This window comes from Musa acuminata, chromosome BXJ1-8, assembly GCF_036884655.1.
Source record: "Musa acuminata AAA Group cultivar baxijiao chromosome BXJ1-8, Cavendish_Baxijiao_AAA, whole genome shotgun sequence".
NCBI classification, from domain to species: domain Eukaryota; kingdom Viridiplantae; phylum Streptophyta; class Magnoliopsida; order Zingiberales; family Musaceae; genus Musa; species Musa acuminata.
The window spans coordinates 30,470,950-30,543,038 of NC_088334.1; the positions used below are offsets into that span (position 1 = coordinate 30,470,950).

General features: G+C 38.5%; 1 protein-coding gene across 1 annotated transcript; it reads left to right on the plus strand.

The window, feature by feature from the left end:
- The first annotated feature begins 22,076 nt into the window (after positions 1–22,076).
- LOC135587713 (uncharacterized) lies at positions 22,077–26,488 on the plus strand. Its single transcript, XM_065079410.1, has 6 exons — positions 22,077–22,258; positions 22,361–22,403; positions 22,566–22,649; positions 22,774–22,963; positions 24,667–24,934; positions 26,100–26,488. The coding sequence occupies exons 1-6, from the start codon at positions 22,193–22,195 to the stop codon at positions 26,313–26,315; spliced, it is 867 nt and encodes a 288-aa protein (XP_064935482.1). The 5' UTR covers positions 22,077–22,192; the 3' UTR covers positions 26,316–26,488.
- The last annotated feature ends 45,601 nt before the right edge of the window (positions 26,489–72,089 follow it).

The following is a 72,089-nucleotide window of genomic DNA, read 5'->3' on the forward strand; positions in this document are numbered from 1 at the left end:
TCAACTGTGTTTCGGTTTGTGAAACCGCATTTGATATTTGACACAAACTTGAAGTGACTCACAAAGGCACGAGTGAAAGAGTCAAAAATCAATCTTTTGTTACATTCTTTCAAACTTTTTCGGATGAAACTGAGTGAGACTATTGGCGACATGTTTACCCGTTTCACGGATGTCGTCAACGGTCTAAAAGGACTCGGAAAAAGTTTTTCAGATTTTGAGCTCGTAAATAAGATTCTAAGATCCCTTCCTAAGAGTTGGGATCCTAAAGTCACTGCTATTCAAGAGGCGAAAGATCTAAACAACTTCCCTCTTGAAGAACTAATCGGGTCATTAATGACCTACGAGATGACTTGCAAAGCTCTTGAAGAGCAAGAAGACATCCTTCTAAAGAACAGGAAGGATATGGCACTCAGAACTTCAGAAGACCACTTGAGAGAAAACTCAAGTGATAAGGACTGTGACGATGACTTGGCACTTCTAATAAGAAAATTTAAAAAATTAATTAAAAGAAATAAGTTTAAGAATGACACAAAAAATAAACTTGAACCCAAGAAGGACCAAGTTATTTGCTATGAGTGCAAAAAGGCGGGACACTACAAGAGTGATTGTCCCCAAGTCAAAAAGAGAACATCAAAGAAGAAGGCGCTCAAAGCAACATGGGATGACTCGAGCGCGTCTGAAGAAGAGGAGTCCAACACCGAGCAAGTTGCTCATTACGCCTTAATGGCCATCGGAGAGGAGGTAACGAATTTAATAGTTGCAGATTTATCATTTGATGAATTATTAAATGTCTTCCATGACTTATTTGATGAATGCAAGATTATTAGTAGAAAATACAAATTGCTAAAAAAGGAGCATGATAGTCTTACTTGTAATTTCGATAAGTTAAAAGCTGAATATCATGATAGTTTAGGTTCATGCATAAAATGCCATGATCTAGAAACTCTCCAAAAGGAAAACTTGCTACTTAAGGACACCTTGAAGAAATTCGAGGTTGGTAGCAAGTCCTTGAACATGATCCTTGCAAACAAGGGTCACGTTCCCAAAAGAAGTGGAATCGGATTTGTGAGAAGTCCTCACCAAAATCCAACCACCTTCATAAAAGGCCCCATCTTACATGTTCGACACCAAAGCAAATGCAACTTTTGTTGCAAACATGGACACAAAACGTATTATTGTCCATTCAAGAAAATTAGTCCGAACAAATTAATTTGGGTTCCTAAAGGATCCATGATAAATTCTATACAACATGATAAACAATGTAGATCTATTTTTGAGGCACCCAAAAGCAAATGAGTACCTAAAGATCATCCTTTCTTGTAAAGACATAAAACATCATAAGCTGGGAGCAAGAAATAATATCCTGCTCTTTGGATTCTCGATATTCATAACCCGAGATCCAAAAAGAAGTCGTGATGCTCTCTAGCCTAAATAACAGAAGAGGATTAGAAAATTAAAATTACAAATGCGATATAGATACAATCCTATTGGAAACCCATGATTCTCACTTCACATATCCTCTGGATTTTCGAACCCATTGATGTCATCCGTTCGAATCCAACTATATCATGAACTTACTAAGTTTATCATAAACTTGCAAGGCTTACCGACTTGAACAATCTGTCACAGACATGTGCACGACATTTAGAGTATGCACGTCACAAGATCTATCTTGATCATGCAAAATTTCTTATCTTACAATGAAAATTCTTACGTAATTACGTAAGTAAAGTTGATTGCTCTAAATGAAAATTCTTCTTAAGTCAAAAACATTCAAATCAGCTCTGGCTATCATGTGTTGCAAGCGGTTGCACCGCCCCAACCAGCGGTGCAACCGCCCGCAACTCTGCCTCTTTTTAACCCGAGCTAGGGTCGGCGGTGGAACCGACCCCAACTCACTCCCTTCCCCTCTTTACTCTTCCAAAGCTTCGCCACCTCTATTTCACCCCTCATAGCATCCCAAATACTCCTCATTTTGAAGCAAAAGATCAACAATCTCTCCTTCTATTGAAGATCTCACTAAGGTATTCTCTAAGAACCCCTTAAATTCTGTTTTTGATTCATTTACTCTTGCTCATTATTATCCTCTTAAATAGCAGTAGTTATGGGGTCTAGAAGATCCTCAAGGGACAAAGGGAAGAGGAGATTAGTGGAAGATTTTGATCTTACCCTTTTTGATTCAAAATATCATGCTGAAAAGTTTTCCTCTTTCGAACTTAGGAGTGTCAATAAAGGAAAACATGTAGATTTAAATGAACTAAGAGACTTAGAGACAATCCAATGGTTTGCAAACTTAGATCTACTCCCTATTTTACAAATTAGTGAACCCATCTATCCAAGACTTATTAGATTGTTTTACAACAATATATAAGTAGATGAAGAAGAAAGAATGTCTACCTATCTCTTAGGACAACACATCTCCATTACGGATAAATTTATTTGCGATATGATAGGTATTCCCATAAAAAATAGAGGACTCTACTTTAGAGGATCATGGGATGATGAAACTGTTGGGACAACATATGTTGAAGCCTTAGGAACAATTTTCGCCAATCCCAACTTAACATTTGTTCCTAAAAGTTGTGAATATCTACTTCTACTAAACACTAAGGTACTTCATCAAATCCTAACTAGCATCATTCTCCCTAAACAATACCATCATGATGAAGTAAGCCAATTAGAATTAGGAACTATGTATTGGATCATGAAAGGACATGACATCTGTCTTGGTTATCTTATCCAGCAAAACATGTTAGAACTATCTAAGAAAGACATGATACTTCCATATGGTGGTATAATCACTAGAATACTGAAAGCCTACGATATTCCAATACCACCGGAAGAAGAAGTAATAAAAGTAGATAGGTTTAGCATAATAAATAAAAATCTACTTCACCGATTAAGATGTGTTTATAGAAACGGTAATTGGGTTAGAATGCCTAGAAGAACCGATCCCCCTCAACCTGAACTAGAACCGGAAACACCAGTCTTTAGGGGTACTCAATCTCCTCTGATCTGTCCCTTTGAGGAAACACATTCATTCGAGCAAGCTCCTGCATCATCTGTCGAAGATATTGGGATTCGGATGGACCGATTTGAACAAAGACAAGAACGGCTTGAACATCGACAAGATCAAATCCTATCTGAGCTGTAGCAAATTCATCGACAATTTGACTCTTTATTTAGGCATTTTAATTTTTCACCTCCTGAATGAGCTTATATGTGTATTGTAAACTCTTTATGTTACTCACTATGATCACAATACCTTGTGCCTTGATCTTTGATATGGTTACCTGATGTATTTATTTTTTAGCAGAGTTACAAACATCACTCATTGTTTAATCTCGTTACTCACTATCGGATTTTACATCGAAACTAAATGTTTTTGAAAACCTTGTGTCTTGGTTTCCATAATTTGTGAAAATGATATACCAATGCAGTTGATGTGTCATGTTATTATATTGCCATAATATTAAACATCAACTAGCTGATATTTTTACAAAACCTCTAAGTGAAGAACAATTTGATTTCATAAGAAGAGAATTAGGAATGTTGATGTGTCCGAACACATAAACTAGTTAAAATTATTTTTCAAACTTTATTAAATGACCAAATCACTTGACTGTCATTACATGCCTAAATAACATGTTGGAAATTATGTGTTGAATACAAAAATTTTCATAACAATAAGCATGTTTTGTCTTCATGATTGTACAGCATAGTCTTGTCCGAATGCATGAAAGTGTTAATTTCATTTTCGGATTCGTTTAACAATTGGTATCCTAAAAATCGAATTTTCTCATACACTTATTATATGAAAAATATTTTTCTGAAATGGATTTGATGAAATGATTCCTGCTTATGAATTCCATCTTGAAATATGTATTGTAGTGTTTTTACTTGCAAAGATTTGTTTCACATACATATCTTGATACCTATAAAAATGAAGCATGATTTAATCTCTCATCGGTTTTAACTTCACTCAAGTAAACTCACAAATAGCTGGTATCACAAATGGCCTTCCTCCTTCATGCAAAAAGATTATAACAAATAAAAAGGAAGAAGTATTCAAAGCAATCTACAATTGATTTCCTATCACTTACTATTGGAAAATAACTTGAACCTAGTAAAGGCATGAACGACCATCACACTTATGCTCAAAATTTGCTTATATTGTTCTCTTGGTATCACAACTACCATGCTTTTTGTTGATGACAAAAGGGGAGAAATATATGAGTATTAATGCCATGCTTGCATCACCAAGAGATATATGAATAGATGCTATGATTGCTATAATTTGCATTATGCCTTGTTTGTATTGTGACAAGATATCAAAAAACTTGCATCGTAATTTTACGTATTGATATCTTACCATGTGATGAAATGCTATAATTGCTAAAACATTTGAAATGTGTGCATCATGTAATGATATCAAAATCTTACTTCGTAGTTTTACGTGTTGATATCTTACAATATGATGAATTGCTACTATTACCATCATTCAAACTTGTAATGTAAAATTTGAAAATGAATGTCAAGCTTTGGCATCATCTTCAGAGAGATACATCATGATGGGAATCATGATGGGACTATTGATAAGTTTAAATTATTTTAACTTATCAATATGTCTCTTGAATTCAAAGGGTTTGAATTCAAGAATGACTTATCTCAAGTATGGCATATAGATAGGGGGAGTTAAGGTTAACTCCATTATCAATTGATTGTCATCATCAAAAAGGGGAGATTGTTGAATCTCGGATTTTGATGATGAAGTCAATTGTCATTTGTTGTCTAATCTATATGTTGAGATAAGTGTGCAGGTTTAACTATGATGAAAGTAAGATATGCAGCAGGAGTTACGCTGGAGTCAAGACAATGATCACGTTGGGAGTTCGAGAGTTCGACGAAAGTTCGGACAGTCGTCGGAGGTTCTACGGGAACAAATCCGAGAAGTCCATGAGCTTGCCAAAGAAGCTCATCGGAACTCGCTAAGTGGATCATCGCAAGTCTAGGAGTTTGCTGGAAGTCCATAGGAGCATCACCGAGGGTTCATCGGATGATCGACGGAAATTCGCCGGAAGAAGCGATTGACGCACCGGAGCAAGTTGCAGTAAATGTCTTAGGAAATATCGTAGTTAGCACAATGATTAAGTTGGAAATGGGAGGTGATCCCATTAACTTAATCTTGGGGCAATTGGGCCCCTGAAAAACCCAAATTAGGCCAAATGGATCAATCCATTTGGACCCTGATTTCTGCCAGGCGGTTGAACCGCCCAAGCCAGGAGGTGGCACCGCCTGGGCTAAGTCTCCGAGTGAGACTGGGTGGTGCAACCGCCCCAGCCAGGAGGTGGCACTGCCTGGGCTCAGTCTCCGAGCGAGACTGGGCGGTGCAACCTCCCCTAACAAGAGGTGGCACCGCCTGAGCTCGGTCTTCGAGCTTTAGCAGGAGGTGCAACCGCCTCAGTCAGGAGGTGCAACCGCCTCAGTCAGGAGGTGGCACCGCCTGAGCTCGGTCTTCGAGCTCTGGCAGGAGGTGCAACCGCCCCTGACAGAGGTGGCACCGCCCAGAGGCTCAGTCTTCGAGCTCTACCAGGCGGTGCAACCACTCCAGTCAGGAGGTGCAACCGCCAGATCCCGGAATTCCAGGAATTGACAGTTTTGAGCTCTAAATTCAAACTAGGTTGGGGCCTATAAATACCCCACCCATTCACCACTGAAAGGGCACTGAACACACACCAAAATCCTGATCTTGTTCTGTGATTTTTAGAGCTCAAAATTGTTGTAAAGGCCAAAAGTTCTTCTCCCTCTTTTCTTCCAAGTTCTGAGCTTTAAAGAGAGGAGAGAAAATTCTGTAAATGTTGTCTCCTAAGCCCGTCAAAAGGAGTGAAACTGTAAAAAGGTGGTTGGCCTTCGCCTATTGAAGGAAGGCCACTAGTTGACGTCGGTGACCTCGTCGGTGGAGGAAGCCAAAAGTGGAGTAGGTCAAGATTGACCGAACCACTCTAAATCTCGGTTTTCATTTACTTTGAGCATCTTATCTTTACTACAAACCTCCTCAATAGCTTACTGCCTTCTGTGCTTTTACGAACGTGTTTCAAAGTTCAGTGCTTTCCGAATCGGCGTTTAGACGCAAATTAGTTTTATCGTATGAACATCATATTTCAGTTTGCATTTACGTTCTGATTTCCATCAAAATAGCAAACTGCCTTTATATCTTTGCTTTAACTGCATCTCGCTTCATCTCAAGTTAAAGTGGTTTACGAATCAGCTTTCATACCGAAATCGCTTTTATCGTACGAACGTCGTACTTCAGTTTGCGCTTATATTCTGATTTTTATCATAACTGTAAATTGCCTTTATAGATTGACTTTAACGTCATCTCGCTTGATCTTAAGTTAAAGTAATCTTAGAATCGGCTTTCACACCGAAATCGCTTTTATCATTCGAACATTTTTTTATCGTCGAAAGATTTCCGCTGCACTAATTCACCCCCCCCTCTTAGTGCTCTTGATCCTAACATTCATAGCCTTTGCATTTAAAGTGAAAACCTTCTTCTCTAATTCATCCCATTCACTTATCAGAAGAGAAGATTTTTTAAATCCATTTTCGACAATAGTCTAAAGCTCGAAATCCATGGAAATAAGGAAGATCCTCATACGAGTCTTCCAATACATGTAATCCGATCCATTAAACATAGGTGGACGTGTAATAGAATGACCCTCATGTATGCCGGAGTAAGCCATCTCTCTTGGGTATTAAACCAAGTATGAGAGTGAGCCTAGCTCTGATAATAATTGTTAGGATTGGAGTGGCACTAAGAGGGGGGGGGTGAATTAGTGTAGGGGATTAAAACTTGTAAGTTTAAAAATGAATTCATAAATACGAGGAGATTTCGTTTCGATAGTAACTTGAGTAGATGAAAACCAAAAGCTAGCAGTAGTGTAAATAATAATTTCAGGAAAGTAAGAACTCACACATTCAAGGAACACACCAATTTAAAGTGGTTCGGTCAAAATGACCTACATCCACTTGCGAAGCCTTCTTCGAAGAGGCTCCCAACTTCCACTAGCAAATCACTTTGAAGGGGAAGGACAAATACCCCTCTTACAACCTTTTACAGTGGTTTACACTCTTACAAATTTTCAACGAGAAAGAATGAGGTGAACTCTCAAGCAATTGAAAACAAGACTTTGCTAAGGCTTTTTTTTTTTCTTAATCTATTGCTTCTCAAAGTTGTATTCTCTGCTGAGAATTAAGGGGTATTTACAGGCCCCAAGAGGATTCAAATTTGGCCCTAAAGTTTAAATTTTCTTGGGTTCCCGATGCTGGCGGTGCCACCGCTTGTTAGTGTCTGACACTGACAGTGTACTGGCGGTGCCACCGCCGGACATCTCGGGTGCTAGGCGGTGCCACCGCCTAGTCCGATGGTACCACCTCCCAATCCTCAGGTTATGGGCGGTGCCACCACCCGGTCCTACGGGTCACTAGATGGGCTTCAAATCTGGCCCAAACTAGGTAATATCGGGCCCAATTGGCCCCTAACCAAGATATAGGATTATCCCTTAACCCTAACCCTAATTACATGCAAACTATGCAATTGAAAACATAGTCCTAAGCAAGTTTTCAATCGGTAAACGTCGAGTCTCCTTCCGGCGAGCTTTCCAATGATCTTCCGATGGACTTCCGATACACCCTCGGATTTCTTCCGGCGAACTCCCAGCAGGCTCCCGATCTTATGGCGAGTTCAGTAAGTAGCTGAGCCTTCTCGGTGATCTCCGCGAACCTCCGACGATTTCTTCGGTGGACTTCCGAAAACTCCGACAAGTCCTCGATTTCTTCTCGGTTGGTTCCGGCAGCATCTTCAACGAATCTTCGGACTCTCGAACACCCATCGAACTTGACTCCGGTATCTTTGCTTTATGTTTTCAGGCTATCGTAGTTAATCCTGCACACTTAACTTAATAATATGGATTAGATCAATTAATCCATCAATTGATTTCATCATCAAAATCTGAGATTCAACATATGTCACTAGTAACCTGAGGATATGGTATGCTTGGTCGAGTCCCTCGAGGGTATATCATCAAATCAGGCTCATCTTGTAACGATGGTGTTGACTTAACCTGATATCATGATTGGTTGAGTCCCTCATGACTATAGTGGTACGAAAGTCGAACAAGATGAGAAATAAGAGTTGTGATCGGTAAGAGTTGCCTACCTTTTGGGCTTAGTGTGATTGGCCGAGTCCATCAAAGTTACATTAAGACGCTGATTGGATCCCGATCCCTATTATAAGTATGTCAGAGACTTCCGTTTTATGTGCTGAGGGTATCGCGTGACTCGCTAGTAAAATAGTGTAAGCATATTAAGATAGAAGTCCATATCTTGATTGTTTATTTTTTACAAAATCTACATGTTATTTATTTCTGCTGCATCTTTATTTTCAGAAATATGTCGCTTTCAAATCCCTTACGTGTTATACTTGATGTCAACCGCTTCACTGGTCCAAATTATACGGATTGGCTCCGCAACTTGAGAATTATTCTCACGGTAGAGAAAATTACGTACGTCCTTGATACAATGATGTATATGCTCAAGGAAGGGGCAAGGTAGGATGAGATTACTCGCTACATGAAGTATATGGATGAATCCACTCTTGGTCAGTGTTATATATTGGGCTCCATGACTCCTGAGTTACAAAGACAGTATGAAAAGATGGATGTCTAATCCATTCTCCTACATGTCCGAAACTGTTTGAGGAATAGAGAAGGACTCAGCGATATAAGATATCCAAGAGCCTCTTCCACACTAGGATGACTGAGGGGATACTTATTCAGAACCATGTCATAAAGATGATTGAGTGGATAGAGAAACTCACAGGTCTAGGAATGGTCCTAGAGGATAACCTATGTATGGATCTTGTGCTTCAGTCCCTACCAGATTCCTTTTCATAGTTTATAATGAATTTTAATATGAACAAGCTTGAGATGACTCTCACTGAGCTCCTCAATATGTTGAGGGAGGCAAAAAGCACTATAAAAAAGAGAAGCCAGTTCCCTAACCTAGTGAGACCAGAAAGAAAAGGAAAGCAGAAAAGTCCCTTAAAAAGGGCAAGGGCAAGGGCAAGGGTAGACTGAGTAAAGCAAAGGTTGCTAAGAAAGACCCGGCAAAGGATAAAGGTCAATGTTTCCACTATGGTAAAGATGGGCACTAGAAGAGAAACTGCAAAGAGTACCTTGTAGAGAGGGCAAAATAGAAGCTTGGAAAAGCTTCAAGTACATTCAAGATCAGTCTCCATTTGTTAGACTCTTATGATAACACATGAGTATTGGATACCGGTTGTGCTTATCATATTTATAATTCGTTACAGGTTCAGACAAAACCTAAGAGACTGGTGAGAGGCGTGATGGACCTCAAGATAGGCAATGGAGTATAAGTTACTATAGTAGTTGTTGGCGAGGTCACCCTACATCTGCCTGGTGGAGCTATTATTGCATTGGATGCATGCTATTTTGTTCCTTCTATTATCAAAAATATTATTTTCATTTCATATTTGATAATTAGTGTATATAAATTAGTGTTTAAGAATAATCATTGTTCAATATTATTAGATGATGGGATCATGAGAGGAATATTGCATAATGGTTTGTTTATGCTAGACACTATTCCACATATTATGAATGTAAATGTGTCTAAGAGAAAACAAGATGAGGTGAACAATGCATACTAGTGGCATTGTAGGCTAGGTCACATCAATGAGGGAAGGATCCAAAAGTTGCTAAAGGATGGATATCTAGATCCATTCGACTATGAGTCATATGCAACTTGCGAGCCTTACCTTCGTGGAAAACTGACAAACTCTCCTTTTAATGGAACTAGAGAGAGAGCCACTAAGCTGTTGGAACTCATACATAGTGATATATGTGGACCCATGTCAACTCATGCAATAGGTGGTTACTCTTACGTTATTACTTTTACTGATGATTTCTCAAGGTATGGGCATGTGTACTTGATGAAGTACAAGTTTGAGATATTTAAAAAATTCAGAGAGTATAAGAATGAAGTGGAGAACCAGATTGAAAAGAGTATCAAGACTCTTCGATCAGATCGAGGAGATGAGTACTTAAGTATAGAGTTCACCAAGTTCTTTAAGGGCCATTAGATTCTATCCTAATGGACACCTCGTTAGACACCTCAGCTCAATGGTATATCTGAAAGGAGGAATCGTACACTATTAGACATGGTGCGGTCCATGATGATTTTCACTGACTTACCCATCTCATTCGGGAGATACGCCCTAAAGACCACAGCTTACATTCTGAATAAAGTTCCAACTAAATCAGTAGTGTCTACACCATATAAGATATGGAAAGGGAAAAAGATCAATCTTAAGGTTGTTAAGATTCTGGGCTGCCCTGCTCACATTAAAAGACACAACCCCGATAAGTTGGAATCGAGGACGGAGTGATGTAAGTTCGTGGGATACCCCAAGGAAACTTGTGGGTATTATTTCTATCATCCCGAGAACCAAAAGGTCTTTATAGCCAAGAGAGCGGTGTTCCTTGAGAAGGAACACATTCTTGGCGGAGATAGTGGGAGCATGATAGAATTGAGTAAGGTTGGAGAACCTAGCTCAAGCACTACTCCACAATCGAGTCTGTTCAAGTACCTAACACATAAGTTCCAATTTTACATAGGTCCGACAGAGTATCATATCCTCTTGAGAGGTATGTGGGACATATTAGAGGAGAAGATGTTGAGGATATTGATCATCAGACCTACGAGGAGGCTATTATGAGTATAGACTCTGGGAAGTGGGAAGAAGCCATGAATTCTAAGATGGATTCCATGTACTCCAACATAATTTGGAACCTAGTTGATACACCCAAGGGTATTATACCCATCGGTTGAAAGTGGATCTTCAAGAAGAAGATTAGAGTTGAATAGTGCACTTCTAGGTCTATAAGTCCAGTATCAAAGAGTATTGTACACTTCTAGGTCTATAAGTCTGGTATCATCCTTGGTGTCTTAAGTCTAAGGACCAGATATACCACTAGGATGATGAAATCGTTGTTTGACAATGAGGTATCATCAACCATCCAGCATTCCGTGAGCGGATCAATCAGTGAACTCATCTCTAATGAGCACCTTGTCCCCACATGAGTAACTATGAGACCAGCCACCTCCATCATATAGACAAGTGTATAACACACCAGTCTATCCGGTCATCTTGATGTCCCGCTCGAGTGACTTATGACCTTGATTATTTGTGGCTTATGTTTAAAGGCGAATCTGTCTCATTATCATGATCTCATCATGATCTGGTTCCTATTGCACAAATCCATTTACATTACAATACATGCAATAGATAATATAAAGTGAAAAAAATATCAAATAAAATAATAAGTAAAAAGAGTGTGTTTCATGTTACATGTGTCATCACTTACATGATTAGCTTGCAGGGCACCTATGACTAGCATCAGTCACAAGGGGCATTAAAATCACTCACATATTCCCTTTTTCTCGGTCATCTGGTGTAGGCGACCATCATCTATTTATCCCTGGTAGGTGCCAGCCCTAACAAACGGTGCCCTTGTAGTCATTTGTTAGAACCCTTGCAGATTCTAAACTTGGGATTGATCTCTTTAGGGGATCGGCCTCCTTGGAACTCTATAGGGGTTCCTCCCTCCAAGTTGCTGCTCAAAGGCTGCAAAAAAGATTCATCTATTACTTATGAAAAGAGGAGGAATACATGGCTATTTATAAGGCTTCTAAACCCTAACTGCTAATAGGACTCCTACTCAAGACTCCTACTTCTAACCAACTCCTAATAGGACTTCTACTCAAGACTCTTATTCCTTTACAACTCCTAATTCTTCTCTAAGAAACAACCTCCTAACCCTAGCCGACCTCTTCACCTTTTTAATAGGGTTCAGTTTAGGTAGGTTTTACATGAATGTCCTTCTTAATTAGGACTCTCCTAGCTTGAGTCCTAACAGACCCGCCCTCTTCAAATCAGCCTTGTCTTTGAGGCTGACGATTCATGAATTTTGGGAATTTGATCTTCAAGTCGTCATAGTTCTCCCAAGTGGTATCTTTTGTTAGTAGGTTCACCCACTAGATTAGCACTTCAGTAGTGGGTCATCGTCGTCGAGTCACGATCCGTCAATCAATAATGCCACTTGGCTAGGTCTGAAGTTCTCCTTGGGTAGTCATATTTGGTGGGTGGCTTTGGGCTGTCTCCAAGCACCTATTTACAACTTCCGTTTGGCCGTCGATTTATGGGTGATATGCCGTACTCCTTTTCAATTTAGTATCCTGTATATAGAATAACTTTGTCTAAAATATGCTCGTGAAGCAAGTAGAATTTATCATAAGCACAATGTGTCCCTTATAGTGCAATTCTTTTGAGTCTTAATTGTAATGAGCCACGGAGCTTGGTGCTTCCTCTAATTTTTTTATGATCTTACTAGTCTCCGAATCTTCCTGTCATTTTCTCTTAATATCTTTAAGGAAGTCACTAGTCAAAAGTGAAATGGCCAAAAATTCAGCTTGCTTAAGTAGCCATGAAAGCGCATCCGTAACAACATTCTCTTTTCTCTTTTTATAAGTTATTTCATAATCATATCCATGAAGCTTTGTTACCCATTTTTGCTACACGGGGGAAGATATCTTTTGCTCCAAGAAATATTTTAGGCTTTTATGGTCGATCTTGATTTGAAAGCATCGCCCGATCAAGTACGATCTCCACCTCGTTGCTGCGTGCATAATAACGAGCATCTTCTTATCATATGTTGACATGTTTTGATGGGAGGGAAACAATGCCTTGCTAGTGTATGTGAGTGGTTGACCATCTTGCATGAGAATGTTTCCAATTCTGACTCTAGATGCATCGGCCTCAATGATGAAGGGTCGGTTGAAATCTGGTAGCGCTAGCACTGGCATCGTTGTCATGGCTGCCTTACGTTTGTTGAAGGTAGCAGAGGCTTTGTCAGACCATTGGAAGGTATTATTTTTCAGTAGAGAAGTGAGTGGTGCACTGATCTTTCCATAGTTTTTCATAAACTTGATGTTGTAGCTTGTTAAACCAATAAATCCATGTAGCAATTTTATGTTCATCGGGGTCGGCTAGTTCTGCAATGCTTCTATTTTGGAGGGGTCCACCATCACACCTTCCTCTGATATGATATGCCCAAGATATTCCATCTTTTTTTGAAGAAAGCAAAAATTCATAGTGGCCATTATGTGTTCGAAAGGTGGTTTTCGGTATGCCTTTTTCACACACTCGTATTTGATGAAACCCGGATCGAAGGTCCAGCTTTATGAAGATTTGTGCTCTCTTTCATCTAGCAATTAATCTACTACTAGAATAGGGTATTTATCCTTGATAGTTATGTTGGGAAAATCTTTGGGGGCGACATCACATGCACAGCGGAAGAACAAGAAAACAAAATCCCCGATTCCTAAAGAGATGTTCGTCGTCGTGCGAAGCTTGGTGCAAAGAAAACAAAATCCGTCGACATCTCGATGCATCTTCATGCATCGCGATCGTCCGTCTCGTGGGTCCTACTATCGCATCCACGCTCCCGCTGCGCCTCCTCATGAGGTTACAACTTAATCATAAACACGTAGGCCCGACAATAAACGAGAAATATAATGGAGGCTCACAGACCCCAATAATAATAATCACAAGTACACACATCACACGGTCCATAATCATCCCACACATCATACATCATATGTATAAATAATCATCATCATGTAGGACTACTAGATAATAATAAAAATAATAATCAACTAAACCTTTTAATTAATTAGTATTTTATGAAATCAAGGACATATAAGGAATTTCTTAATTCCTAAGGGTATTTTTATAATTTAGATAAAAGACAGAAATTGGAATTTCTCAAATTCCGAGGGTCAAAACTATCTTTTGCTCAGAAAACCCTAATGCCCTCATACTCCCCTGTTGCTGTTGTTGCTGCCGCCGCCTCCGCCACCCTACCGGCGGTGGGCTGTGCGGCAGAGGGCGAGGTCGCTGCCCTCGCCTACAAGCGGCACGCTCACTGGCGGCGCTGCCCCTGTAGTTGGGCGTCCCCGCGGGCGCCGCCGCCTCCTGCGGGCGGGCGCCCCTGTGGGCATCGTCCCCTCCGCAGGCGATGTTGCCTCGTCGGGCGGCTGCCCCTGTTGGGTTTTTGCCCACGGGAGCAACGACCACAGGCGTCGCTGCCCTGTGGCGCATCGCCACGCGAGAGCAGCGGCCGCAGGTGCCGTTGCCCTTACGGCTGCTGCAGCAGGCTGCCTACCTACACGCAGATGGCAGTGCTGCCATCTACGATGGTAGTGAGGGCAGCAACAGTTGCTGCTCTTTTCCGCTTTTGCGTCAACGATTTTAACGTCAAAAGCTTCTCCAAAACACAACACACGCAGTTTAAAACCAATCTATCGCACGAACAACTTGGCTCTGATACCACTATTGGAAAAATCTTTGGGGGCGACATCACATGCGTAGCGAAAGGACAAGAAAACAAAATCCCCAATTCCCAAAGAGATGTTCGTCATCGTGTGAAGATTGGTGCGCAAAATCTGCGAAACTGAAAAACTGCGTATTAGAGTAGATTGTGTTACCTAGGGAGATTGTATATCCCTGTTTCCTTGCAGATCCTTAGGAGGGGGTGAAGGAGGTCAAGCGTCCTCCTCTCTAGCGGTGATCCACATAGCAGGGCTGCAACGATGCTCCTCAAAACTCCTGGCCTGCTTTGAGGTAGAGAGGGGAAGGAGAATAGCAGAGGTAAGCAAAGGCTCTAGCCTATGAGGCTCTGAATCTCTCCTATTTATAGAGGTCCCATGTCAAACCCTAATGGATCCTCGCATAGTGGGTATTGGATCTGCATCCAATAACCCAAGCCTTTTAGATTAGTGGATCTCTATCCAATAATCTCTTATGGGCTCTTATTGGATCTCGTCCATGTGATCTAATAATTCAAAGGCTTATTGGATATCCAATAAGACAAGGGCTCCATTGGATATCTCATATCCGAACCTCTACTCATCGCAATGCCTACCATATGTGTGTGACCCTCTAGGCCTAATATCGAGCTGGCCGTGAGTCATACCTGTCAGAACTCCTTCTAACTCAGTGAATTATTATCTCTGTAATAAGTTACTTGACTCATCGACTACGGACGTACTAGGCCACTACGCTGTAGTCCCTAGATGATACTGGGGAATCTAATTCATTGGACTTGTCTATCCTCAGTTACCATGTACCTATAGTCTCTCATCCATCTAATATCCCAAAGACCGTATATCGAGCATAGTGCTGTCAGACCCATATGGTTTCTACTCGAGTCTCGCTCTAATCGGATTCTCCCGAAGAACTCTTTCTCTCTCAACCCGAATGACCCTGGTCAAGGACTTGTCTGAGTAAGAACACATGAGATATTCCTCTCATGACGTCGAGAGTGGATGATCCTCTATCGACACTCAATAGCCCTTATAAGGTCGACTACCACTCCCAATGACCAGCTGTACTAGATCTGGGACATCCAAACCTATAAGTCTAGTATCAAAGAGTGGAGCACTCATACAAGACATCATTGATGTCTCAAGTCTAAGGACCAGATATGCCAATAGGACTACGAAATCGTTGTCTGACAATAAGGCATCATCAACCATCCAGCATTCCGTAAGCGGATCAATCAGTGAACTCATTCTCTAATGAGCACCTGCACTGTATCCCTAGTGTCCCTACAGGAGCAGCTATGAGACCTGTTGCATCAATCATATAGACGGGTATACAGCACACCAGTCTTGTAACATCCCATTAATTCCACATCGGAAGTGGGCAATGTGTATGATTGGCTTATATGGGCCTAATGAGTGTACTATGTTAACTCCCACTTAAGCATTTTGGTCCATGGTTGAAGGACCAAAATAGAGTTATTGGCTAGTTGGCTCATCAGACTTGGGTCGTGACATTTGGTATCAGAGCCGACCTAGCATTTGGGCAAGGCATTTGGTATCAGAGCCGACCTAGCATTTGGGCAGGGTGAAAGGGCTCGAGTAGGAAAGGGCTACCCGTGGGAGTCATTAACTCCCGCTTAAGCATTTTGGTCCATGGTTGAAGGATCAAAATGGAGTTATTGGCCAGTTGGTTCATTAGACTTGGGTCGTGACATTTGGTATCAGAGCCGACCTAGCATTTGGGCAGGGTGAGAGGGCTCGAGTAGGAAAGGGCTATCCGTGGGAGTCATTTACTCTCGCTTAAGCATTTTGGTCCGTGGTTGAAGGACTAAAATGGAGTTATTGGCCAGTTGGCTCATCAGACTTGGGTCGTGACATTTGGTATCAGAGCCGACCTAGCATTTGGGCAAGGTGAGAGGGCTCGAGTAAGAAAGGGCTAGGGATATTGTAACATCCCATTAGTCCCACATCAGAAGTGGGCAATGTGTATGATTGGCTTATATGGGCCTGATGAGTGTACTACATTAACTCCCGCTTAAGCATTTTGGTCCGTGGTTGAAGGTCACGGACCAAAATGGAGTTATTGGCCAGTTGGCTCATCAGACTCGGGTCGTGACAAGTCTGTCCGGTTATCACGATGTCCCTATGATCTGATTCCCATTGCACAAATACAAGACATCACAATATATATATGCATATATGCAATAGTTATAAAGTGATACATGCCAAAATATAATAAGCAAAAAGATTATGTATCAAGTCACATGTGCCATCACTCACGTGATTGGCTTGCTGGGCACCTATGACTAGTAGGTTATGCCATTGAGAGCTCGATAATCAATGCATGTTCACCATGTTGCGTCCTTCTTACGTACAAGTAGCACCGATGAAGAGTAGAGGTTGCAACTTGGCTGAATAACTCTTGTTTCATGCATCTATTTGACAATCCTTTCTATTTCATCTTTTTGGAGATGTAGATACTGATATGGCCGAGTATTTGTTGGAGGTTTGCCTGAAAGAATCGTTATATAATGATCATGCCGACGGGTAAGAGGTAGGTTGTGCGGTTTGTCAAATATATCTGAAAATTCAGCAAGAAAAGGAAGTAGGTTTGGATCTTCAAATTCTATTGGCTCTCCCTTAGTTTGCTGCTCAAGTTGTACCAAAAAGCCGCTGCATGCTTTATGCAAAACCGTCTCTATTTGTTGTGTGCAAATCATCATTACGTCACCCCCATGTTTCCCGTGCAGTATCACCTATTTCTCCTTACTGTAAAATTTCATAATTAGTTGTAGAAAATTCCAAAAAATATCACCTAGTGTCGTCAACCATTTAATTCTGAGCATGGCCTCATGATCATCAAGAGGGAGGAGGAAGAAATATGCAATTATCTCTTGGTCCTGCAGCAAAAGTTTCACTCACGGGTGCCTACGATCATACTTCAAAATCCATCCGTCGGTGACCTTAATGTCAAACCTGCTGCAATTCTTGATAGATAAGGCCATTCGGATAGTAGCCTTATTGTTTAGGAAGTTATTAGTACTGCCCGTGTTGATGAGAACAGTGATCGGTTGTTGTTTGAGAAGGCCTCCAACTTTCATCGTTTGCAGGCTTGAGTAGTTGGCTAGTGCATGTACCGTAACTTCGGTCGGTTGTGGCTCTTCTTCTACATCTTCTTTTTCATGCTCAAGGCTCTCTTCTGAATGTTCAATGACCTCTTCTTCTTTTGGTTCAATCATAAGAAGTCTCCCTTTACTACAGCGATGCTCACGGCTCTATGACTCGTTGCAATGCCAATATAACCCCTTCGCATATCGCTCCCGAAGCTCTTCTCTTGTCAACCTCTTTGGTGCAGGGACTCGGTCGATAGTAGGGGGGCTGAGGGCTTTAGTATTGCTAATCAAGGAGTGACCCTAGTCCTTCGAGCTTCATGGTTCAATCGCTCCTCTTGATGTCATGCGAAAGAGATGGCTGCCATAAGCGTATACGGTTGTCGCGCTTTAACTTCTCCCCGAATCTCCGGCTTCAAGCCCTCAATGAAGGTCCCCAATAGCTATTTTTGAGACCAATCATGAGTTTGATTAGATAACTTTTTAAACCTGATTTGGTACTCTTGAATGGTGGAGGTTTGTCGGATCTTTGCTAGTTGTCCATTAATGTTCTCATAATCGGTTGGTCTAAAGCAGATCAGCAGTTCTTCTTTGAATTGTCACCATGAGAGGACTCCATAAGTGTATTCAAACCAGTCAAACCACTGTATGGCATCCCTTTCAAGATGTATAGCTGTAATTTTCACCATAGATGCGTCTGTGGTTTTGTGGTACCAAAAATATCACTCCGCGTGCGAGATCCAACCAATCCGGTCTCCTTCTTCCCATCTAAGGAAGTCCACCCTTATGCATGGATAGTTGAGGTTGGTCATAGAGCCTCCCCTTCCTTGGAAGTCATCTCTTCGGGCTTGGTGCGATTGGTTAGAGCTCTCTCCTTGATGTGATTTCATCGGGCTTAGTGGTCGGCCCAAACTGAGTTCAGTTAAGAAAGTCCGAATCTTATCCTTTATTCGCGCCTCCAAGGCTTCGAATTTAGCATTGATTGCCTCCTTAGATGTCATAATATATGTCTCCAAATCTGTGATGTTAAGATCCCTCTTTTGTTATCGGGTTAAAGGCATGTATAGGTTGAGAGAAGTGATGATCGAAAGGGTTGGTGGATTGATGGATGTAGGCTGCTGGTTAGGCTTGTTTTGTTGCTGTTTTGGGTGCAGTTTGAGGGTGTGGTTTGGTAGAGTTTTAGAGCTATGGATGAAAGTTTTAGATCTGTGGTAGATGGCAGCAAAGGTTTGATAGAAATCAATGGAAATTTATTACAGAATTGTGCTGTCTTGTAAGAGCAGAATTATCGTCGAAGAAACAGTGGTTTCTAGATGAAATTTTCACCAAAAATTTGAGAGATTTGAGGAGGGAATTGACAGCAATATCTTAGTTTATATGATAGTAAGGATGTCCAATTTAATTAAGAAAATTTTGGCAGTAACAACAAGAAAATTGGTGCAAGTTACGATAGCAGAATTCTCGTCGAAAAATTTTAACAATTTACGATGAAAATTTGCATCAACACAAAATCATTTTTAGAGATGAATTTCTCAATAGATCAACCTTAGATGGAAGCCAAGATAATCTATGAAGTGTATAAGAAATTTCATTCAAAAGAGATTGTAATAGATGGGTTAAGGTAACAATATGCGATTGTAATTTTCTGCAGCACAGATTTTCAAGTATAGTAGATTGGGCGTAAAAGATCAGTAGTTTATATTGAGAATTTTTTGATAAAAATAAAGGAAAATCTACTGTTAGGAAGTGTCAAAGCTATCATAAAAATTTCATAGAGATTTGGACAGAAAAAACATTGTATCAAGATCAAACAAACAGTGCTATGCGGTTGAAATTTTACAGTGCAGATTTTCAAGTATAGCAGAATAGATGTAAAAGATCAATAGTTTATATTGAGAATTTTTTGACAAAATTAAAGGGAAATCTGCTATTAGGAAGTGTCAAAGATGTCATAAAAATTTCATAAAAATTTGGATAGAAAAAATATAATAACAAGATCAAATAGACGATGCTATGCGGTTGGAATTCTACAATGTATCTTTCATCGTAGAGATGAAAACTTTGTGATGAAAAGTTTATGCAGCAATATAGGAACAATTTTTTTTTTGGATTTTAGAATAAGGATAACTAAATTACAGCAGCAGTAAGGTAGGAAACCAGAACCTGTTGCAATTCACGGGGAGATCAAAGGATGATTCGCGGTGGTGGAGATGACGGTGGAATTTGGTGACGATCATTTAAGCAATTGTGGGAATTACTTTGGGCGACTGTGGAGGGTTGATGGATGGCTATGGAAGGGCAGCGAGATGCCAAGAATGTTGCTATGATACCAGGTGTTAGAACCCTTGTAGATTCTAAACTTGGGGTTGATCTCTTTAGGGGATCAGACTCCTTGGAACTCTATAGGGGTTCCTCCCTCCAAGTTGCTACTTAAAGGCTGCAGAAAAGATTCATCTATTGCTTATGAAAAGAGGAGGAATACATGACTATTTATAAGAATTCTAAATCCTAACTCCTAATAGGACTCCTACTCAAGACTCCTATTTCTAACCAACTCATAATAGGACTTCTACTCAAGACTATTATTCCTTTACAACTCCTAATTCTTCTCTAAGAAATAACCTCCTAACCCTAGCCGACCTCTTCACCTTTTTAATAGGGGTCGATTTAGGTAAGTTTTACATGAATGTCCTTCTCAATTATGACTCTTCTAGTTAGAGTCCTAACATAATCCTTTGATGACAATGCGCCATAAGGAAATGTACCAACCAATAGTCGATATAAATGAGCCCTTGAAGGATGTACGAGTCCACCCTAATCAACTATCAACCTCTCTCCATCGTGCTCAAGTATAAAAGTCAACCCCTAAAGCCTAAATGTGGGATATAAAAACTTCTACTATTCCCACTCCATAACTAATTTTACTATCGGAGGTGTTGGGTCGAAAATTCTCCCGACACTAACCGCTTGTGTAGGGGTCTCGATAAAATAAAGACCGGCCCGTCTCCAAAGTCCTAGGGAAGCCTAGACTATCTCAGTCCAATGTAGAGTCCACATCAGGTGAACAAGTAATACATCGTGATTATATCTGTCGAGCCTTCCCCCACTCCAACTATCCGTCATAATTGCCACACGAGTGTTTAGGATGAATTTATATCTTCATAACAGAATGGAGCTGTGTTGACTCCCCAGGGTGCTCCCCAGGGTGCCTTTGGAGTTGGTCGAGGAATATCATTAGAAGTTTTTACAATTGATCAAAGAAACCTGACTTTAGGCTATTGAAAGCATAGATTACCTACCAAGTTTCATCATTGAACTTGATGATGTAATTTGGTAACGGCTTATCATCATCATTCAACTCCATCAACTTCAACTTCATGATAGTCTGCCAATGACTTGTCATCACCATGTACGATAGATAGTATGACTGTAGCAACCATCTTTAGATATTGGTTGTTGATGAAATAAAGCTTAAATCCCCTTACCATTTGCTCTAATGTTATTGAGGTTAATGGAAGGTGATAAAATCACCATTTGACGTTCTCTCTTAGAGTGGTCAAGAAAGCTTGACACGTGAGGGTATTAGAAGTGGCGTATAAGATCATTTATGTTCTAAATACTATCGCATGTTCTATAAGATCATGCTTCTATCGAAGGCCTGCGAGTTAGAGAGACGAAAAAGACTCCTCTTATACATTCAGATAAGAGAAGATTAATTTTAGAGATCAAACCGATCATATTCTTTCCTTTACCGGATCTCACATCTCATATTATCAAGGTGTTTAATGATTTCTTTAAATTGTTCATATGCAAGATAGGACTTGTTTTATCAGGTGAATGTGCATTAGATTCGAGAAATCATTGGATCATTATCTTCCTTTGAAAACAGTTACAACATTAACTCGGTCATTGGCGTGATCAACCATGAATTCTCAAAGGTAAGAACTTCTAGATGTGGCTCATGAACTATCGGATTGTGTGGAACCCTCAGCCTCTTATCAGCTGGTTTCATCATCCGTATCCTCTTCGGTCAGTCGAACCTTATCTTTGCTCTCAGTAGTCCTAAGATGCAAAATCATGTTCCCAATCCACTGCTTCAGTATAAAACCAGCCGTTGGGTGTTACCCTACTCCCCCGACTGCCAAACATTTCCATCTCATTCAACAAAGGATAGCAGCTGCGATGTTGATCGTAAACTTCTTCTCGTTCCAATGTAGCTCTAATAATGTATATTTATTATTGATTAATTTTTATCGAAGTGTTGGGCGACGCTTGTATCCAAGAATAGAAGGATGACTAATTTGCAAGATAATGAAAACGATGACGCTTGTATGCGATTGAACCTCTCTTTCTAAATAGTCTCCTCCATCATGGGTCAGACTTAAGCTAGTTCTGATGAAAACGAGACACGTAAAATTACACTGTGGAACTCCCAGACATGTAAAATATCTGACTCGTTTAGGCTAATAACCTAATACGAAAGGCGTGTCATTTACGCGCGATTGGGCTGGGGGTATTGGAAGGGAAGAAATAAAATGTGACCACCCAAAAAAACCAGCACCAACTCTGAGGGAAGAGGGCAAAGCTCGGAGAAGAGAGACGGGAAAGAAGAGAAGATGATGTCAGGTTACACCTCCATCGACAACCAGAAGGTCTCCGGCTCCGTCCCTGCTGCTGCTCCTGTACGTGATTCTACCATCTCTTCTGGATCGACCGATCTCTTCCAGATCTATCGATATGACAATCCTGCATCCCCTCCTCGTTGATTGATTTGTATTTTGCAGGTCGTCTCTGGCCCCGATCGCATTACTACTGTCAGATTCACAGGTAATGATTAGGGTTCGCTGCATCCCGGTTCCTTTCGATTTGCATTTGGATCTCGCATTCTTTTTTCTTTTTTCTTATTTTGACGTCTCTCTTTTTTGAGGAAAAAATATGTTAAAATTTTTTCTCTAAATTAAATTCTTGCGTCTTTTGGTGATGTTGCAGAGTCCAATCTCCAGACTTTTCCACCTTCTTCCGAGACCCATGGCAAGCTATCCGCAGTTTTCCGCCCACCTTCTGATGCCGATGGTTTTCCCTCGATTCCTTTCGATCACCCGCCTTTTTATTTTCACTTAATTGCTTCCGTTTCATTCATATCATTTATCCACTTTCGATCTGGATCTGGGATTAATGACTGCTATAACATTCGCAGACACCTTCTCGAAGCCGGCTGCAGGGGGATCGAGCGAGCCCCAGCCGACCGGGTGGATGCAATCATTCACGGTGAGCGCTTATAAACCCTACTTCGATGTCGATACCGCGGACGTGGTGGAAAGGATCAGAGACTCCCTTTTCCCGTTCAGGGGGAACTTCACGGAGAAGACAGCAGACAACCCCGACTTGTATGTTTCCCGCCCCAGCCATCTTCGTGCTGCTGCGTTATACTATCTCTTGATTGTGTGATGTCTCATTTATTCACACGTGCATTCACCATGTGGAGCGATAAATTAAACCGTGATTGCCCCTTTTTTTTCATTTTGGACTGTTTATTTTCTTAGTGGGATATGAACTCTTAAGAACTTGCTACACCTTTCTTCCCTTAGTTGGATATGAGTTCTTAAGAACTTGATTGTCAAAATACAGATTCTACGAAGATGAATATTTGGTTTTAGGCTGTTTTGAAACATGATATATTGAAACATCAGGCTTTTGATGAAAGAAGGTTGCAGCTCTACATTTATTCTTTGCTTGTGCTGGAGCCCCTATAGATCTTGTTACTTGTTAGTAATTTGTTCCTAATGGACTTTGACCTATTTTCAAGCTATGAAGTTTAGACTGTAGATGGAAGGTTAGTTTATTCGTTCTAACAATTAACAAATTTACCTTCAGAAAATGAAGAGAAAGGGGAAGGGGGGAGGTAATCAAGAAAATGGTTTTAACAATGGAATGAGAGGGTATTTACAGACTTGTGAGGTTGTTATAGCTAGCGATGAGTCCATTTTTTCCTAATAATTTTGAATTTGGTGGCTTGAAAATGGCAATGTGGCAGTTATGGATAAAGGTGTAAGTAAATTATCTAGGTAAAATGGGAAGGTGATGTTTTGTTCTATAATTAAGATTCAAGGTTACTTTGTCATAATAATATATTTTGGATGATCAAATCAAGCTTGATTTAGGTCATTTGCATCAATTGCTATTCACTGAATTGACACAAGTAGTTATTAAAATAGGTAATTTGGACTAAAGTAGACTGTTCATAATAACAATTGATGCTTTGAATGATCAATTGAGTTGATTTATTGTGATTTGGTAATTGAGCTTAATTAGAAGATAAAACTTGAGAATCTCAAGAACTAACTGAGAAATTGATGTAATTGGTCATCAATTAAACTGGATTAAATCATGATGAATATGGACTGTCATAGCTTATGGATGAAGTATATAAAGTACCTGAATGCTGATTTATGACCTGGTTATGACAAACAAGGACAGAAAAGCTGAAATCCTATTTGATATTTTAAATTAGGATCATCATTGAAATTGATTTTATTCAAACAATATTTGTAGTTGTTCACATGGAGTTTTTGGCACTAATTAAAATATCTAACTATGGAAATTAGTGAAATTTCATTTAGAGGGTGTTTTCAACCTAACAGTGGTAATGTCTGTCATATGCAACCTCAAGTTGTCAAATATCTTGAATTTTGTATGATTTTTAAAAACATCTTGTTGTGTGTTACATACAGTGGGTCATTTGATCCTGACTTTTTGTACAATTCTCTTTTGTGCCTTTATTTTTGTTTCCTAATTGCCTATTCTGAAAATATGCTGAAGATTATGTAGTAATTCCTTTTAAGTTCCAGTTATGTATTAAATGATTCAGGTGTTTTAGTTCTCCAACTTGCTTGATACGTTGATCACTGATATTCCTAGGTGCGGCAACTGTGGAAAATTCTATCCTCATGGGATTAACTTAGTTTTTTTTTCCTTATCAGATGTATAAATTTGTCCATTAGTTATTCTGTGGTTATATCTGATGTTATAATAAATTATGTTTCACATGATAATGTTACGTTATTGTTTCTTTATTTCATGCCTCTGGCAGGTATGGACCTTTCTGGATATGCACGACTTTGATCTTTGTAGCAGCTGCAATTGGCACATTTGTCACATATGTGGCACACAAATTGCAGAAGAAAGAGTGGGATTATGACATTAACCTGGTTACTTGGTCTGCTGGTTTATTCTATGGTTATGTTACCTTTGTTCCTCTTGGTTTATACATTATTCTCAAGTACTTCTCGGTACCATCTGGCCTCATTCAACTTTGGTGTCTATATGGTTACTCTCTGTTCATATTCATTCCTGCCTCGGTAAGCTACATATTCATGTTATGTTTCTATTTTGTTTATCCTTGAACCTGTTTCTTAGCATGCTTTGCATAGAAGCTGTTTTCTTTGAGTGTGTATCTGCAAGCATTAATAGATATTGATTTTTTTTTGTGTTTCAATTTGGAATACGATATTTAGATTTGCACTTTGTACTTTGTACATGATTAAATTGGTTTCCATGTTTTTGAATTACAATTTGCATGAATTAGAACAGTCTACATATTTATTGGCCAAATAGGTTTCAGAAAAATATGCTATTATGCTGATTTTTTTTGGTCATCTGAAACATTTGCCAATCCATGGAAAGATAAATGCCAGCTAAAGTGCTGGTCATAGAATAATTCCTTGCTTCATAAAGTTAATGATCGTATTGATAGTTTATGACATGTGGATTAAGCTCATTATACAGCATTTGTTTTTGCAGGGTCATGTTGCTAATTCACAAACTTTGTAGTGTATGACTTGTTGGTTGTGGTAAAATCTTCAAATCGCGCTGTAAACCAGGCTCATATAACAATCAAATATTTGGTTCAATTTTGATTAAAAAAATGACATCATATTTGATCTTCAAATGATTTTACTCTTCCTTTTTTGTAAATGATGATGACACATTTTTTCTGTAATTCAGTCTTCATTGAACTATGGCTTAAGAAATAGCGCTGTATTTTTGTTGCAAGATTGTCATTTATATATTTTGTGGGGTCCAAGTTCAACCATATCATGCACTACACAAAAGCAATCATTTTACAAAAATGTGAGAATATGCTTTCTGGGAATATTTTGAAGTTTGAGAGAGAGAAAGAGAGAGTAAAGTGCATTCAGACCCACTATGAGCACATCCACAAATATTTGATGGAATCTCTAATTTCTGATACATATGGGTGTCAGTTTGAGCTGCAAGTCATTGTTTGTATGAAGCGAAATATAATTAAAACTTCATTGGTTGTGTGAGTCCATAACATAATCCTAAAAGCCAAAAGCAAGGGTTTCATTATAACATGATTGATTGTATTATACTTGCTGCATTTTTTTATAAGTACCGCTATATATTTCTAGCCTCTTTCTGTTAGTACCTTCCAAACAGTTCATGGTTGTGAAGATCAAACTTTGAAGTTATACAACATTGATCCCTATTGTATCTTTACAGTGTCTGTCTATCGTACCTGTGGAGATATTCAGATGGGTGATTGTTGGTGTTGCTGGATTCATGTCTGCTGCTTTTGTTGCCTTGAATCTTCGTTCACACATAAAATCTGCAGGTGAGAGGTGGTTTCTAATCGTTGCTGGAATATTCCTGTTGCAGTTGGCTCTTGCTGTAGTCCTCAAGCTCTACTTTTTCACCATAACAGTAGGAACAAAGTAAGCTCCCTTTTTACCCTTCTTTTGTGTAAGAATATAGCTGATAAAGGTCAATCTAGCTTCTCTAGTACAAACCACATTCTTTCAAGCCAGCAAGTGTATTATTTAGTTCATAAGTGCATTCGTTTTGCAATATTCAGTGCCCTAATTTATTGGTAGCTGAACGTTTTATTCTCACCATCACATTGCAGATTTAGATATCTTGATTGTGTTTCAGTATGACATGTAGTTTACTGTTGTCTCCTGAGTTGAAATTTCCGAGTTTCCGGAGAAGAATGCCAGCTTATTGTGTTCAATCCTTATTTTATCTGTCTTTGCTGTGGCTGACTAGTTTTTTATTGTATTACTGTTGCATCTGATTCGTGGTATCTCGCACTCCATTCATCTTGTTTTCCTCACCTAGATACACGTGGTTTGGACTTACAATGCAGCGCAATTGACAGACAAGAAATGGATATACAATAAGATGAATGTAAGTTGAAATTAAGTAAAAAACCGTTGCAGGTAGTAGTAGATCAAATGATTGATTTGTCTTACAACAATCTTTAGTATATTCTCGTATATAATATCATCTACTTGTAGATAATAAGCAAGAACATTACTTAAGCTTTTATCCTATCATTGTAGTTATAACATAACTTGTTTATAGTCTTTTCAGTAAAGGCATTAATAAATCAAGCATGTTCGAAGTTGTCGGAATAAATAAATCCACCCGTAATTGCATCATGCAAAGATTTACTTCAAATTTGCTTGTATCAGCTATAATTACGTAGAATACGCCCGCTGGCTTTTGGTCTGTCTGCCAGCCACTCCACGTTGTTTACAGGAATTTGTATGGGATAGGAGTATATATATATATATATATATATATATATATATATATATATATATATATATATAGCCCGATTTAAGTCAACAATAGATCGGACTTAAAATAATGCTAATAAAAATCAAATAATATTAATATAACATAAAAATATTTTTAAAATTAAATAAAATTATTATCAAAATAAAAAATATAAAGTGAATTAAAGTGAATTTGTGCTTGAAAACTTCAACTTGTGCCATATTTTCAATCTTGTCCACATTAAAGTGAATTTATAATCATTTGGGGGCAAACATCACTTAAGTATTATGAGAGGGAATTTTTGGATAATTAAGTTGCACTTTTTATCAATGTGATTATATTAGTTGTGTTTGTGTAATTTTATTTTTGAGACAAATGATGAAATCAACATTTAAGTCCAAGAGTTTACAATAAACTATTAAAGTCTTATTCAAATAAGGTCTTATTCAAAAACAGCATAATCTCTGTAAAAAATAATGGTCATATTAAAAAACAACCTAATTCCATTAAAAAATAATATAACTCATCATCTTCTTTTTTTTAAATTTTTTTAAGAAAACATTAGAAATGACGAACAAATACCTAATTATGACATTCTATTTTTTAAATATATAAAAATTATTATTATTATTATTATTATTATTATTAATTTTAGTATTTGAAAATTGAATATTATATTTTTTTATTTTACCCAATTTAAGATAAATTTACAGCCACTTTGAGCCAGAAACCACCTGAATATTATGAACGAAGATTTTAGGGAATTTTGTTTGAAGATTATATTATTTTTGAATGAGGTTACATTATTTTTATGATCGTCTAACTCATTTTTTTCAAAATTTTTTAAAATTTTAAGAAACCTTAGAAATAACTTGCAAAGGTCTAAATGCACTTTTTTTTTTTTTCAATTTTTAAGTCTTAAAATTGGCACTTTGTTATTTATTTCAATCTTTAAAAGCATGAAATTATATTATTTTTTATTTTTATCTAATTCAAGGTGAATTTGTAATTACTTCATGAGAAAAATTACTTGAATATAATCAAAGAAAGAAAATGAGAAAAAAAATTAAAAAAAGTGATTGAGGACACTTTTGCTATTTTGAAAAATAGAGTCTACGGCTATGGAAACAAAAATAATTATAATAATATATAATTATCAAAAATTTATGAGGATTTGTCAGTATAACATTGTAAATTGTATATATAAGGATCGCATTGTGACATTTGTATCCAAAGTGTTCACTTTTTTTAACGTAAAGCGATTGATTTCCCCCTTATTTCCACCCACCAAATTATTTTGCTTCTTAATTTCAAATCAAGATGAAAAACGTTTCGAAAAAAAAAGAAATTACACTATTCTTTTTCAGTATAGTCCTGGTCGAGCTATAACATTATTTTGCTAGATACATATAGGATAAATTATTATTATTCCTTAAATTTATGGTTATTTTTTTCACTTAACGTGGTAAAATTAGTTATTAATGGATTAATAACTTGACAGAATCTTACGATAATCATGTCTCGTATTAGATGTATATTTGATCACATGTAATGAACATAAGGTATTCGATAGGTAGAAGTAAAAAATTATATAGAAATACTATGTTAGTATCACTCTCAATATGAATGTCACGGTATTTATAACACTTTACTTCTTTTAAACTCATAATATATAGACATGATTATATATATATATATATATAATGTGATTTAACGTGAATTGATGTTGATAGAGTAATTTTGATTAATATTATCCCCAAACTAAAAGTACTTATAACACGATTCTAATTTAATGTAACACCAACCGCTTTGCATCCGGTATTTCAAATTTATACTATACAAACACACATATTAATGAGGTTTTGGTTATTTTTAATTTGTCAATAGTCATATGACCATATTTTTATTAGGATAAGAGCGGCACTAAGAGGGAGGGGGTTAAATTAGTACAGTGAAAAATTTTTCGATTTCATAAAATATTTCGTACGTTCGATGAAAATCGATTCGAAAAGATAGCAACTTGAACCATAAGAGAGCGTAAGCATAGTAAAAGCAAGATGAGGAGGAGAAGCAATTTGTAGTTAAAGTAAATTGCTTAAAACGAAATGCAAACAAGAATTTAGAGTGGTTCGGTCAATGTGACCTACATCCACTTTCGGATTCCTCCATTAACATCGACAAAAGCCTAGAAAATATTAAAAAGTATGTTTGAAGGTATATACAAGGTAAAAATTTTAAAGCTTCAAATTCTTCGACATGAATTTGAAACTCTTATGATGAAAAATTCTGAAACTATTACTGATTTCTTTTTAAAAGTCTTTTTTATTGTGAATTAAATGAGATCTTGTAGTGAAAACCTAAAAGATTAAATTGTAATAAAAAATATTTTATGAAGTTTATCTCTAAATTTGATAAGATTTCTATTACTATAGAATAAGCTAACGATACAAGTACATTGTTTATTGATAAATTAATAGGCTCTTTCTTAGTTCATGAATAAAAAGTAAATATATCTTTAGATGAAACTTCATAACATACTTTTCAAATGAAGATAGATAAGAAGAAGGATCAAATAAAAAATTCAAAAATCAAATCTTGGAAAGATCAAAATGGTAGAAGCCGCAGATGATCTGGTGCTCGAGGTAGGGGATAAGGCTGATCAGATGAGGGTTAGAGGAACTCTAATGAAGGAAATAAAGAAACCCATCAATATATTTGTTGAAAAAAAGTTGGACATATTGAAAAGGATTTTGGTACAAAAACAATAATCCAAATGTTCCTCTCTACTCTTATTGTAAAAAATATGATCATCTTGAAAAAAGATTGTTAGAACAAAACTCAAGCAAATTGTTATGAAGAAAATATTAGTGAAAATAAGATGAAGAAAATATGTTTTTTTATAGCATTTAATGAAGAATATTCTAGATCTATTTAGTTTTTAGATAGTGGATACAATAATTATATGACAGAGGATAAAAATTTATTTCAAAAACTTAATGATTCTATTAGATCTATAGTATAGATGGGAAATGATAATAAAGTTCAAGTGGAAGAAAAAAGAATAGTTGTTGTGAATATCAAATCTAGTAAAAGTTATTAATGATGTGATGTTTATTCCGGGTTTAAAACAAAATCTCTTTAGCATATGATAATTGTTGAGAAAAGATATTATGCTATTTTTTATGATGAAAAATGCTTGATTTATGATAAAAATTAAAAAATTGATAACAGTTGAATATCAAATTTTGATGATGAAATCAATTGATGAGTTTATGATCTAATCTACGTTTTGAGTGATGCAGGACTAACTTCGATCAGAAAAGGTAAATCGATGAAAGCAAAAGGAACCAGATGTTGGGCCGAAGTGAAACATGTCAGGAGATTAGACGTTGAGTCGGAGGATCGGTCGACATACCAATAGAAGGATTTCGTGCAATAAGTTCGGGCATCAAGCCGAAAGATCGGATATTGCGCCATGGAGATTGAAAATTGCGGGAGTCAACATACCGATTGGGTAATACGCCGAAGCCGAAGGATTGGACGAAGCGTCGGATGAACCAATGACATGCAGGACAATATATGATTCATGTTTGTAATCATGTGTCTAGATCAAGTTAGTTTAGGACTAATTGAGTCAGTTTTAGGATGAAATAATGTTAACTCAATTAGGGGCCAATTGGGCATGAATCAGGGTTGAATTAGTCCTATTGTTTGGCCCATTCAATGACCAATAGTAGGGTCTGGTGATAGTATCGCCTAGACTAGATGATGGTACTACCCAAACACAATCTCCCATACTATGTCAAGCAGTGGTACTGTTAGACTAGGCGATGGTACCACCCAGTGTCAGATTGACAGGTGGTGGTATTGCCTAGTATTGGCGGTGGTACCGCCAGTACCCTAAAAACCCGGGATGAGACCGATTTGGCTCCAAATTTAAATTTATTTAGGGCCTATAAATACCCCACTCATCCCTACTCGGTCAAGAGAAGAACTAAAACAAAAATAGTGTGAAAACTATACAGTAAATCCTTGAGAATTCCCCTATAGCTCTAAGTTTTGGTTTTAGTTTAAGAGAAGGGTGAGTGGCTTATAAAGGTTAACTCCTAAACCTATGAAAAGGAGAAAAGAATTATAAGTGTAGTTGATCTTCGCCCATTGGAATGAAAATCAGTAGTAGAAGTCGATAGCCTCGAGTGAAGAGGAATCAAGAGTGGACGTATGTCATGACAATCGAACCACTATAAATCTAGCGTACTCAGTTTGCATTTCTGTTTTGCTTTTCATTCTTATATTGTAAACTAATTTATTTGGTTACTACTCTCACTATGCTTACAAACGTGCTCTCTAAGTTTAAATGCTTTCCGATATGATTTCATCAAACGAAGTTTTCAAACCATCATTTTTACGAAAGCACTAATTCACCCCCCTCTTAGTATCAATTTCGGTCCTAACAGTTAGTATCAAAGCCAAGGGTTTTCTCATTTAGTTTAACACCCAAGAGAAATAGCTTTTACCGATAATGAAGAAGGTCTTTCTATCACTTGTCCTCCCATATTCAATAGGACGGACTACACGTATTGGAAAACTAGAATGAGAATTTTCTTACTTTCTATAGATTTTGATTTATGGAACATTGTTGAAAGCCGTTTTGAAAACTCTTCCAAACCAATGAACGAATGGAATGATTTGGAGAAGAAGACTTTCTCTTTGAATGCTAAAGCAATGAATGCTTCATTTTACGCTCTTGATAAAAATGAATTTAATCGAGTTTCTATATGCAAAACTACACATGAGATTTGACATATACTCGAAGTCACACACAAAGGCACAAGTATGGTTAAAGAGTCAAAAATTAATCTTTTGATTCATAGCTATGAGTTATTTCATATGAAACCAAGCAAGACCATTGGAGACATGTACACCCATTTTACGGATATCGTTAATGATCTAAAAGCACTTGATAAAAGTTTTTCTAATTTTGAACTTGTTAACAAGATATTAAGATCCCTTCCAAAAAGTTGGGATCCTAAAGTAACAATAGTACAAGAAGCAAAGAACCTAAATAACTTTCTGCTTGAAGAACTTATTGGGTCTTTGATGACCTACGAAAAGATATGTACTACACATGATGAACTTGAGAATAACCTTGCAAAGAATAGGAAGGACTTGACACTTAGAATAAAAGAAGACCACTCGAGCGAAAGCTCAAAGTGATGATGACATAGATCTCCTTACAAGTAAATTTAAAAAAATCATAAAACATGAAACTAAGAACAAAAATAAATTTAAAAAGAAAAAGTTGCCAAAAAAGAAAAAAATACTCAAGACGACTTGGGACAAATCAAGTACATCCAAAGACGAGGAGCTAACCAACAAAGACGAGGTGGCAAACTACGCCTTGATGACTTTCGACGATGAGGTATACAACTCAACTGAAATGTCTTTACCTTACGATGAATTACTAAATATTTTTCATAATTTATTTGATGATGTAAGCTAGTTGGTAAAAAATATAAGTTGTTAAAAAAGGATCATACTTCTCTTACTAGTGAATTTAAAAAATTAAAAAATGAGCATGGTAATTGCATATTAACTCCTTACACTAAATGTGAAGAATTAGATTCATGCAAAAAGGAAAATTTGTTATTACAACATGTTAGATAAATTTAAAATTGGTAGTAAATCTTTAAACATGACTCTTGCCAATAAGAGTCATGTTCGTAGAGAAAAAGGAACTAGCTTTGTGAGTAGTAATACTCAACAAAAGCTAACTATATTTGTTAAAGGACCCACATTAAATGTTTCATTTGAAAACAAATATAATTTTTGTGGTAGACATAATCATTTTGCATATAAATGTTCATTTAAAAAAATATGACTTGCATATATTAGTTTGGGTTCCTAAAGGAATAATAAATGATCTTATGTCAAAAAATAAGAGATAAATCCAACAATGAGAGACCCAAAGTCAAATGGGTACCTATAGCAAACCCACCTTTCTTATAGATAACTCTATAATCGAAAGCTAGGAGCAAAAATAAAATTTGGATAGTAGATGCTCAAGGCTTATGACCAGAGATTCAACACACTTCACAAAGCTCACTAGCCAAAATAAATTGATTTTGATTGAAAATATTTTATGTTTAATGAAATCATGCTTGATGATTTAATGATTTAATTATGTATAATGATTTGAAGTAATGATAATTTTTGTGATTTATTGATCTTGATGATTTTTATGATGAAATTTGCTTTTTTAGTTTTAAACGATGATGCATATTTTTATTTAGCATAAAAGACAAAGGCATACTTATATGAAATAAATCACATAAATTGAAACATATAAAAAAAATATTTTTCTTAAAAATTTCTTAATCTCTCTCTTATCGAGTTTTTCAATAAGAGATTGATAAATCTATGTTATTTTCTGAATCTCTTAAACTATGAAAGTGATTTTGATGATTTAAATTTGAATGACTTTTTTTCAAATCTTTCACTTGATACTTGAGATTTATTCCAAATGAATCAAGATCTTTTATCTCCTATGTTTATTTTTCACCATTTACAAAAAGAGAAGTATCTAAATGAATAATGATTTTTATTTTGAATTCTAGGAATTATAACTTGAAATTCTTAATATATAAATAATGATCTTGACAACTTGAGATTTCTTATACATAAATCAAGATTTTTTATTCTCCTATGTTCTTTTTTGCTATTTACTAAAGAGAATATCTTTTTTGGAATTCATGACTTATTTCTCTTACTATTCGGTCCCATAAGATATCTTTTCATTTTTTTTAAAGGAGATCAAAATGAATTATGTCTTTTAGTATTCACATGATCTTTGATATTACATCTTTCTTGACATGATTTTCATTATGTACAATTCTTTTTTATTTATGGTTGTATACCTTATATGATGCTTAGAGAATTGATGTAAAGGGAAATGAATTATACCATTATATTATTCTCCTCTTCTTCTTTCTTACAATGACAAAGGGGAGAAAGAAAATTGCTAGCATCTCAAGAGAACTAAATGTACTAGCTTGAATGTTAAATTTAGGTAAATTGTTAAATCTCCCAAATGCATAAATTCTTCTTATACATTTTTTGGATCATGATTTAGATTTCTCAATTTTTATGACATGAGTTTTCTTTTTGAATCAATATCATTTTCTATCATTCATTCTATTTACAAAAGAAGAGATATGTTAAAAATGACTCATGGTCTTTTGGTATTCATGACTAGATCTTTCATTTTTGATGATTGAAGTATTGACGTAAATTTTTCTTGATATCTCATTTGTTATGATTTTAAAATTAATGTAAAGGGAAAAGAATTACAACATTGTATTATTCCATTCTTTTTTGACAATGACAAAGGGGGAGATAAAATTGCTAGCTTGCACATCTCAAAAGTGAAGCAAAGATTGCTAGCTTGCACATCATAAAGAAAAGAAAAATTGCTAGCTTGTATGTTCTAAAATGATATAAAATTTGCTAGCTTGCATGTTCTAAAATGTTATAAAATTTACTAGTTGGTATGTTCTAAAATGATGTAAAACTTGCTAAATTTGCTAGCTTACACATTGCAAAAGGAAGTAAAACTTGCTAACTTGTACATTCCAAAGAAAAGCAAACTTGCTAGCTTGCTCATCTCAAAAGAGAAGCAAAGTTTGCTAGCTTGCACATTTCAAGAAGATGCAAAAACATGCTATCTTGCACATCTCAAAAGACACAAAAATTTTGCTAACTTTCATATCTAAAAAACTTGCTAGCTTGCATAATGATATATGCAATGATGTTTCAAAAACTTAAAATTATGTTTATAATGCAATGATTTAAAATTATATCTCAAAAACTTGCTAGTTGCACTTTTCCTTTTTGTTGATGACAAAGGGGGAGAAGGTATGATGATGATCATGCATGGTATAATGAAATTTTATTATATATGATGGTTTGGATGCAATACTTGAACTTATGATAGAAGTAATGATATGATGTATTGCAATAATTCATGATTTAAATTATGACATATTGATAGGGGGAGTTTAGTTTAAACTCTGTTTGGTTGTCATTATTAAAAAGGGAGAGATTATTGAATCTCGAATTTTGATGATGAAATCAATTGATGAGTTTATGATCTAATCCGCGTTTTGAGTGACATAGGACTAACTTCGATTAGAAAAGGCAAATCGATTAAAGCAAGAAGAATTAAACGTTGGGTCAGAGTGGAACATGTTAGGAGATTGGACGTCGAGCTGGAAGATCGGTCGATGTACCCTAAAGGACTTCATGCCATGAGTTCGGGCATCAGGCTGAAGGATCAGACATTGCGCTAAGGAGATCGAAAGTTATAGGAGTCAACATGTCGATTGAGCAATACGTCGAAGGAGAGGACGATGGGCCAAAGGATCGAATGAAGCACTGGATGAACCAATTGTTAGGATCGAGTCAGCACTAAGTGGGGTGAATTAGTGCAATAGATAAAATTACATCGGTTCAAAAATCTTTCATTTGATTAAAATCGATTTCGGAAAGATGTTAACTTAAAACACATTCATAAGAGTGTGTAGTTAAAGTAATGAGGAAGTATGGCAGTTTGCAATAAATGTAAATAACAAAGCAGAAATGCAAACCAGATTTTATAGTAGTTCGGTCGTCGTGACCTACATCCGCTCCTGATTCCTCTTCCGTCGAGGCCACCGATATCCACTAACGATCTTCCTTCAATGGGCGAAGATTAACTACCCTTACAACTTGATTCTCCTTTTGATAGGTTCAGGAGAGAACCTTTACAACCCCCTTCACTCCTCTCTTAAATAAGACTAACACTTAGAGCTTGAGAGGAGTTCTCACAAGATTACAACAGCATTTTTATTTCTTTTTGCTCTCAATTCTTGTGTATATTAACTAGGGATGAGAGGGATACCTATATGCCTCAAGTGGATTCAAACTTGGAGCCTAAAAGTATTTCATCATGGGTTTCTTGGGTCTTGGCAGTACCACCGCCTATGCTGGGTAGTACCATCGCTTGTAGCATTAACATTAGGCGGTACCACTACCTAGTTTGGTAGTACCACCACCTGGCACCCTGCCACTAAGCAGTACCACTGCTTGACAGTCTCTTAGAGATTGTGTTTGGGCAGTACCACTGCCTAGATGTTAGAAACATTGCAGATTCTAAACTTGGGGTTGATCTCTTTAGGGGATCGGCCTCCTTGGAACTCTATAGGGGTTCCTCCCTCCAAGTTGCTGCTCAAAGGCTACAGAAAAGATTCATCTATTGCTTATGAAAAGAGGAGGAATACATGACTATTTATAGGGCTTCTAAACCCTAACTCCTAATAGGACTCCTACTCAAGACTCATATTCCTTTACAACTCCTAATTCTTCTCTAAGAAACAACCTCCTAACCCTAGCCGACCTCTTCATCTCTTTAATAGAGGTCGGCTTAGGTAGGTTTTACAGACCCGCCCTCTTCAAATCAGCCTTGTCCTCGAGGCTGATGATTCGTGAATTCTGGGAATTTGATCTTCAAGTCATCATAGTTCTCCCAAGTGGCATCTTCTATTGGTAGGTTCGCCCACTGTATTAGCACTTCATGAGTGGGTCGTCGTCGTCGAGTCATGATCCGTCGATCAATAATGGCACTTGGCTGGGTCTGGAGTTCTCTTTGGGTAGTCATATTTGGTGGGTGGCTTTGGGCTGTCTCCAAGCACCTATTTAAAACTTTCGTCTGGCTGTTGGTTTGTGGGTGATATGTCATACTCCTTTTCAATTTAGTACCCTACATATGGAATAACTTTGTCCAAAATCTGCTCTTGAAGATGCAAGTAGAATTTGTCACAAGCACAATGCGTCCCTTATAGCATAATTCTTTTGAGTCCCGATTGTAATGAGCCACGGAGCTTGGTGCTTCCTCTAATTTTTTTTTGATCTTACTAGTCTCCAAATCTTCCTGCCATTCCATCTTAATATCCTCAAGGAAGTCGTTGGTTGGAAGTAAAATGACCAAAAATTCAGCTTGCTCAGGTAGCTGCGAAAGCGCATCTACAACAACATTCTCTTTCCACCTTTTGTAAATTATTTCATAATCAAATCCACGAAGTTTTGTTACCCATTTTTGCTGCTCGGGGGAAGATATCTTCTGCTCCAAGAGATATTTTAGGCTTTTATGGTCAGTCTTGATTTGAAAGTATCGCATGATCAAGTACGATCTCCACCTCGTTGCTGCGTGCACAATGGTGAGCATCTCCTTATCATATGTTAACATGTTTTGATAGGGGGGAGACAATGTCTTGCTAATGTATGTGAGTGGTCGACCATCTTGCATGAGAACGTCTCCCATTCTATCTCCAGATGCATCGGCCTTAATGATGAAGGGTCGGTTGAAATCTGGTAGCGCTGGCACGGGCGTCATCGTTATGGCTGCCTTAAGTTTGTCAAAGGCAGTGGAGGCTCTGTCTGACCATTGGAAGACATCTTTTTCCAGTAAGGAAGTAAGTGGTGCATTGATCTTTCCTTAGTTTTTCACGAACTTACGGTAGTAGCCTGTTAAACCCAAAAAGCCATGTAGCAATTTTATGTTCCTCGGGGTAGGCCAGTTTTGCATTGCTTCAATTTTGAAGGGGTCCACCATCACACCTTCCTCTGGTATGATATGCCCAAGATATTTCACCTTTTGTTGAAGAAAGTAAAAATTCGTAATAGCCGTTGTGTGTTCGAAAGGCGATTTTCGGTATGACTTCTTCATACACTCGTATTTGATAATACCCGGATCGAAGGTCCAGCTTTGTGAAGATTTGTGCTCCCTTTCATCTAGCAATTCATCTACTACTGGAATAGGGCATTTATCCTTGATGGTTATGCCATTGAGAGCTCGGTAATCAACGCATATTCGTCATGTTCCGTCCTTCTTGCGTACAAGTAGCACTGGTGAAAAGTATAGGTTGCAACTTGGCCGAATAACTCCTGTTTCAAGCATCTCTTTTAAAATCCTTTCTATTTCATCCTTTTGGAGATGTGGATACCGATATGGCTGAGTATTTACTGGAGATTTGACTGGAAAAATCATTATACAATGATCATGCCGACGAGTAAGAGGTGATGGGGATATAAAGAGGAATAACCTTTGTATATGAACAAATACTAGAAGATCATAATACGCAACGGAATTAAATAGAAGCATAATCAAACAGAACACCAAGATATACGTGGAAAACCCTTTCAATGTGAAGGGTAAAAACTACGGGGCAAACTAGAGATAATCCACTATGAGAATAATGAATATACAAATCTCAATCTCTTGCCCTAAACCCTAGCAACAACCACAAGAGAATAACTGGGATACAAGGATCACGTCACTGCCCACAATATCGAAAACCTCCCCAAGTAATCACAGCAAGAGTCTACTGTAGATTTGATCTAACTTGAGATGAGAACACTGCTAGATGATTGAGAACAGTCTCTCTGCGTTGTCCTTGTCTTCTTCCCTTTCTTTCTCTTCCTTTTCTGCCTTGTTCTCCTACTTCTCATTTGAATCCCGTGGCTCACAAGATTTGCCTCGTTGCTACCTTTTTATAGCCTTTTTCTGCTTCTAAAACGCAGCCACCACACCCCCCTAATCTTAATTAGGGTTAGGTTAAGTGTGGGCTGAATATGGGCTATCAGCCCAACAACCTCCCCCTTCAGCCCATAAGGAAGGCTGTCCCATGACTCCTCAATGTGAAGCCATGCCGACCAGCTATCAGCATATCTCCTGTCTTTCTTTTGGCAAGGTCTTTGTCAACATGTCTGCTCCATTGTCATCTGTATGAATTTTCTGAAGCTACAACTGCTTCTCTTCAAATACATTTCGAATCCAGTGGTATCTGACATCTATATTCTTTGATTTGGAATGAAATATTGGGTTCTTATACAAATTGATGGCACTCTAGCTGTCACAATGCACCACATAATTTTCCTGTTTCAGCCCCAATTCTTGTAATAATTTTTTCATCCATAACATTTCTTTGCATACCTCTGTAGCAGCAATATATTCTGCTTCTGTGGTAGAAAGAGCAATACACCTTTGCAACCTGGATTGCCATGACACAGCTCCCCTTGCAAAAGTAAGTACATAACCTGAAGTAGACTTTCTCGTATCTATATCTCTTGCCATATCTGCATCTGTGTAACCTGTCAACACATATGGTCCACCTCCAAAGCTTAAACAAACCTTAGAGCTCCCTTTGAGATATCTAAAAATCCACTTCACTACTGCCTAGTGCTCTTTGCCTAGATTTGCAAGAAATCTGCTAGTAACACCCACTGCATATGCGATGTCCGGCCTCGTACATACCATTGCATACATTAAACTTCCAACTGCTGAAGCATAAGGAACCTTTTGCATTTTCTCCTCCTCATCACTTGACAGGCTCTGTTCTGAGCACAACTTGAAGTGACCTGCAAGAGGAGAACCAACTGGTTTTGCGTTGCTCATACTAAATCTTTCCAATACCTTCTAGATGTATTTCTCCCGTGACAACCAAATCTTCTTGTTTTTCCTGTCACGGGAAATCTACATGCCTAGTATTTGCTTTGCTGGCCCCATGTCCTTCATTGCAAAAGACTCACTCAGTTCCTTCTTCAACCTGTCAATTTTAGACATATCTTTCCCAAGAATAAGCATGTCATCAACATAAAGTAAGAGAATAACAAAATCCTCACCAAACCATTTGATGTACACACAATGATCTGAAGCCGTTCTTTTATATCCATTTTCTATCATAAATGAATCAAACTTTCTGTACCACTGTCTTGGAGCTTGCTTTAGCCCATACAAGCTCTTCTTCAACTTGCAGACAAAATTATCTTTACCTTTGACTTTGAAGCCTTCTGGTTGCTCCATATAAATTTCCTCCTCCAAATCACCATGAAGGAAAGCTGTCTTCACATCTAACTACTCAACTTCCAAGTCCTGGCTAGCAGCAATACCAAGAGCAACATGAATAGAAGACATTTTAACAATAGGAGAGAAAATCTCTTCAAAGTCAATACATTTCTTTTGACCAAAGCCGTTCACAACCAATTTAGCTTTGTACTTTAGTTGAGAACAATATTCTTGAGTTTTCAACCTAAAAACCCACTTGTTCTTCAAGGCCTTCATTCCATTTGGTAGCAGCACCAAATTATAAGTGTGGTTCTTCTGAAGAGCATCCATCTCTTCCTGCATAGCAACTAACCACTTCTCTTTCTGCTCACTTTCAACTGCTTCCTGGTAATTCTCTGGTTCACTTGCATCAGTAAGCATCACATACTCATTTGTAGAGTATCTGGTTCACTTGCATTAGTAAGCATCACATACTCATCTGTAGAGTATTTTCTGGAAGGTTGACGTTGTCTAGAAGATCTTCTCAACTGAGGTTCTGTTGGAATTTGCTCTCCTACTTCTTCTTGCTCAACAAGTCTTGCAGGTAAATCAACATCAGGCTCTACACTATCTTCCTGCACATCTCCCCCATCACCATGATATACTAGAGGAATAACTGGGTCACAATCTGCTAATCCTTCTGCAGAAGTCTTGGCCTGTGTCTTCTTCTTCAAATCTTCAAAGGTTTGATCCTCAAAGAAGACTACATCTCTGCTTCTGAATACCTTCTGCTTTTCTAGATCCCAAAGCCTGTAACCAAAATGATCATATGAGTAACTAAGAAAAATATATTCTTTAGACTTACCATCCAGCTTTGACCTCTCATTGTCTGGAATATGTGCAAATGCGCGACAGCCAAATACTCTCAAATGCTTGTAGGAAACATCTTTCTCTGACCATACATGCTCTACAACATCACCATCTAGGGCTGTACATGGTGATAAGTTGATCACATTAACTGTAGTCCTCAAAGCCTCATCCCAAAACCTTTTGGGTAGCTTAGCCTGTGAAAGTATACATCTAATTTTTTCCATGATGGTGCGGTTCATCCTCTCTGCAATTGCATTATGCTGAGGTGTACCAGGAACTGTCATCTCATGTTGGATCCCATGTGACCTACAATAGTTATTAAATAATCCTGTATACTCACCACCATTATCTGATCTTATGCATTTCAATTTCCTTTCTGTCTCCCTTTCAACCCTGACATGAAACTCTTTGAAGATACTAATATCCTGATCTTTGGTCTTCAAAGCATAGGCCCAAACTTTCCTGGAAAAATCATCTATAAAAGTGAAAAAATAAAGTGCACCACTTATACCAAGAACATCAACAGATCCACCAAGAGTTTTTGTCCTCAAAGGACCACATACATCTGTATAAATATGGTCTAAGGCATGTATTTTTCTAGACAAAGCAGCACTAGCAAATGAAACTCTATGTTGTTTATCAGCCAAACAATCAATACAAGGGTTCAGATGTATACATCTGAGATATGGCAATACCTCTCTCTTGGAAAGAGCTTGTAGCCCCTTCTCGCTCATGTGTCCCAATCGCCTATGCCACAACTCCATACTGAAGTATTTCTCTGTAGCATTTAAATACTCACCATAAGCTTTAGCCTGCAACCTGTACAAAGTGTGACATTTCTTTCCACTAGCTATAACCAGAGAACCCTTACCGAGCTTCCATTGCCCTCTGTGAAATCTGCTTTCATAGTCTTCATCATCTAGTCTTCCAACTGAAATTAAATTCAGCCTCAAGTCAATCACATGCCTCACATCCTTAAGTACAAACTTGCAGCCAAGGTTGGTTTTTAAATGGATATCACCCATGCCAATGATGTCTCCTATGCCATAGTTGCCCATCTTGACAAAACCAAAGTTTCCAGACCTGTATGTAGCAAAAAACTCCCTCCGTGGTGTCGCATGATAAGAAGCACCTGTGTCAATCACCCACTCAAGATCCTGACACACATAAGAAAAATATCATCAGAAGGAGACAAAATCAAATAATCACCACCCTGCACTGTAGCTATAGTATTATCCTTTGACTCTGTAGACTCTACTTCTTTTTCCTTTTTCTTGTTCTTCTTAGGTTGCTTACATTGGTTCTTGTAATGTCCTTTCTCACTACAGTTATAGCAAATAATATCTTTTCTTTATCTTGACTTGCTCCTACCCATACTTCTAGACTTTGACCTTCCTCTGTTCTCTGAGATAAGTGCTTGTGAATCAATACTGAGATGTTGCTGAACTCTTTCTTCTCAACTCCTTATTCAACAAACTGCTTGTTACTTGACTTATAGTGACAATACCATCTGGCGCAGAATTACTAAGGGAAACCACCAGTGTCTCCCAACTTTCTGGTAATGAACTGAGAAGTAACAATACCTGCAACTCATTATCAAGAGACATTTTCATAGAGGATAACTGGTAAGTAATACTCTGCGTTTCATTCAAATGCTCAGCAATAGAAGCACCCTCTCTATATTTTAGGTTCACAAGTTTTTTGATAAAAAAAGCTTTGTTGCCAGTTGTTTTTCTTTCATAGAGACTTTCCAATTTTTTCTAAAGAGAATATGCAGAAATTTTAGTAGAAACATGGTGAAAGACACTATCATCAAGCCATTGTCTAATAAACCCAATTGTTTTTCGATCTAACCTCTTCCACTCATCATCTGTCATAGTTGTAGGTTTTGCACTATCCCCCTACAAAGGTCCATACAAATCTTTGCAATACAAGAGATATTCCATTCTTGGTTTCTATATCATCCAATTATTTCCATTCAAACTAATCATGCGAGAAATATTACTGGCCTCCATGTTCAAATACAAAAATTAAATCACCAAAATCCCGCTCTGATACCAGTTGATGGGGATATAAAGAGGAATAACCTTTGTATATGAACAAATACTAGAAGATCATAATACGCAGCAGAATTAAATAGAAGCACAATCAAATAGAACATCAAGATATACGTGGAAAACCCCTTCAATGTGAAGGGTAAAAACCACGGGGCAAACTAGAGATAATCCACTATGAGAATAATGAATATACAAATCTTAATCTCTTGCCCTAAACCCTAGCAACAACCACAAGAGAATAACTGGGATACAAGGATCACGTCACTGCCCACAATATCTAAAACCTCCCCAAGTAATCACAGCAAGAGTCTACTGTAGATTTGATCTAACCTGAGATGAGAACACTGCTAGATGATTGAGAACAGTCTCTCTGCGTTATCCTTGTCTTCTTCCCTTTCTTTCTCTTCCTTTTCTGCCTTGTTCTCCTTCTTCTCTTTTGAATCCCGTGGCTCACAAGATCTGCCTCGTTGCTGTCTTTTTATAGCCTTTTTCTGCTTCTAAAACGCAGCCACCACACCCCCCTAATCTTAATTAGGGTTAGGTTAAGAGGGGGTGTGGGCTGTGGGCTGCCCTAGCCCACAAGGGCTGAATATGGGCTATCAGCCCAACAAGAGGTAGATTGTGCGGCTCATCAAATATATCTGAAAATTCAGCAAGCAAATGAAATAGGTTTGGATCTTCAAATTCTATTGGCTCTCCTTTAATTTGCTGCTCAAGTTGTACCAAAAAGCCCCTACATGCTTTATGCAAAACCTTCTCCATTTGTTGTGTGCAAATCATCGTTACATCGCCCTCACGTTTCCCATGCAGTATCACCTGTTTCTCCTTACTGTAAAATTTTATAAATAGTTGCATAAAATTTCAAGAAATATCACCTAATGTCATCAACCATTTAATTCTGAGTATGGCCTCATGATCATCAAGAGGGAGGAGGAAGAAATTTCCAATTATCTATTGGTCCTGCTGCAACAGTTTCACTTGTGGGCACCTATGATCACACTTCAAAATCCGTCCGTTGGCGACATTAACGACAAACCTGTTGCAATTCCCAATAGGTAAGTTCATATGGACAGCAACCTTACTGTTTAGGAAGTTATTAGTGCTGCCCGTGTCGATGAGAACAGTGATCGGTTGTTGTTTGAGAAGGCCTCCGACTTTCATCGTTTGCAGGTTTGAGTAGCCAGCTAGTGTATGTACCGTAACTTCGGTCGCTTGTGGCTCTTCTTCTGCATCTTTTTCTTCACGTTCAAGGCTCTCTTTTGAATGTTCAATGACCTCTTCTTCTATCAGTTCAATCATAAGAAGTCTCCCTTTACTACTACGATGCTCACGGCTCCATGGCTCGTCACAATGCCAACATAAGCCCTTCGCATATCGCTCCCGAAGCTCTTCTCTTGTTAACCTCTTTGGTGTAGGGAATTGGTCAACAGTTGGGGGGGCTGAGGGCTTCAATATTACTGGTTGAGGAGTGACCCTAGTCCTCCAAGCTTCATGGTTCAATTGCTCCTCTTGATGTCGTGCGAAAGAGATGGCTGCCATAAGCGTATACGGTTGTCGCGCTTTAACTTCTCCTCGGATCTCCGGCTTCAAGCCCTCAATGAAGGTCCTCAATAGCTATTTTTGAGAACAATCATGAGTTTGATTAGATAACCTTTCAAACCTAGTTTGGTACTCCTGAATGGTGGAAGTTTGTCGGATCTTTGCTAGTTGTCCGTCAATATTCTCGTAATCGGTTGGTCTGAAGTGGATCAGCAGTCCTTCTTTGAATTTTTGCCATGAAAGGACTCCATAAGTATGTTCAAACCAGTCAAACCATTGTATAGCATCCCCTTCAAGATGTACAGCTGCAATTTTCGCCATAGATGCATCCGCGGTTTTGTGGTACAGAAAATATTGCTCCGCGCGCGAGATCCAACCAATCGAGTCTCCTTCCCATCTAGGGAAGTCTATTCTCATGCATGGATAGTTGGGGTCAGTCATAGAGCCTCCCCACCCTTGGAACTCATCTCTTTGGGCCTGGTGCAATTGGGCAAAGCTCTCTCCATGATATGATTTTTTCGGGCTTAGTGGTCGGCCCAATCTGAGTTCGGTAAAGAGCGTCCGAATCTTATCCTCCATTCGCGCCTCCAAGGCTTCGAATTTAGCATTGATTGCCTCCTTAGATGCCATAGTATATACCTCCAAATCTATGATGTTAAGATCTCTCTTTTGTTGTCAGGTTAAAGGTATGTATAGTTGAGAGAAGTGATGGTCGAAAGGATTGGTGGATCGGTGGATGTAGGCTATGATTTAGGCTTGTTTTGTGGCTGTTTTGGATGCAGTTTGAGGGTGTGATTTAGTGGAGTTTTAGGGCTATGGATGAAAGTTTTGGATATGTGGTAGATGGCAGCAAAGGTTTGATAGAAATCAGTGGAAGTTGCAGCAAGTATGTGCTGTCTTGTAAGTGTAGAATTATCGTCGAAGAAACAATGGCTTCTCGATGTAATTTCTACCAAAAACTTGAGAGAATTGAGGAGGGAATTGATAGCAAAATCACAGTTTATATGACAGCAAGGATTTCTAATTTAATCAAGATAATTTCGGTAGTATAACAGCAAGGAAATTGGTGTAAGTTGCGATAGTAGAATTCTCGTTGAAAAATTTCAACGGTTTATGACAAAAATTTGCAGCAACACAAAATCATTTTTAGAGATGAATTTCTCAATAGATCAATCTTAGATAGTAGCCAGGATGATCTATGAAGTGTATAAGAAATTTCATTCAAAAAAGATTGCAAATAGATGGGTTAAGGAAACAATATGCGGCTGAAATTTTCTGCAGCATAGATTTTCAAGTGTAGCAGATTGGACATAAAAGTTTAGTAGTTTATATTGAGATTTTTTCGATAAAACCAAAGAAAAATCAACTATTAGGAAGTGTCAAAGATGTAATAAAAATTTCGTAGAAATTTGGATAGAAAAAGTACAGTAGCAAGATCAAACAGATGGTGCTATGCGGTTGGAATTCTGCAATGTATCTTTCGTCGTAGAGATGAAAACTTTATGACGAAAAGTTTATGCAGCAATATAGGAATAATTTTTTTGGGATTTTAAAATAAGGATAACTAAATTGCAGCAGCAGTAAGGTAGAAAACTAGAACCTGTTGCAATTCACGGGGAGATCAAAGGATGATCCGTGGTGGTGTAGATGACGACAGAATTTGGTGATGATCTTTTAAGCAATTGTGGGAATTGCTTTGAGCGGTTGTGGAGGGTTGATGGATGGCTGTGGAAGGGCAGCGAGACTGTTGAATCTCGTATTTTGATGATGAAACTACTTGATATATGTTTATGATTTAATCTGCATTGTGAGTGACGCAGGATGCCTCGATCCGGATGAGACAATTAAAGCAGGAAAATTATGTTGTGCTAGAGGAACATGTCAGAAGATTGGACGTCGGGCCGGTGGATCGGTCGACGTATCGATAGAAGGCTTCGGGCCGTGGACTCGGGCATCGGGCCAAGAAGAGCGGGTATTGTGCCAAGGACATTGGAGTTGCGAAGCCAACTGGCCGATTGGGCAATAGGCCGTAGGAAAGGACGATGCGCCGAAGAATCGGACGAAGCGTCGAGGGACCAATGACATGCCGGACAACTTGGTTAATTGCTTAGGATTAATTGTCTCGATCGAAATTTTGTTTACATGTGCAGGATTAACTACGATGAAAGTAAGACATGCAGTAGGAGTTGCACCGGAGTCAAGACAATGATCACGTTGGGAGTTCGAGAGTTCGATGGAAGTTCGGACAATCGTCGGAGGTTCTGCAGGAACAAATCCGAGAAGTCCATAAGCTTGCCAAAAGAAGCTCGTCGGAACTCGCCAAGTGGATCGTCGCAAGTCCAGGAGTTTGCCGGAAGTCCGTAGGAGCATCACCGAGGGTTCATCGGATGATCGACGGAAGTTCGTCGGAAACTCGCCGGAAGAAGCGATTGACGCACCGGAGCAAGCTGCAGAAATTGTCTTAGGATTTATCGTAGTTAGCATAATGATTAAGTTGGAAATGGGAGGTGATCCCATTAGCTAAATCTTGGGGCAATTGGGCCCTTGAAAAACCCAAATTGGGCCGAATGGATCTACCCATTCAGACCCTGATTGCTGTGGGAGGTGCAACCGCCCAAGCCAGGAGGTAGCACCGCCTGGGCTAAGTCTCCCAGGGAGACTAGGCGGTGCAACCACCCCAGCCAGGAGGTAGCATCGCCTGGGCTCAATCTCCGAGCGAGACTGGGCGATGCAACCTCCCCTGACAAGAGGTAGCATCGCCTGAGCTCAGTCTTCGAGCTCTGGCAGGCGGTGCAACCGCCCCAGTCAGGAGGTGCAACCGCCTGAGCTCGGTCTTCGAGCTCTGGCAGAGAGGTGCAACCGCCCCTGACAGAGGTGGCACCGCCCAGCGGCTCAGTCTTCGAGCTCTGCCAGGCAGTGCAACTGCTCCAGTCAAGAGGTGCAACCGCCTGATCCCGGAATTCTGGGAATTGACAGTTTTGAGCTTCAAATTTGAACTGGGTTGGGGCTTATAAATACCCCACCCATTCAGAACTGAAAGAGAAGAACTGACACTCGAAATCTTGATCATTTTATGTGATTCTTAGAGCTCAAAATTGTTGTAAAGGCCAAAAGTTCTCCTCCCTCTATTCTTCAAAGTTTTGAGTTGTAAAGAGAGGAAGAAAATTTCTATAAGGGTTGTCTCCTAAGCCCGTTAAAAGGAGTGAAACTGTAAAAGGGTGGTTGGCATTCGCCTATTGAAGGAAGGCCTCTAGTTGACGTCGGTGACTACGTCGGTGGAGGAAGCCAAAAGTGGAGTAGGTCAAGATTGACCGAACCACTCTAAATCTCAATTTGCATTTACTTTGAGCATTTTATCTTTACTGCAAACCTCCTAAATAGCTACTGCCTTCTGCGCTTTTACGAACGAGTTTCTAAGTTCAGAGCTTTCCGAATCTGCGTTTAGACGTAAATCGACTTTTTCATACCATCATTACATTTCAGTTTACATTTACGTTTTGATTTCAATCATAACTGCAAACTGCCTTCTGCGCATTTACAAAACGTATCTCAAAGTTCAGTATCCTCAAAATTGGCATTTAGACGTAAACCGGTTTTATCGTACGAACGTCGCATTTCAGTTTGCGCTTGCATTCTGATTTTCATCATAAACTGTAAACTGCCTTCGTAGATTTACTTTAACGTCATCTCGCTTAATCTTAAGTTAAAGTAATCTTAGAATCGGCTTTTACATCGAAATCGTTTTTATCAAACGAACGCAGCTTTCGATTTTAATAGTGAAAGATTTCCGCTACACTAATTCACCCCCCCCTCTTAGTGCTCTTGATCCTAACAATTGGTATCAGAGCCCGGTATTTCTCATTTCGGATTTACACTCGAGAGAAATGACTCTTCAAGAGGGCTTATCGGTTGTTGGTCCACCATTGTTTAACGGATTGGACTACACTTATTGGAAAACTCGAATGAGAGTTTTCTTGATTTCTATGAATTTGGATTTATGGAATATCATTGAAAACGGTTTTCAAATTCCCTCTAAACCGATGAACAAATGGTTGGATTTGGAGAAGAAGTATTTTTCTTTAAACGCAAAGGCTATGAATGCCTTATTTTGCGCTTTGGACAAAAATTAGTTCAATCGGATTTCTACGTGCGAAACGGCTTTTGACATTTGGCGAACACTTGAAATCACGCACGAGGGAACTAGTAGAGTCAAAGACTCGAAAGTTAACTTTTTATTGCATGATTTTGAGCTTTTTCGAATGCAACCAAGCGAGACTATAGGCGACATGTACACCCGTGTCACGGATGTCGTCAATAGTTTAAGAGCTCTTGGAAAATATTTTTCGGATTTTGAACTCGTAAACAAGATTTTGCGTTCTCTTTCTAAGAAGTGGGATTCAAAAGTAACTGCAATACAAGAAGCTAAAAACCTAAACAACTTACCACTTGAAGAACTAATTGGTTCATTGATGACATATGAAATGATGCACAATGCACATGATGAACATATTGAATACAATCACCTTCCAAAGAACAGGAAGGATTTGGAACTCTAGACAAATGAATGCTACTTGAGCGATGACTCAAGTGATGAGGACAATGATGAACTTGAACTTCGAACACTAAATCTTAATAAGTTTATTAAACAAAAATAAAAAATAGACAATGAACTTGAACGAAGGAAGAGGCCAAAGAAGAGGAAGGCAACCAAGAATGAATCAAGAACTTCCAAAGGTGAAACGGCGAATTGGGCTTTGACGGGCTTCGACTACAAGGTAAGTAACTCAACTCTCTTGAATTATTTCGAAATTACATGATGCTCTTCATAATACATTTTATTTTTAATATAGAATTAATTTTCTTGAAAATTACATGTTAAAAAAAATGATGAAAATGCAAAATTTATGATCATGCTAGTAGGTTTGAAAATAATCATGAAAAATACATATTTTATGATAAACAAACAAAATGATTTTGATTGAAAATATGAAATCATGCTTAATGATATAATGATGTTTTGATACCATGATTTTATTCTGTGTATGAGATTTTAAAAATCGTGTTTATTGGTTTTATAATTATGGATGATGAATCTTACGATTTTCGATTTTCACGGTAATGAAAGTGCCTTATTGATCTTTGTCGTAATAAAACTTGCACTTTCAATTTTAAAACATGCTACATGTTTGGCATAGATGAAATAAAATCATATGAACTAAAACAACTAAAAAGAGAAAAGTATTTTTCTTGAAAATTTATTTTTCTCTACCGTATTGACTTTTTCACTAAGAGATCAATAAAATTATCTATGCCATTTTGAATCTCTTGAAAGTAATGTTGAGATTTTGATGATGTGTTCTTATTGAAATTTATTGAAATGAATCGTGATTTCTTGGAATTATAACTTGAGAATTCTTTTTATAAATCAAAATAATTTACTATGATTCTTTCTTTTTGCTATTTGAGTTATCTAAAAAGAATCATAATATGTCTCTTAATATTCATAATTTGTCTACATAATTCGTAAATCTCATTACCAACTCTTCTTGATATTCCTTATGTGATGATATGAATACATGAAATATTCATTAATTTATTTTGATGTATACAAATGAAAAGTTATGATCATGCATGGTAAGATATAATTTGACAAAATTGATACCATCATGATATGAAGCATTTATGATTTGCAATGATGCATGCAATACTTGAGCTTTTTAATTATGATGTGATGTATGCATATGATGTAAATCATGATTTAAAATGCTATGAGTTGTTACTAAAATGATGTATGTTGATTTAATGTCATGAATACTCTAAATATTTGGTATCATGATCAAAATGTTGATAAATAGTTAAAAATTGAAGTATCATGTATGATATGCTCATAATATTGATTGATTTATTCAATATCATGCATGAATGAAATATAAGGTTTTTGAAATTGTGCATGTTCGAATTTGAAAATATAATGATGCACAAATAAGATTGAAACCTTCCCTTGTCATGATTTAAAAATTAATGTAAAGGGTCTTCCCTTCTCTTTACCAATGACATAGGGGGAGAAAGAGTTGCTAATGTGCATATCTCAAAGAAAAAATTGCTAGCTTTCGTGTCTTAAAATGTTGAAAATTTTTTGCTAGCTTGTATATTATAAACTTGCTATCGTACTATTATGATGATGAGCATGTCTTATCTTCATAATTGTATTTGAAAAACTATGGCAAAAATATGTCCGAATGATTGAACTTGTTAAAATTAATTTTCGGACTTTCTTGATTGAATGATCAAATCACTCGACTGCCATGATGATTTTACACAATTACATGCCCTAATAACAGGTTGGAAATTATGTGCTTTGGATATAAAAATTTTCATGATAATAAGCATGTTTTGTCCTCATGATTGTATTTGAAAATCAATGGCACATCTTTGTCCGAATGCATGAAAGTGTTAATTTCATTTTCGGATTCTCTTAACTATTGGCATCCTAACAATTGGATTTTCAAATTATCCTCTTCCAGACTTAATAAGTATATGTCATATCAAGTTTAATTCATATCATTAATTTTTGACATATGGAATCAATCAGCAAATACATCTCTTATACACTTATCATGTGAACAATATTTTGTTTTGAGAAATGGATTTGATGAAATGATTCCTGCTTATAAATTCCTTCTTGAAAAAGGAAGTCATTTTTACGTACAAGGATTTGATACATATCTTGATACTTGTAAAAATGAAGCATGCTTTAATATCTTATCGATTTTAACTTCATTCGAGTAAGCTCAGAAATAGCTTTCCTCCGTCATGCAAAAAGAAAATAACAAATAAAATGGAAGAAGTTTTCAAAGCTATCTCCATGTCATGTTTTCCTTGAAATGTTTGAATATTTGGTATCTTATCACTTTTTGTTTAAAAATGACATGAACCTGCTTATGGCATCGCACTTATATTTAAAATTTGCTTATATCGTTCTCCTTTTTGTTGACGACAAAGGGGGAGAAATATATGAATTGATGCTATGAACACTGATGCTATGATTGCCAAATTTGCATTATGCCATGTCTGCATCATGTGTTAAGATGTCAAGAACTTGTATCGTAATTTTATGCGTTGATATCTTACCATGTGATGAAATTCTACAATTCATAAACACTTGAGATGTTTGCGTTACGAAATCAAAAGCTTACCTTGCAATCTTACATGTTGATATCATACCATTTGATAATAGCAAACTTGCATGATGGTAAAAATGGATATTATGTTTTTCATGCAATGAGTTGAACCAATATCACAAACGCTTGATTGTGGTACTTCTCCTTTTTGTTGATGACAAAGGGGGAGAAGTATGATGTTATGCATAAGTTTATGCATAAGTTCATGATGACGTATTGCAAGTATTCATGATGAATATTGCAATGACTTGAATTCAGTTTGAATTCAAGGTTTTATCAATATGGCATATTGATAGGGGGAGTTTGTTTAAACTCCGGGAGTTAAGTTTAACTCCGTCATCAAGCGGTTGTCATCATAAAAAAGGGGGAGATTGTTGAATCTCGTATTTTGATGATGAAACTACTTGATATATGTTTATGATTTAATCTGCGTTGTGAGTGACACAGGATGCCTTGATCAGGATGAGACAATTAAAGCAGGAAAATCATGTTGTGCCAGAGGAACATGTTAGAAGATTGGATGTCGGGCCGGTGGATCGGTCGACGTATCGACAGAAGGCTTCAGGCCGTGGACTCAGGCATCGGGCCAAGAAGAGCGGGTATTGTGCCAAGGACATCGGAGTTGCGGAGCCAACTGGCCGATTGGGCAATAGGCCGCAGTAAAGGACGATGCGCCGAAGAATCGGACGAAGCGTCGAGGGACCAATGACATACCGGACAACTTGATTAATTCTTAGTATTAATTGTCTGGATCGAAGTGTGTTTTTACATGTGCTGAATATGTGCAAATGCGCGACAACCAAATACTCTCAAATGCTTGTAGGAAACATCTTTCTCTGATCATACATGCTCTATAATATCACCATCTAGGGCTGTACATGGTGATAAGTTGATCACATCAACTGCAGTCCTCAAAGCCTCATCCCAAAACCTTTTGGGTAGCTTGGCCTGTGAAAGCATACATCTAATTTTTTCCATGATGGTGCGGTTCATCCTCTCTGTAATTGCATTATGCTGAGGTGTACCAGGAACTATCATCTCATGTTGGATCCCATGTGACCTGCAATAGTCATTAAACAATCTTGTATACTCACCACCATTATCTGATCTTATGCATTTCAATTTCCTTTCTGTCTCCCTTTCAACCCTAGCATGAAACTTTTTGAAGATACTAATATCCTGATCTTTGGCCTTCAAAGCATAGGCCCAAACTTTCATGGAAAAATCATCTATAAAAGTGAAAAAATAAAGTGCACCACTTATACTAAGAACATCAACAGATCCACCAAGAGTTTTTGTCCTCAAAGGACCATATACATCTGTATAAACATGGTCTAAGGCATGCATTTTTCTAGACAAAGCAGCACTAGCAAATGAAACTCTATGTTGTTTATCAGCCAAACAATCAATACAAGGGTTCAGATGTATACCTCTGAGATCTGGCAATACCTCTCTCTTGGAAAGAGCTTGTAGCCCATTCTCGCTCATGTGTCCCAATCGCCTATGCCACAACTCCATACTGAAGTCTTTCTCTGTAGCATTTAACTGCTCACCATATGCTTTAGCCTGCAACTTGTACAAAGTATGACCTTTCATTCCACTAGCTATAACAAGAGAACCCTTACTGAGCTTCCATTGCCCTCTGTGAAATATGCTTTCATAGTCTTCATCATCTAGTCTTCCAACTGAAATTAAATTCAGCCTCAAGTCAATCACATGCCTCACATCCTTAAGCACCAACTTGCAGCCAAGGTTGGTCTTTAAATGGATATCACCCATGCCAATGATGTCAACTATGCCATAGTTGCCCATCTTGACAACACCAAAGTTTCCAGACCTGTATGTAGCAAAAAACTCCCTCCGTGGTGTAGCATGATAAGAAGCACCTGTGTCAATCACCCACTCAAGATCCTGACACACATAAGAAAAATATCATCAGAAGGAGACAAAATCAAATAATCACCACCCTGCACTATAGCTGTAGTATTATCCTTTGACTCTGTAGACTCTACTTCTTTTCCCTTTTTCTTGTTCTTCTTAGGTTGCTTACATTAGTTCTTGTAATGTCCTTTCTCACCACAGTTATAGCAAACAATATCTTTTCTTTATCTTGACTTGCTCCTACCCATACTTCTAGACTTTGACCTTCCTCTGTTCTCTGAGATAAGTGCTTGTGAATCATTCTAAGATGTTGCTGAACTCTTTCTTCTCAACTCCTTATTCAACAAACTGCTTGTTACTTGACTCATAGTGACAATACCATCTGGCGCAGAATTACTAAGGGAAACCACCAGTGTCTCCCAACTTTCTGGTAATGAACTGAGAAGTAACAATGCCTGCAACTCATTATCAAGAGACATTTTCATAGAGGATAACTGGTTAGTAATACTTTGCATTTCATTCAAATGCTCAACAATAGAAGCACCCTCTCTATATTTTAGGTTCACAAGTTTTCTAATAAAAAAAGCTTTGTTGCCAGCTGTTTTTCTTTCATAGAGACTTTCCAATTCTTTCCAAAGAGAATATGCAGAAATTTTAGTAGAAACATGGTGAGAGACACTATCATCAAGCCACTGTCTAATAAACCCAATTGTTTTTCGATCTAACCTCTTCCACTCATCATCTATTATAGTTGTAGGTTTTGCACTATCCCTCTGCAAAGATCCATACAAATCTTTGCAATACAAGAGATCTTCCATTCTTGGTTTCTATATCATCCAATTATTTCCATTCAAACTAATTATGTGAGAAATATTACTGGCCTCCATGTTCAAATACAAAAATTAAATCACCAAAACCCCGCTCTGATACCAGTTGATGGGATATAAAGAGGAATAACCTTTGTATATGAACAAATACTAGAAGATCATAATACGCAGCGGAATTAAATAGAAGCACAATCAAATAGAACATCAAGATATACGTGGAAAACCCCTTCAATGTGAAGGGTAAAAACCACAGGGCAAACTAGAGATAATCCACTATAAGAATAATGAATATACAAATCTTAATCTCTTGCCCTAAGCCCTAGCAACAACCACAAGAGAATAACTGGGATACAAGGATCACATCACTGCCCACAATATCTAAAACCTCCCCAAGTAATCACAGCAAGAGTCTACTATAGATTTGATCTAGCCTGAGATGAGAACACTGCTAGATGATTGAGAACAGTCTCTCTGCGTTGTCCTTGTCTTCTTCCCTTTTTTTCTCTTCCTTTTCTGTCTTGTTCTCCTTCTTCTCTTTTGAATCCCGTGGCTCACAAGATCTGCCTCGTTGCTGCCTTTTTATAGCCTTTTTCTGCTTCTAAAACGCAGCCACCACACCCCCCTAATCTTAATTAGGGTTAGGTTAAGAGGGGGTGTGGGCTATGGGCTGCCCTAGCCCACATGGGCTGAATATGGGCTCTCAGCCCAACAAGAGGTAGGTTGTGCGGCTCGTCAAATATATCTGAAAATTCAGCAAGCAAAGGAAATAGGTTTGAATCTTCAAATTCTATTGGCTCTCCTTTAATTTGCTGCTCAAGTTGTACCAAAAAGCCCCTGCATGCTTTATGCAAAACCTTCTCCATTTGTTGTGTGCAAATCATCGTTACGTCGCCCTCACGTTTCCCATGCAGTATCACCTGTTTCTCCTTACTGTAAAATTTTATAAATAGTTGCATAAAATTCTAAAAAATATCGCCTAATGTCATCAACCATTTAATTCTGAGTATGGCCTCATGATCATCAAGAGGGAGGAGGAAGAAATTTGCAATTATCTCTTGGTCCTGCAGCAACAGTTTCACCTGCAGGCACCTATGATCACACTTCAAAATCCGTCCGTTGGCGACCTTAACGACAAACCTGCTGCAATTCTCAATAGGTAACTTCATATGGACAGCAACCTTACTGTTTAGGAAGTTATTAGTGCTGCCCGTGTCGATGAGAACAGTGATCGGTTGTTGTTTGAGAAGGCCTCCAACTTTCATCGTTTGCGGGTTTGAGTAGCCAGCTAGTGTATGTACCGTAACTTCGGTCGGTTGTGGCTCTTCTTCTGCATCTTTTTCTTCATGTTCAAGGCTCTCTTTTGAATGTTCAATGACCTCTTCTTCTATCAGTTCAATCATAAGAAGTCTTCCTTTACTACAACGATGCTCACGGCTCCACGGCTCGTCACAATGCCAACATAAGCCCTTCGCATATCGCTCTCGAAGCTCTTCTCTTGTTAACCTCTTTGGTATAGGGACTTGGTCAATAGTAGGGGGGCTGAGGGCTTCAATATTACTAGTTGAGGAGCGACCCTAGTCCTCCAAGCTTCATGGTTCAATTGCTCCTCTTGATGTCGTGCGAAAGAGATGGTTGCCATAAGCGTATACGGTTGTCGCGCTTTAACTTCTCCTCGGATCTTCGGCTTCAAACCCTCAATGAAGGTCCTCAATAGCTATTTTTGAGAACAATCATGTGTTTGATTAGATAACCTTTCAAACCTAGTTTGGTACTCCTGAATGGTGGAAGTTTGTCGGATCTTTGCTAGTTGTCCGTCAATATTCTCGTAATTGGTTGGTCTGAAGCGGATCAGCAGTCCTTCTTTGAATTGTTGCCATGAAAGGACTCCATAAGTATGTTCAAACTAGTCAAACCACTATATACCATCCCCTTCAAGATGTATAGCTACAATTTTTACCATAAATGCATCCGCGGTTTTGTGGTATTGAAAATATCGCTCCGTGCGCGAGATCCAACCAATCGAGTCTCCTTCTTTCCATCTAGGGAAGTCCACTCTCATGCATAGATAGTTGGGGTCAGTCATAGAGCCTCCCCTCCCTTGGAACTCATATCTTCGGGCCTGGTGCAATTGGGCAAAGCTCTCTCCGTGATATGATTTTTTCGGGTTTAGTGGTCGGCCCAATCTAAGTTCGGTAAAGAGCGTCCGAATCTTATCCTCCATTCGCGCCTCCAAGGCTTCGAATTTAGCATTGATTGCCTCCTTAGATGCCATAGTATATACCTCCAAATCTATGATGTTAAGATCTCTCTTTTGTTGTCAGGTTAAAGGCATGTATAGTTGAGAGAAGTGATGGTCGAAAGGATTGGTGGATCGGTGGATGTAGGCTACGATTTTGGCTTGTTTTGTGGCTGTGTTGGGTGCAGTTTGAGGGTGTGATTTAGTGGAGTTTTAGGGCTATGGATGAAAGTTTTGGATATATGGTAGATGGCAGCATAGGTTTGATAGAAATCAGTGGAAGTTGCAGCAAGTATGTGCTGTCTTGTAAGAGTAGAATTGTCGTCGAAGAAACAATGGTTTCTCGATGTAATTTCTACCAAAAACTTGAGAGAATTGAGGAGGGAATTGATAGCAAAATCACAGTTTATATGATAGCAAGGATTTCTAATTTAATTAAGAGAATTTTGGTAGTATAACAGCAAGGAAATTGGTGCAAGTTGCGATAGCAGAATTCTCGTTGAAAAATTTCAGCGGTCTATGACAAAAATTTGCAGCAACACAAAATCATTTTTAGAGATGAATTTCTCAATGGATCAATCTTAGATAGAAGCCAAGATGATCTATGAAGTGTATAAGAAATTTCATTCAAAAAAGATTGCAAATAGATGGGTTAAGGAAACAATATGCGGCTGAAATTTTCTGCAGCATAGATTTTCAAGTGTAGCAGATTGGACATAAAAGATCAGTAGTTTATATTGAGATTTTTTCGATAAAACCAAAGGAAAATCAACTATTAGGAAGTGTCAAAGATGTAATAAAAATTTCGTAGAAATTTGGATAGAAAAAGTACAGTAGCAAGATCAAACAGATGGTGTTATGCGGTTGGAATTCTGCAATGTATCTTTCGTCGTAGAGATGAAAACTTTATGACGAAAAGTTTATGCAGCAATATAGGAATAATTTTTTTGGGATTTTCAAATAAGGATAACTAAATTGCAGCAGCAGTAAGGTAGAAAACCAGAACCTGTTGCAATTCACGGGGAGATCAAAGGATGATCCGTGGTGGTGGAGATGACGACAGAATTTGGTGACGATCTTTTAAGCAATTGTGGGAATTGCTTTGAGCGGTTGTGGAGGGTTGATGGATGGCTGTGGAAGGGCAGCGAGATGCCAAGAATGCTGCTCTGATACCAGGTGTTAGAACCTTTGCTGATTCTAAACTTGGGGTTGATCTCTTTAGGGGATCGGCCTCCTTGGAACTCTATAGGGGTTCCTCCCTCCAAGTTGCTGCTCAAAGGATGTAGAAAAGATTCATCTATTGCTTATGAAAAGAGGAGGAATACATGACTATTTATAGGGCTTCTAAACCCTAACTCCTAATAGGACTCCTACTCAAGACTTCTACTTCTAACCAACTCCTAATAGGACTCATACTCAAGACTCCTATTCCTTTACAACTCCTAATTCTTCTCTAAGAAACAACCTCCTAACCCTAGCTGGCCTCTTCATCTCTTTAATAGGGGTCGGCTTAGGTAGGTTTTACATGAATGTCCCTCTCAATTAGGACTCTCTAAGCTAGAGTCCTAACACCAGACTAGCGGTACCACCGCTTGACATAGTCTCAAAGACTATACCACGATAGTTCTACCTGTTGAGTCACTATTTGGGCCTTTCACTTGGCCCAACACAACCCAAACTTGGGCCCAATTGGTCCCTAATTGAGTTGGCCCAATTCCAACCAAATTATATGCTAACTACAAATTTTAAGGCATATACTAAGCAAATCAAGTCCGGTTAGTCTAAGTTTCTTCCGGCGATCTTCCGGTGGACTCCCGGCAAGCTCCTGGACTTCACGACGATCTTCTTTGCGAGTTCTGATGAGTTTCTTTGGCAAGCTTCTAGACTTCTCGATCAATTTCGGCTGAACTTCCGATGAACATCCGGACTTCCGACGAACTCTCAAACTCCCAATAAAGTCTCGTTCTTGATGTTAGGATCAGGGGTCAGCACTAAGAGGGGCGGTGAATTAGTGCAGCGGTAAAATCATGTCAACTTAAAAAAAGTTTCGTATGATAAAACCATTTCTGACGAAAAACCGATTTTGGAAACATAACTTGAAAGCGTACATAATGAATTGAAGGCAGTAAGCACTTAAGGAAGTTTGCAGTAAGGTAATAGCAGGAATAAAATGCAAACTAGAGGACACAACAATTTTAGAGTGGTTCGGTCAATATGACCTACATCCACTTTTGGCTTCCTCCTCCGATGAGGTCACCGGCGTCCACTAGAGGTCTTTCTTCAATAGGCAAAGGCCAATCACCTTTTATACCCCTCTTCTCCTTTTACCAAGTTTAGAAGATAACCCTTACAAGCACTCACTCTCCTCTTTAAACAGAAATGTAAGTTTAAGCTAGAGGAGGGAATACACTTATGATCGCAGCAACGTTTTCTCTCTTTTAATTTCTCTGTGCTTATGTGCTTTAACCAGGGATGAGAGGGGTATTTATAGGCTTCAAGTTGATTCAAACTTGGAGCCTAAAACTTTCCCATCCCGGGTTCCCGGGCACGGGTGGTACCATTGCCTGCGCTGAGCGGTACCACTGTCTAGTGTTAGTCGACACTGACACTGTCCTAGGCGGTACCACCGCCTGGGGGGCAATGCTGGGTGGTACCACCGCCTGACACAATCTCGAAGACTGTGCCATGACGGTGAGACTTATTGGGGCACTGTTTAAGCCTCTTATTAGGCCCAACATAGTTCTTACATGGGCCTAGCTGTTCCCTAATTAGGTTGGCCTAAATCCAAGCCCAATTATGTGCTAACTATGAAATCCTAAGATATTTGCTAAGCTAAACAAATCCCTATGTTTATTTGTTAGAACCCTTGCAGATTCTAAACTTGGGGTTGATCTCTTTAGGGGATCGGCCTCCTTGGAACTCTATAGGGGTTTCTCCCTCCAAGTTGCTACTCAAAGGCTGCATAAAAGATTCATCTATTGCTTATCAAAAGAGAAGGAATACATGGCTATTTATAGGGCTTCTAAACCCTAACTCCTAATAGGACTCCTACTTAAGACTCTTACTTCTAACCAACTCCTAGTAGGACTCCTAGTCAAGACTCCTATTCCCTTACAACTCCTAATTCTTCTCTAAGAAAACACCTCCTACATGAATGCCCCTCTCAATTAGGACTCTCCTAGCTAGAGTCCTAACAGAATGTCCCTCTCAATTAGGACTCTCCAAGCTAGAGTCCTAACAGACCCGCCCTCTTCAAATCAGCCTTGTCCTCGAGGTTGATAATTCATGAATTCTAGGAATTTGATCTTCAAGTCGTCATAGTTCTCCCAAGTGGCATCTTCTATTGGTAGGTTCGCCCACTGTATTAGCACTTCATTAGTGGGTCATCGTCGTCGAGTCACGATCCGTCGATCAATAATGGCACTTGGCTGGGTCTGGAGTTCTCTTTGGGTAGTCATATTTGGTGGGTGGCTTTGGGCTGTCTCCAAGCACCTATTTAAAACTTTCGTCTGGCCGTCGGTTTGTGGGTGATATGTTATACTCCTTTTCAATTTAGTACCCTGCATATGGAATAACTTTGTCCAAAATCTGCTCGTGAAGATGCAAGTAGAATTTATCGTAAGCACAATACGTCCCTTATAGTGTAATTCTTTTGAATCCCAATTGTAATGAGCCATGGGGCTTGGTGCTTCCTCTAATTTTTTTATAATCTTACTAGTCTCTGAATCTTCTTGCCATTCCATCTTAATATCCTTAAGAAAGTCGCTGGTCGGAAGTGAAACGGCCGAAACTTCAACTTGCTCGGGTAGCTGCGAAAGCGCATCTGTAAGAACATTCTCTTTCCCCTTTTTGTAAGTTATTTGATAATCAAATCCAAGAGGTTTTATTACCCTTTTTTGCTGCTCAGGGGATGATATTTTTCACTCCAAAAAGTACTTGAGGCTTTTATGGTCGGTTTTAATTTAAAATCGTCGGCCAATCAAGTAGGGTCTCCACCTCGTTGCTGCGCGCACAATGGCGAGCATCTCCTTATCATATGTTAACTTATTTTGATGGGAGGGAGATAATGCCTTGCTAGTGTATATGAGTGGTCGACCATCTTGCATGAGAATGGCTCCAATTCTGACTCCAGATGCGTTGGCCTCAATAATGAAGGGTCGGTTAAAATCTGGTAGTGTTAGCATCGGCGTCGTCGTCATGGCTGCCTTAAGTTTGTCGAAGGCAGCGGAGGCTTTGTCCGACCATTGGAAGACATCTTTTTTCAGTAAGGAAGTAAGTGGTGCACTGATCTCGCCATAGTTTTTCACGAACTTGCAGTAGTAGCCTGTTAAACCCAGAAAGCCATGTAGCAATTTTACGTTCCTCGGGGTAGGCCAGTTTTGCATTGCTTCAATTTTGAAGGGGTCTACTACCACACCTTCCTCTGATATGATATGCCCAAGATATTTCACCTTCTTGTGAAGAAAGCAAAAATTCATAGTGGTTGTTGTGTGTTCAAAAGGTGGTTTTTGATATGTCTTCTTCGCATACTCGTATTTGATGATACCCGGATCGAAGGTCCAGCTTTGTAAAGATTTGTGCTCCCTTAGCAACTCATCTACTACTAGAATAGGGTATTTATCCTTGATGGTTATGCCATTGAGAGCTCGATAATCAACACATAATCGCCATATTCCATCCTTCTTTCGTATGAGGAGCACCGGTGAAGAGTAGGGGCTGCAACTAGGCCGAGTAACTCCTGTTTTGAGCATCTCTTTTACAATCCTTTCTATTTTATCCTTCTGGAGATGTGGATATTGATATGGCTGAGCATTTGCTGGAGATTTTCCTGGAAGAATCATTATACAATGATCATGCCGACGGGTAAGACGTAGGTTGCGCGTTTCGTCAAATATATCCGAAAATTCAGCAAGCAAAGGAAGTAGATTTGGATCTTCAAATTTTGTTGGCTCTCCCTTAGTTTGTTGCTCAAGTTGTACCAAAAAGCCACTGCATGCTTTATGCAAAACCTTCTTCATTTGTTGTGTGCAAATCGTTGTTATGTCGCCCCCACGTTTCCCGTGCAATGTTACCTGTTTCTCCTTACTGTAAAATTTCATATTTAGTTTCATAAAATTCCAGAAAATATCACCTAATGTCATCAACCATTTAATTCTGAGCATGGCCTCATGATTGTTAAGAGGGAGAAGGAAGAAATCTGCAATTATCTCTTGGTCCTTCAGCAATAGTTTCTCCTACGGGCGCTTACGATCATAATTCAAAATCCGTCCGTTGATGACCTTAACATCAAACCTGTAGCGATTCTCGATAGGTAATGCTATCCGAACAACAAGCTTACTATATAGGAAGTTAGTAGTACTGCCCGTGTCGATGAGAACAATGATCGGTTGTTGTTTGAAAAGGCCTCCAACTTTCATCGTTTGCGGGTTTGAGTAGCTGGCTAGTGCGTGTACTGTAACGTCAGTCGGTTGTGGCTCTTCTTCCGCATCTTCTTCTTCATGTTCAAGGCTCTCTTTTGGATGTTCAATGACCTCTTCTTCTATTGATTCAATCATAAGAAGTCCTCCTTTACTACAGCGATGCTCACGGCTCCACGGCTCGTCACAATGCCAACATAACCCCTTCGCATATCGCTCCCAAAGCTCTTCTCCTGTTATCCTCTTTGGTGCAGGGACTTGGTCGACAGTAGGGGGGGCTGAGGGCTTCAATATTACTGGTTGAGGAGCGACCCTAGTCCTCCGAGCTTCATGGTTCAATTGCTCCTCTTGATGTCGTGCGAAAGAGATGGCTGCCATAAGCGTATACGGTTGTCGCACTTTAACTTCTCCTCGGATCTCCGGCTTCAAGCCCTCAATGAAGGTCCTCAATAGCTGTTTTTGAGACTAATCATGAGTTTGATTAGATAACCTTTCAAACCTAGTTTGGTACTCCTGAATGGTGGAGGTTTGTTGGATCTTTGCTAGTTGTTCGTCAATATTCTCGTAATCGGTTGGTCTGAAGCGAATCAGCAGTCCTTCTTTGAATTGACGCCATGAAAGGACTCCATAAGTATGTTCAAACCAGTCAAACCACTGTATAGCATCCCCTTCAAGATGTATAGCTGCAATTTTCACCATAGATACATCCGCGGTTTTGTGGTACCGAAAATATCGCTCCGCGCGCGAGATCCAACCAATCGGGTCTCCTTCTTCCCATCTAGGGAAGTCCACTCTCATGCATGGATAGTTGGGGTTGGTCATAGAGCCTACCCTCCCTTGGAAGTCATCTCTTCCGGCTTGGTGTGATTGGGTAAAGCTCTCTCCTTGATATGATTTCTTCGGGCTTAGTGGTCGGCCCAATCTGAGTTCGGTAAAGAGCGTCCGAATCTTATCCTCCATTCGCGCCTCTAAGGCTTCGAATTTAGCATTGATTGCCTCCTTAGATGCCATAGTATATGGCCCCAAATCAATGATGTTAAGATCTCTCTTTTGCTGTTGGGTTAAAGGCATGTATAGGTTGAGAGAAGTGATGGTCTAAAGTGTTGGTGGATTGGTGGATGTAGGCTGCGGTTTAGGCTTGTTTTGTGGCTGTTTTGGGTGCAGTTTGAGGGTGTGGTTTGGTAGAGTTTTAGGGCTGTGGATGAAAGTTTTGGATCTGTGGTAGATGGTAGTAAAGGTTTGACAGAAATCCGTGGAAGTTGCAGCAAGTATGTGCTGTCTTGTAAGAGTAGAATTGTCGTCGAAGAAACAACGGTTTCTCGACGTAATTTCCACCAAAAACTTGAGAGAATTGAGGAGGGAATTGATAGCAAAATCACAGTTTATATGACAGCAAGGTTATCTAATTTAATCAAGAAAATTTCGGCAGTATAACAGCAAAGAAATTGGTGCAAGTTGCAATTGCAGAATTATCGTCGAAAATTTTCAGCGGGATACGATGAAAATTTGCAGCAACATAAAATCGTTTTTAGAGATGAATTTCTTAATAGATTAATTTTAGATGGAAGCCAAGATGATATATGAAGTCTATAAGAAATTTCATTCAAAAAAGATTACAAATAGATGGGTTAAGGCAACGATATGCAGCTGAAATTTTCTGCAGCATAGATTTTCAAGTGCAGTAGATTGGACATAAAAGATTAGTAGTTTATATTGAGAATTTTTCGATGAAACTAAAGGGAAATATACTGTTAGGAAGTGTTAAAGATGTCATAAAAATTTCATAGAAATTTGGATAGAAAAAGCACAGTAGCAAGATCAAACAGATGGTGCTATGCGGCTTGAATTATGCAATTCAAGTGCAGCAGATTGGACATAAAAGATCAATAGTTTATACTGAGAATTTTTTGATGAAACTAAAGGAAAATCCACTGCTAGGAAGTGTCAAAGATGTCATAAAAATTTCGTAGAAATTTGGATAGAAAAAGCACAGTAGCAAGATCAAACAGATGGTGCTATGCGGCTGGAATTCTGCAATGTATCTTTCGTCGTAGAGATGAAAACTTTGTGACGAAAAGTTTATGCAGCAATATAAGAACGATTTTTTTTTTTTTTTTATTTTCGAATAAGGATAACTAAATTGCAGTAGCAGTAAGGTAGGAAACCAGAACCTGTTGCAATTCACGGGGAGATCAAAGGATGATCCGCGGTGGTGGAGATGATGGCGGAATTCGGTGACGATCTTTTAAGCAATTGTGGGAATTGCTGTGGATGGTTGTGGAGGGTTGATGGATGGCTGTGGAAGGGCAGCGAGATGCCAAGAACACTGCTCTGATACCAGGTGTTAGAACCCTTGTAGATTCTAAACTTGGGGTTGATCTCTTTAGGGGATCGACTGTTGAATCTCGTATTTTGATGATGAAACTACTTGATATATGTTTATGATTTAATCTGCGTTTTGAGTGACACAGGATGCTTTGATCAGGATGAGACAATTAAAGCAGGAATATCATGTTGTGCCGGAGGAACATGTCAGAAGATTGGACGTCGGGCCGGTGGATCGGTCGACGTATCGACAGAAGGCTTCGGGCCGTGGACTCGGACATCGGGCCAAGAAGAGTGGGTATTATGCCAAGGATATCGGAGTTGCGGAGTCAACTGGCCGATTGGGCAATAGGCTGCAGGAAAGGATGATGCGCCGAAGAATCGGACGAAGCGTCGAGGGACCAATGACATGCCGGACAACTTGGTTAATTGCTTAGGATTAATTGTCTCGATCGAAGTTTGTTTACATGTGCAGGATTAACTACGATGAAAGTTAGACAAGCAGCAGGAGTTGCGCCGGAGTCAAGTTCATGATCACGTTGGGAGTTCGAGAGTTCGACGGAAGTTTGGACGGTCGTCGGAGGTTCTGCGAGAACAGATCCGAGAAGTCCAGAAGCTTGCCAAGCGAAGCTCGTCGGAACTCGCCAAGTGGATCGTCGCAAAGTCCATGAGTTTGCCGGAAGTCTGCAGGAGCTGGGTTGGGGCCTGATCCCGGAATTCCGGGATTTGATCGTTTTGAGCTCCAAATTTGAACTGGGTTGGGGCCTATAAATACCCCACCCATTCAGCACTGAAAGTATAGAACACACACTCGAAATTTTGCTATCTTTCTGTGTTTCTTAGAGCTCAAAACTACTAGTTCTCCTCTTTCTATTCTTCAAGTTTGAGTTGTAAAGAGAGGAGAGAAAACTTCTGTAAGGGTTGTCTCCTAAGCCCGTCAAAAGGAGTGAATCTGTAAGAGGGTAGTTGGCCTTCGCCTATTGAAGGAAGACTTCTAGTTGACGTCGGTGACCTCGTCGGTGGAGGAAGCCAAAAGTGGAGTAGGTCAAGACTGACCGAACCACTCTAAATCTCTGGTTTGCGTTTATTTTGAGCACTTTATCATTACTGCAAACCTCCTACATAGCTACTGCTCTCTGCGCCTTTACGAACAAGTTTCTAAGTGCTGATCTTTCCGAATCTGCATTCAGACGTAAATTGGTGTTTTCATACATTACAGTTTACGTTTACGTTTTGATTCTGCAAAACCGTCTTCTGCGCTTTTACGAATGAAGTTTCTAAGTTCAGATCCCTTTAAAACTGCGTTTAGACGTAAACTGCGCAAACTGTGTTTAGACGTAAAACTGTGTTTTAGACATAAACTACTTTTAAACGTAAAACTACGTTTAGACGTAAAACTGCGTTTAGACGTAAACTGCGTTTAGACGTAAAACTACGTTTAGACATAAAACTACGTTTAGACGTAAAACTACGTTTAGACGCAAACTGCATTTAGACGTAAAACTACGTTTAGACGTAAAACTGTGTTTAGATGTAAAACTGCGTTTAGACGCAAACTGCACTGCGCTTAGACGCAATCTGATTTTAGAAGTAAACTGCGCTTAGACGCAAACTGCGCTTAAACGCAATCTGCGCTTAGACGCAAACTGCGCTTAGACGCAAACTGCGCTTAGACGCAATCTGAGTTTAGACATAAACTGCGCTTAGACTTAAACTACGCTTAAACGCAATCTGAGCTTAGACGCAAACTGCGCTTAGATGCAAACTGCGCTTAGACGCAATCTGCATTTAGACGCAAACTGCAAACTGCATAAATTGCGCTTAGACGCAAACTGTGTTTAGACATAAACTGCACTTAATCATAAGTAATCTTAGAATAGGCTTTTGCATCAAAATAGTTTTTATCGAACGAACGGAGCTTTCGTTTTTAATCGCTGAAAGATTTCCGCTGCACTAATTCACCCCCCCTCTTAGTGCTCTCGATCCTAACAATTGGTATCAGAGCGGGGTATTTCTCATTTCGGATTTACACCCGAGAGAAATGGCTCTTCAAGAGGGCTTTTCGGTCTTTCATCCACCGTTCTTTAACGGATTGGACTACACTTATTGGAAAACTCGAATGAGAGTTTTCTTGATTTCTCTAAATCTGGATTTATGGAATATCGTTGAAAACGGTTTTCAACTTCCCTCTAAACCGATGAACGAATGGTCGGATTTAGAGAACTATTTTTCTTTAAACGCAAAGGCTATGAATGCCTTATTTTGCGCTTTGGACAAAAATGAGTTTAATCGGGTTTCTTTGTGCGAAACGGCTTTCGATATTTGGCGCACTCATGAAATCACGCACGAGGGAACTAGTAGAGTTAAAGACTCGAAAGTTAATATTTTACTGCATAATTTCGAGCTTTTTCATATGAAACCAAGCGAAACCGTTGTTGACATGTACACCCGTTTTACGGATGTCGTCAATGGTTTAAAATCACTTGATAAAAGCTTTTCGGATTTTGAACTCGTTAACAAAGTTTTGCGCTCACTTTCTAAAACTTGGGATTCAAAAGTAATTGCTATTCAAGAATCGAAAAACTTGAACCAATTTCCACTTGAAGAACTAATTGGTTCATTGATCACATATGAAATGACGTGCAATGCACGTAAAGAACTTGAGAACCACCTTCCAAAGAACAGGAAGGATTTGGGACATAGAACATTTGAAGACCACTCGAGCATAAGCTCAAGTGATGGTGAACTTAAACTACAAAGGAAACAAAAATTAAAAAGTAAAAAGAACGGAACTACTTGCTTTGAACGCAAGAAGAAGAACAAAAACTGGGATGAATGGAGCTCCTCCGAAGACGAGGAGAAAATCAACAAAGGCGAGGTGGCAAACTACGCCTTTACACCTTTCGACGCTGAGGTAATCAAAATGCCTTTAATTTACTTTGAAATTACATGATGCTTTTCGTAAAGCATTTCTCCTTTTTTAATTTTCTTGAAAATTGCATGTTTAATAATGAAAATACAAACAATTAGGAATCATGCTTATCATTCTAGTAATTTTGAAAATAATCATGAAAATTGCATGTTTATGATAAACAAAATGATTTTGATTAAAAATACCTTATGAAATCATGCTATATGTGGTTGATAAGTAATAATGTGTATCATGTTGATTTCCATTGTTATTTCTCGATTTTGAGTATATGAAATCATGTTTAATTTGAAGTTATGATTAATGAGTTTATATGTTTTGAAAATGTGCATGTTTTAATTTGAAAATATAATGATGCACAAATGAGATTGATACTAACCTTTGTCATGATTTAAAAATTGATGTAAAGGGTTTTTCCCTTCTTTTTGACAATGACAAAAGGGGAGATAGCTAGCTTGCACAATTCAAGAAGAAAGCAAAAATTGCACTTCTCAAAAGAGAAGAAATTGCTATCTTGAACATCACCAAGAAGTGCTATCTTGCAAATCTCAAGACACACAAATGCAATCATGCAAAATTTGTAATTTTGCACATCATTAAAATTTATAATGCTTTGGTGATTATGCAGAACTTAGCTATATTGAACATCACCAAGGAATGCTATCTTGCCTATCTCAAGAAGCAAAAAGTTAACTTGCACATCTAGCAACTTATATTTCAAGAAGCAAGAGTTGCTTTCTTGAACATCTCAAAATTGCTAGCTTGCGGGCCTTAAAATGTAGAAATTTTTTTTGCTAGCTTGAATATGGTAAACTTGCTATCATACTACCATGATGATGAGCATACCTTATCTTCATGATTATATTTGAAAAACTATGGCAAAAATGTGTCCGAATGATTAAACGTGTTAAAATTATTTTTCGGACTTTTTGATTGAATGATCAAATCACTTGATTGCCATAATAATTTTACACAATTACTTACCATGATTACATGTTGGAAATTATGTGCTTGAATACAAAAATTTCCATGATAATAAGCATGTTTTACCTTCATGATTGTCATTGAATATCTCTAGTAAAACCCTGTCCGAATGTATGAAAGTGTCAAATTTCATTTTCGGATTTTCTTGATCCTAACAATTGGATTTTCTTGATACATTATCCTCTTCCAAACTTAACAAGCATATGTCATATCAAGTTTAATTCACATCATTGATTTTTGACATATGGAATCATCCAGCAAATGCACTTATCATATGAAAAATATTTTTCGAGAAACATATTTGATGATTCCCTCTTATAAAAGGAAGATATTTTTACATACAAGGATTTGACTCACTTACATATCTTAATCCTTGCAAAAATGAAGTGTGCTTTAATATCTTATCGATTTGAACTTCACATATGGCTTTCCTCCTTCATGTAAAAAGATAACAAATAAAAAGGAAGAAGCAATAAAAGCTGTCTCCATGTCATGTTTTCCTCGAAATGTTTGCATTACTGGTATCCTATCACTCATTGTTGGAAAATGACATGAACCAACTTATGGCATCGCACTTATATTTAAAATTTGCTTATATCGTTCTCCTTGTTGTTAATGACAAAGGGAGAGAAATATATGAATTGATATGTTTGCTATCACTAATGGTTGCTATCACTGATGCTGATATGTTTGCTATCACTAATGATGATATGGTTGCTATTACTGATGTTGATATGTTTGCTATCATTGATGTTGATATGGTTGCTATCACTGATGCTATGATTAGGCCATACTTGCATCACTAAGAAATATATGATTGCTATCATTGCTATATGCCCTGTATCAAGATATCAAACAAAAATTTGCATCGTACGAGCTGATATCTTACCATGTGATGCAATGCTACACTTGCTAAAATATTCGAAATGTGTACATCATGAAATGATATCAAAATCTTGCTTCACAGCTTTACATGTCGATATCATGCCATATGATGAAATGCTACAATTGATAAACACTTGAAATAGTTGCGTTACGATATCAAAAGCTAACACTGCAAAGGAAGCAAAAATTTCCTAGCTTGCAACTTGCATATTTCAAGAAGCTAGAGTTGCCTTCTTGAATATCTCTAAACTGCTAGCTTGCAAGTTCTAAAATGTTGTAACATTGCTAGCTTGCATGTGCTATCTTGTATGCCGTAAAACTTGCATATCTAAAACTTGATAGCTTGAATGTTCTAAGCATGATGTAACATTTGCTAAATTTTCTGGCTTCAAACTTGCATGATGATAACAATAGATATTATGTTTTTCATGCAATGAGTTAAACTTATATCACAAACACTTGATTGTGATACTTCTCCTTTTTGTTGATGACAAAGGGGGAGAAGTATGATGTTATGCATAAGTTCATGATGACATGTTGCAAGTATTCATGATGAATATTGCAATGACTTGAATTCAGTTTGAATTCAAGGTTTTATCAATATGGCATATTGATAGGGGGAGTTTGTTTAAACTCTGGGAGTTAAGGTTAACTCCGTTTATGATGACATGTTGCTTAGATTTTTGAATCTAAGAGTTTCTATCAATATGGCATATTGATAGGGGGAGTTTGTTTAAACTCCGGGAGTTAAGTTTAACTCCGTCATCAAGTGGTTGTCATCATCAAAAAGGGGGAGATTGTTGAATCTCGTATTTTGATGATGAAACTACTTGATATATGTTTATGATTTAATCTGTGTTTTGAGTGACGCAGGATGCTTTGATCAGGATGAGACAATTAAAGCAGGAATATCATGTTGTGCCGGAGGAACATGTCAGAAGATTGGACGTCGGGCCGGTGGATCGGTCGACGTATCGACAGAAGGCTTCGAGCCGTGGACTCGGGCATCGGGCCAAGAAGAGCGGGTATTGTGCCAAGGATATCGGAGTTGCGGAGTCAACTGGCCGATTGGGCAATAGGCTGCAGGAAAGGACGATGCGCCAAAGAATCGGACGAAGCGTCGAGGGACCAATGACATGCCGGACAACTTGGTTAATTGCTTAGGATTAATTGTCTCGATCGAAGTTTGTTTACATGTGCAGGATTAACTACGATGAAAGTTAGACAAACAGCAGGAGTTGCGCCGGAGTCAAGTTCATGATCACGTTGGGAGTTCGAGAGTTCGACGGAAGTTCGGACGGTCGTCGGAGGTTCTGCGAGAACAGATCCAAGAAGTCCAGAAGCTTGCCAAGCGAAGCTCGTCGGAACTCGCCAAGTGGATCGTCGCAAAGTCCAGGAGTTTGCCGGAAGTCCGCAGGAGCTTGGTTGGGGCCTGATCCCGGAATTCCGGGATTTGATCGTTTTGAGCTCCAAATTTGAACTGGGTTGGGGCCTATAAATACCCCACCCATTCAGCACTGAAAGTATAGAACACACACTTGAAATCTTGCTATCTTTCTGTGTTTCTTAGAGCTCAAAACTACTAGTTCTCCTCTTTCTATTCTTCAAGTTTGAGTTGTAAAGAGAGGAGAGAAAACTTCTGTAAGGGTTGTCTCCTAAGCCCGTCAAAAGGAGTGAATCTGTAAGAGGGTAGTTGGCCTTCGCCTATTGAAGGAAGGCTTCTAGTTGACGTCGGTGACCTCGTCGGTGGAGGAAGCCAAAAGTGGAGTAGGTCAAGATTGACCGAACCACTCTAAATCTCTGGTTTGCGTTTATTTTGAGCACTTTATCATTACTGCAAACCTCCTACATAGCTACTGCTCTCTGCGCCTTTACGAACAAGTTTCTAAGTGCTGATCTTTCCGAATCTGCATTTAGACGTAAATCGGTGTTTTCATACATTATAGTTTATGTTTACGTTTTGATTCTGCAAAACTGTCTTCTGCGCTTTTACGAACGAAGTTTCTAAGTTTAGATCCCTTTAAAACTGCGTTTAGACGTAAACTGCGCAAACTGTATTTAGACGTAAACTACTTTTAAACGTAAAACTATGTTTAGACGTAAAACTGCGTTTAGACGCAAACTGCGTTTAGACGTAAAACTACGTTTAAACGTAAAATTGCGTTTAGACGCAAACTGCATTTAGACGTAAAACTACGTTTAGACGTAAAACTGTGTTTAGATGTAAAACTGCGTTTAGATGCAAACTGCACTGCGCTTAGACGCAATCTGATTTTAGAAGTAAACTGCGCTTAGACGCAAACTGCGCTTAAACGCAATCTGCGCTTAGACGCAAACTGCGCTTAGACACAAACTGTGCTTAGACGCAATCTGAGTTTAGACGTAAACTGCGCTTAGACGCAAACTGCGCTTAAACGCAATCTGAGCTTAGATGCAAACTGCGCTTAGATGCAAACTACGCTTAGACGCAATCTGCATTTAGACGCAAACTGCAAACTGCATAAATTGCGCTTAGACGCAAACTGTGTTTAGACATAAACTGCACTTAATCATAAGTAATCTTAGAATTGGCTTTTGCATCAAAATAGTTTTTATCGAACGAACGCAGCTTTCGTTTTTAATCGCTGAAAGATTTCCGCTGCACTAATTCACCCCCCCCTCTTAGTGCTCTCGATCCTAACATCGACCTCCTTGGAACTCTATAGGGGTTTCTCCCTCCAAGTTGCTGCTCAAAGGCTGCATAAAAGATTCATCTATTGCTTATCAAAAGAGAAGGAATACATGGCTATTTATAGGGCTTCTAAACCCTAACTCCTAATAGGACTCCTACTTAAGACTCTTACTTCTAACCAACTCCTAGTAGGACTCCTAGTCAAGACTCATATTCCCTTACAACTCCTAATTCTTCTCTAAGAAAACACCTCCTACATGAATGCCCCTC

What these genes read in the sequence shown, in the direction of transcription:
- LOC135587713 (XM_065079410.1), top strand. Translation starts at nt 22,193, where the DNA reads ATGATGTCAGGTTACACCTCCATCGACAACCAGAAGGTCTCCGGCTCC. An exon ending in CCCACCTTCTGATGCCGATG is followed by an intron (nt 22,650 to 22,773) that starts GTTTTCCCTCGA and finishes TAACATTCGCAG; the next exon opens with ACACCTTCTCGAAGCCGGCT. An exon ending in TCATATTCATTCCTGCCTCG is followed by an intron (nt 24,935 to 26,099) that starts GTAAGCTACATA and finishes GTATCTTTACAG; the next exon opens with TGTCTGTCTATCGTACCTGT.